Source organism: Equus caballus, chromosome 5 (assembly GCF_041296265.1).
Source record: "Equus caballus isolate H_3958 breed thoroughbred chromosome 5, TB-T2T, whole genome shotgun sequence".
In the NCBI taxonomy this organism is placed as follows: Eukaryota; Metazoa; Chordata; class Mammalia; order Perissodactyla; family Equidae; genus Equus; species Equus caballus.
The window spans coordinates 56,818,129-56,889,948 of NC_091688.1; the positions used below are offsets into that span (position 1 = coordinate 56,818,129).

General features: G+C 47.2%; 1 protein-coding gene and 1 non-coding gene across 8 annotated transcripts; both read right to left on the reverse strand.

Moving 5' to 3' along the window:
* Positions 1-28,759: 28,759 nt before the first annotated feature.
* On the reverse strand, positions 28,760-50,744 carry TENT5C (terminal nucleotidyltransferase 5C). Of its 7 annotated transcripts, none has more exons than XM_070267129.1 (3): positions 49,938-50,478; positions 48,732-48,850; positions 28,760-34,210 (listed from the first exon to the last, which is right to left on the reverse strand). In XM_070267129.1, exon 3 carries the CDS (start codon positions 34,182-34,184, stop codon positions 33,009-33,011), a length of 1,176 nt encoding a protein of 391 aa, XP_070123230.1. In that variant the 5' UTR covers positions 34,185-34,210; positions 48,732-48,850; positions 49,938-50,478; the 3' UTR covers positions 28,760-33,008. The 7 variants fall into 7 exon arrangements, with proteins under 7 accessions (XP_070123230.1, XP_070123228.1, XP_023497103.1 ...); XM_070267127.1 differs by having other exon boundaries at positions 49,413-50,287; XM_023641335.2 differs by having other exon boundaries at positions 49,602-50,007.
* MIR8970 (microRNA mir-8970) lies at positions 50,501-50,635 on the reverse strand. The gene has a single exon (NR_127976.1). It is a non-coding gene; the product is annotated as a microRNA mir-8970 (primary transcript).
* Positions 50,745-71,820: the final 21,076 nt, after the last annotated feature.

Below are 71,820 nucleotides of genomic sequence, written 5' to 3' on the forward strand. Positions count from 1 at the left end.
GCTGTCACCACTGCCCAAAACACTCTTTATTATCCTTGTCATCATCCCTAAAGAGGCAGTAAGCCCCTGCCTGGGGCACACGGCTTCTGTTATGCAGCAGTGACCACCCTGTTGGGGAAAGAGCCTATCCACAGGGAGTGACAAATACAATCCGACAACTCCTGTGCTTGGAGCCGAATCAACAGCACAGACACACGCAAGACTACACAAGTTCTTGGAAGCATATTAGCGAATAAAAATAAAATTAGTATTTGAATCAAATATCAGTTTAACTTATTCACGTAGTTGTTATTTCATATATTTTCCTTAAAAAGCTGAATTGAGTCTTTTGGTCCCAAGGGGCAAGGAATTACTAGGTAAGATTTTTCAATCTTTTTAAAGAAAAAAGGCAGTAAATCATTTTATATTTTAAATAAAGATTACATTACAAATGTCACATTTTAAGCATTTCCCTTAAAAATAATATTCTATCTACCAGTCTGTGATCTAGATTTTTTAGAATGATGTGAGAGACTCAGCTCAGGGGTAAAACTTAAAAAAAACAAATGAAAATTTTGCATGGTTTTGTCCACATCTGTGTCAATTCACCAAATCACACAAAACATCAGTTACACCCCGTCCTTCTCCCAGGACCAGGGCTGGGCCACTGGGATCATGGAACAGGATCAGCAAACAGCCAGGCCCATCTGCCTGTGGGAAAATCAGATGCTCCTGCTGTCTAAAAGAATCATATCCCCCCAAAGGGTCAATTCAGCGGTGCACATATACTCTACAAACGGCCTTTAAAAGCCTGTCACTTGAGGTTTCTCTTGCTGTGTTCCTTTTTTCTGACCTGCCCCTGCCTCGCCCCGTGCTCCCTTGGATTATTCTCAGTCATACTTATGTCTCAGCTTAAATGTCACTTCTTCCAGGAAGTCTTCCCTGGCCTCCAACTGAGTTGTGTCTCTGTTTACACTCTTAGCTATCACCTATCACACCGGGAGCCCCGGGTTACTGAGCTATATATTCTGGGAGGGCAGGGACTTGTCTGTCTGTCTCGCCAAGGCTAGCATAGTGCCTTCCCATGGCAGATGTTCCAAAAACATTCTATGAGTGAATGAATGAAGTAATGAGTGAGCAAGCCAACAGTTCTTGAGGACCAGGCACTCTCCTTGCTTTTCAGGCATGAGGTTCTCAATGGCCAGATACATGGGGGCTCTTCTCAAACTCATGCCTTCCCACGCAGACACATTTCTCTCCCGTACAGAGCAAAAGCAGATGAAAATGTGCTCAAACGGGCAGTCCAGCATCTTTCTAGAACAGGGATGGACAAACTATAGCCCATGAAATAAAGTTTTACTGACCAGGCTCATCCATTCGCATACTGTCTGTGGCTCCTTCCACACCACATCAGCAGGGATGAGCTGTGGCACAGCCTTGGTCTGGCCTGCAGAGCCTTCATTCGTCACCATCTGGCCCTCTGCAGAAAGTGTGCGGAGACTCACTTTAGAACCTCGGAGCAGATGAAGATCAGATGAGGACTCAGGGACAAACCGAAGTAGAGAAAGGGGCAGCACAGGGTGGGGGTGACACAAGACCGCCGGGAGGAAGGCGCTGCGGGCAGTGGGTTGGGAAGGTCAGAAGAGGTGGTCTGAGCCCAGTCGGAGCCTCTGAAACCCCCACGAGTGCTGGGAAGCATGTGGGCTTTGGTGTAAGACGGACCCGGGCTGCGTCTGCCGTCGTGGTTTACTGCTGCATGGGCTTAGGCCGCTTACCTCACTGCCCTGAGCTTCAGCTTCTTTGTCTTTCAAAGAGAGACTGCCTAGAGGACACGGTTGTGAGAATTCGATGAAATAAGACGGGTAAAGGGGCTCTCAGAGCTCCTGCAGTGCAGAGCCTCCAAGCTGAGTTCTCCCGGATCCAGGTTCCAATCGTGTCTCTGCCTCTTACTCACTCTGGGGCCCTGGGAGACATTCGGCCCCCTGTAAGTCTGTTTCCTCATCCCTTACATGAGGAAGGCAGTGGTTCCCAGCAAGGCACTGCTGTAAGGATTAAATGACACAAGCAGATAAGCGCCCAACACAGAACTTGGCACCCAGGAGGTTCTCTTGCTGTTACTGCTAAATTGTTGAGCACAGACCCCAGTGCGTGGTGGGTGCTCCATAACTGTGATTTCCTCTCATTCTTCCTCCCGCATGTGGTCAGGACCGGGAATGCACATGTTCGCCCTGCTAACAACTTGCTGTGTGACTTTGGGCAGCTCAAGGGTCCTCTCTCGATTGCTAAAACTTGGCTCATAAAACGAAGGGGTTGGTCTAGATGGAGGGTTTCCACACTCTGCCAGTGATAAAAATCTCTCGGGAACCTCATAAAACATCCAGGCTCCCCAGCCCCTCCCTTAGAGATCCTGGCTCCGGAGGCCTGCAGTGGGGCCCAGGTTGGATTCTGTCATTTAAACAAGTGCCTCAGGTGATTCTTGACATCAGGTGGGTTGGGAAACATTGGCTCGATGAGCTCTAAGCTCCTTTAGACTGTGAAAGTCCTGCATGAGCCAGTCTCACGACCCATGTAAGTGTGTGTGTGAGTGTGTGTGTGTGTGTGAGAGGGAGAGAGAGAGAGGCGTGTCTTGGGGCTGATGAAACTGTCGACTGGGCATTACATTTCAAAAGGTCTGTAGGTCGTCAGCTTTCGAGAATTAGTCACCGCATGATCATTTTGATGCCCAGGCAGCCAGCATGCAGATGTGACCTGCTCGTCTTTGCCTCCTGACTCACGTTTGCTTTGCCCTGGGGACCATGCCCTACTGACAAGAGCACTGGACCAGGACCTGCAGCTAGAGTGTCCCCATCAGCTGTCCTCGAAGGCCGCGCTTCTCGAGTTCTAGAAAACTCACCGTTCTCCCAACTCCTCTCAGCACAGGCTCCAGAAGGCCATGTGCGAGGGAGGTGAGCACCAGCAGCCTGATATTGGAGCCCCCGGAGGCAGGGGCCAAGCACCAGAGGCAAGGGGCAGAGCTGGTGCAGGTGGCAAAGAGTGCGTGGCTTTAGAATCAGAAGCCCGCTCCGGAGACCCAGTGTGAATCCCACATCTGCCAATTACAATTGCTCACTTGGGGCAAATCGCTTTACATGTCCCAGTCTCAGTTTCCTCATCTATAATTACCTCCCGCCCAGGGTGGTTGTGAGGGTTCAATGAGATCACGGGTGAGCCTGTTTTGTACATGATGAAACTGCCCCGTGTCACATGCCATCGCCATCTACACACAGCACTATTTTCCGGTTCTCTTGAAAGCTACACCTGCATATCACCAAGTTTCTAATGACTAGACCTAGTTTTTCTTAGGCCCCTAGACTGTGAAGATGCAAAATAGTTGCACACCTGGCGAGTCATCTAAGTTGTTCTCCCTTCCCTCAGGGCCCCAGTGAACGGCCCTGGGGTCTGTTGAGACAAGGAAGACCCAGAGGGTGGGGGTAAAGAATGCCCTCCTGGGCTCAGGGAGATGGGGACGGAGTCTCCGGGGCATTGACTGTGTATGCTGGTGTGTATTTGTGTTTGTCTTTCTAGTTGCAAATATACGTTTGGTATATGTATGTATGGCATGTGTATACACTGCGTCTGTTCACGTGGTCATGTAGAGTATTTATTTTCCAGAAGTAGACTTACTATTGGTCTAACAGTAGCATTAGACTTACTATTCATTGAATTGAAGCTCAAGCACCAAAATTGCAAGGCCATGGTTTCCACTCTGACTGTCCCCCCAGCTCCTGGCCATCAGGTCACAAGTGGGCGCTCTGGGCCCCATGGGTGTGTGGGCCTCTCTGTGGATGCTCCACCCTTTCGCCCCGGCCCCCAGCCTCCTTCTCCTCCCACTCCTTCCCCAAGTCCTCCCACACGCACTGTCCAGTGAATCCTTAGAATTAACGGGTCAAAGATCGCCAGAGCTGAAAGAGATCTTAGAAACACAGAGTCCTCCTTCCATATTACGGATGAGGAAACTCTGAATTCCAGAGAGGTCACGTGACCAGTCCAAGGTCCCATAGCCAGTTGTTGATATTCATTTCCCACTTGTTCATGGACGAGCACGTGCCTGGCACTGTGCCGGGTGCTGAGAGGATAACGAGTGAACCTAACGTAGGTCAGAGGAGGCTTCTTTAGGAAGGGACATTTCAGTCCTCGCTTACCTGAAGGGTGGATGAGGAGGACAGAGCTGGGCGATGTGAGTCTGGGAAGAGTGGGCCACATGGGAGAAGCTCCATACAGATGGGCCCTGAGGTTTGAAGGAGCTTCACACGTTCAAGGATGTGAGAGGCGGGCGGTGAGGATGGGGAGAGAAGTGGAAGCCGACTCAGGTGGAGATTTTGAATCTTATTCTACGTGCAGAGGGGACATTTGAGCCAGGAGTGAAATATCTTTAAAAGATAAATTCTGAAGAACAGGCTGGTGGGAGCGGAAGCCGAGAGTGAAGTTCTGAGCTGCTTCTCGCCGTGCTCTTACTGGCACCACTCGTTTAGATCTCATGATGACCTTCTGAGGTGGCTACTATTACCCCTGTTCCTCTGGGGCTGCAGTACCAGTGAGCAAACAAGGCTCGGAGAGGTTGGGGCTTGCCTAGAGGCCACTCAGCTGTGCACTGAGCCCATGCTCTCACCTGCCCTCGAGACTGGCATTTCTTTAAAGAAATCGCCTGCAGTTGGTGGTCATCACCTCCCGCTTACTCCTCGGCCCCCTGTAATAGGGCTTTGTCCCCCTCTGCTTCCTGCACCTGCCTCTGCAGTCACAGTGATGTGTTATGTCCATTCTCCACTCCTTGCCAAGCTTTGACGCTGCCAGCCACCCCCTTGGCTCCTGGGACATCATGCTCTCCTCGTTCCCCACCTGCCTCTCTGGCTGCTCCTTCTCAGCCTTTCTTGGCGTTTCCTCCTTTGCTAGCTCTCTGTGGGCAGATGCTCCTCAAGGAATCTGTCCTAGGCCATCTCTTGCTGGTTTGGCTGCTTTGAACACATGGAGGAGGCTCCAGTTACGGCCTCCTCACTCTGATTCCCAATTGTTCCTCCCCAGCCCTCATGCTGGTCTTGAGCTCTGAAACTATACTGGCAACTATCAGCATCATCTTCTCAAAATCAGCAAAGTCCCCAAACCTTCTACCCAGGAGTCTTCTGTTGGTTAACGACATCACTATCTACTCAATTTCTCACTATAGAAATTCATTTTCCCCCTCTGACACCATTACTCCAACATCCAGGTAGTCATAATTCCTCCAATAATAACTTTCAAGTCCTGTTCCAGTCTTTCTTTCCCACCCCTATGGCCACTACCCTAATTTGTATCCTCATCAACCTCCTTGGCAAGGAGTACAGGGCCCCACAGGAGTGAAAGGAGGTGAAGGGGCCTATGCTCATTAAGGGGCCCTCAGAACTGCAAGCTTCAGCCTAGCTCACAGGCATGGGGCCTCTTTCTGGAGATAGGATGTCATCCCAGCACGGGGGTGAATAAGAGAAAGCCAGGTCTTCCTGAGCTGCACGAGCTGCAGTGTGTCTCTCACCCAACATGGCACTTTCCTCCCCAAAGGGAGACCTCACTGCCTACTCATCCCCCACTACATATACACACAGCTTACTGTTGCCTTGTGTGGCAAACAGATTCTGAGACGGTTCCCAGTGACCCCTGCCTCCTGGTATTCATGCCTTTATTTAATCCTCTCTCTTGAGCGTGGGTAGGACCTGTGACTTCTTTCTATCTGACAGAACACTGCAAAGGTGATGGGATGGCATTTCCATGATTAGATTACATAAACTTGTAACTTCAGTCTTGCTAGAAGACTCTTCCTATTGCTTTCTTGGTTTGCGTGCTTCCATGAAGCAAGTGGCGATTGTGAAGGGCTCCATGTTCAGGGAGCTGAGGGTGGTCTCCGGTTGACAGACAGTGAGGAGCTGAGGCCCTCAGTCTAACAACCTGCAAGGAACTGAATTCTACCAGCAACCACCACGGACGTGAGCTTGGAAGTGGGTTCTTCCCCAGTTGAACCTTAGGCGAGACTCCAGTCCTGGCAACTCCTTGACCGCGGCCTTGTGAGAGACTCTGAGGCAGAGGACCCAGATAAGCTGCACTCTGATTCCTGACTCTCAGAAACTCTGAGATAATAATGTGTTGTTTTAAGATGCTAAGTTTGTGCTAATTTATTACATGGCCAAAGGAAAGGAATGCATTTACTGTCTCTTTTCCTGTTTGAACAAATGCGGGTGAGCTCTTTCTGCTGTGAACAGGGGTGTACAACAGGCGTACTAAACCAGCTGGACCAACCCATCTTACTAACCTCTCTTCCCATCTTCCCCCACATCAATTTTTCTATCATTCCCTGAACCTATATTTTCCCTGCCTAGATTATCTGCCCCCTTCCTTGACCTGCGAACTCCCTTTTATCCATCCTAGACTAGTTGAAATGACAGTTCCTCCAGGAAACCCTCTGAGATTGACCCCTGCTGTGGGATTCCATGGCTCACTATATACCCCTCCACCCCGCACCAACTGCGATGTCTGGTGGCTGCCTGCGCTCAGGTCTTGCCCACTAATCAGTGCCCCACATCTCATCTTATTTATCGTTTTATACTCAGGGTCTGTTACATCATAGGGATGCAATAAATGTGTGCTGAATTCAGGAATGGCTCAGCCTAGCCCATCTCTTCCACCAGGAACATCACAGCCAACAAGTAGGGAGCTCTGTAACCATCTGGAGTAGAAGACAAGGCCTTGCTGTCACCATCATGGCCCACTTTGAGTGTTATCATATGATATTATGTAAGTGGGAGAGCTACCCTCACAGGAGAGCACAACTGGGTGAATGCAAGGCCCTTTCATTGTGCTCAGAGCCTGGATGGTTTTGGATATGCAAGCTAACCTACAGTAGAACAAAGGCTGGGGGCAGGGATCAGCGGAGAAACCAGTGAGAGGGTAGGAGCTGGGGACCACAGAGGTGACACAGACCATGAGAAACCCCCAGTGCGGGGAAGGCCAAGGACAGAATGTCTAGTGTTCACACTGAAGTTCTTGGCATTGCTGTTAGAGTTGCTAGATTTAGAAAAAAATATTGGGGACATACAATGAAAAAAATTATTGTTTATCAGAAATTCACATTTAACTGGATGTCCTGGATATTAGCTGGATATATATCTGCTGTGATGTAAATTCCTCCTCCTATAAATTTGCAGTTGAGTCTACAATTAATACTGTGCCTGGTATGATTTAAGTGTTTTATGGAATTATGTAAGAGGCTAGATATGAGCTCTGAGACCATCGAGGCACAGAAGGGGACCAGCACAGAGATGGAGAGTAACTTATAAACTGAGCAAATTTAGAGGAATCAGGAGTTTAGATTCAAAGGTGACCACAAAGGGTAAACTTGTGAAACCTTAGGAAGGACTTGGAACTTTCCAAAGGTAGACAGTGAGAACTTGGAGCAAACTTATCTAGCAATCTTTATGCCTCAAAGGAGGGAGCGGCCAGATGACACCTGGATTATATTTAGAACACCTTCAGAGCTCAGAACAGAGTCAGAGGAGCTGTATTCTCTTCCCATCCACCCCTCACCTCTGCTAGGAGAATTTTGGATGCAGGATCCACAACAAAGCAGCACAGTTCTTAACCTGGGGGTCAGGAGGGTGCAGAGGTGTGGTGGGGGGAGAGGTACATTGAGCCACTAAATCTCAGATTGCCTTCTTCAACACACACAGTGTGTTTTCACAAGGCTGGGTTTTCACCAGGTTCCTCAGAACCCCTGATGTGAAGAGTCTGTGTAGAGGAGGGTACTCACACTCCCCTCCCAGCAGTAAGGTGGGTCCTGGTGGAGAAGCTCGACCCCGAGAGCCCTGGCTGTGCTTCCCAGTAGGGTACAGCTGGACCTGGCTGGCTGCCCATTTGAGCATGGATTGTCAGCCCACCATGCAGCTGCCTCTGCGCCCCAGCACAGCTGGCTTTGAGGCCTCAGAGTTCCTCTGGGACTGAATCCCATTGGGAACCATCCTGTTTGGCGTCCTTACTAACACCTCCGTTGCTTATGGTTAGTATGTCCAGTCATGGCACTGGGCTTCCAGAGACGTACCAAGTACACCCACTGAGAGGCTTATCACCCCCAGCTCTGGGGCCTTGAGTGCACTGAGGAGAGACAAGCTGCAGCCCAAACTCTGCAACATGGAGGGTGAGGACCCACCCAGAGGGCCTAGCCTTGAGGTCAAGCCTCATCTCCAGGCGCCCCCTCACTCCACCTATTCCACACTAATCCACTCTACCCACAGTGGCCATCTCACTCTTCTCTAAGCGCACCAGCAGAATCTGTACCTTGTGCCTTTGTACATTATGAAAGTTTTAAGACAAGACCACAAATTCTTTAATACTTCTCCCTTCAAGAGATAGGGCCTGATTCCCCTCGCTTTGAATGTAGGTTAGACTTTGGGGCTCCCTTCTAACAAAGAGAAGAAAATGCAGAAATGACAACCTGCGACTTTAGAGACTAGGTCATAAAAGGTACTGCAGCTTCCTGCTTGTTCCCTCTCTCTATTACCACTCACTCTGTGCAAAGCCAGCTGATATGTCACAAAGACACTCCAGAAGCCTATGGAGAGGCCCACGTGGTGAGGAACTGAGGCCTCCAGCCCACAGCCACGGAGGAGTGAAGGCTTCTGCCAACTGCCCAGTGAGCATGCATGGAAGCAGTCTCCAACCTCGATCAAACTGCAGATGACTGCAGACCCCCCGCATCTCGACAGCAATCTCAGAAGAGACCCTGGGCCAGATCTGCCCAGCTAAGCTGCTTCTGAATTCCTGGCCCCCAGAAAGTGTGAGATAATACATGTTTTAAGCTCTAAGTTTAGGGGTCCTGTGTCATGCAGCCGTAGATAACTAATATACACATGCTCTTTCCTGGACTTCAATACTCCCTCTTCTCTACCTCATCGCTCAAAACACCATGCAAATGCCATCCCTCCGCACGGCCCTCTGCAGTGCTCAAGGCCTGATTAACAGCTCTTTCTCCTGAGCTTCTTAGGCAGTTTGTATAAACTTCTATTTCAGCCCTTAGTGTTTTGAATTATAACTTTGCTTACTGTCTCTCTTTCTTTCTCTCATGGAATCAGAGCTCCTTAAGGGATTATATATTATTCATCCTTATATCACTAATGCCTAGCACAATGGTGACATTTGGTCAATACATGTTTAATTACTTAATTTAATCAATTAATGCAGAGAGGCTATGTAGTGTGGTACCCACCTCCTCTTTTTTTTTCAATTTATGAAAAAATTTATCTAACTGAGAAATAGAGTTGATTTGTGATACTACCTGGTAACTGATGGTGTTGTTAACATCTTTATATGACTTTCGTATTTTCACGTTTCACTCATTAGCTTAGTGAACAGGGGTTGGTTGGTTGTCTCTTTATTCTGGGGGCTGGAAGGAGATATAATTGTGACAGGGGTTTATTTAGAACTGAGCTGTCCAATATATTAGTCACTAACCACATATGGCAATTTAAACTTAAATTAAATTAAAATTTAATTCCTCAGTCACACTAGCCACATTTTAAGTGCTCAAGAGCCACACATGGCTAGTGGCTACTATATTGGGTGGTGCAGATATAGAAATTTCCATTGTTGCTGAAAGTGCTGTTGGGCAGAGCTGATTTAGAAGACTCTCAAGATATGTTATCTACAGTGGAAGCGAGGAGGGTCTAAGCTGAAGCAAGGACAGAGATGGAGGGAAGGGATCTCTCTGAGACACCAAATGGGATGCAGAGTGATGAGAGGCGGATGCCTTTAAGATGCCTTCTAGGTTTCTCCCTGGGGCAAATGGATGGATGGTAGAACCATTCACTAACACAGTATGTATAGGAGAAGGAGTCAAATTTGGGAAAAGGAGATAAAATCAGATTTAGACCCAGTGGGTGACAGGTAAGTCTGAGACAGGCCAGTGATTTCAGGAATGCTGCTGGATCTCTAAATGTGATCTGTGGGACTCTGTAGAGAGGGAGCTCCAAGGAAGGGCAGTAGCCATGGGTAGGGGCTAGAACCACACAGTGGGGTGAGGGCATCCAAGGAGTGTAGGCAGCATGAGATGGTCAGTGGAACATCAGGGCCTCGAGAGCACTGGCCTTTAGGGCAAGTTTTTCAAATTAAGTGGGTCAAGAAATAACAGGGGGCCAGCCTGGTGCACAACACCTAAGTTCGTACATTTCACTTTGGCGGCCTGGGGTTTGCTGGCTGGGATCCCGGGTACGGACCTACACACTGCTTGTCAAGCCATGCTTGGCAGGCATCCCACATATAAAGTAGAGGAAGATGGGCACAGATGTTAGCTCAGGGCCAGTCTTCCTCGGTAAAAAAAAAGAGGAAGATTGGCAACAGATGTTAGCTCAGGGCTAATCTTCCTCAAAAATAAAAAAAAGAAAGAAAGAAAGAACAGAACAGAACAGAATAGGTCTCCACCAGCATTCAAAAATAGTTTTGAAAATATTAATGTGCTGTGCATATAATTTGGGTAAAGATTTTTTTCCTGAAACTTTTGTTATGAATATATTCACATGCATATATGTACACCAGGTTGCAAAGTAAAACATATTCTGGGTTGTGGTCCAATTAGTTTGAATGTCACCAATTTATAAAATAAGCACCACAGACTATAACATGGGACACGGGTAAGAGAGAAGAGCGAAATAACCCAGTGTCAGATGTCAGTGACTCGTCAGGTAACATTGAGAGCATGGATGGCCTTATCTAGGCAATTTCTGTGGACTGGTGGCAGCAGGAGCCAGCCTGCATAAGTAAATGGGAGGTGAGGAAGTGGAGATGAGAAAAATGACAGTGGAGATTGAGGCGTATTTGTTTTGCTTGTTTTGCATTGAAGACTTGAAAGTTCAACATGTGCCCAGAAGAGATTATAAAGGAAAGTCATGCTCTAGAACCGCACCATCCAATAAGAGAACCACTGGCCACATGTGGCTATTTAAATTAAAATTAATTAAATTAAAACTGCAGCTCCTTAATCACAGTAGCTCCATGTCAAGTGCTAAGGGGCTACCACAGTGCACAGAGCTAATACAAAACATTTCCATCGCTGCAAAAAGGTCTGTTGGACAGTGCTGTTCCAGAAAAATGTTTGACTTCTTCATGTCTTCGCTGCTTCAATAAAACATCCTAGGTTAGACCAGTGCACAGCGCCCCCCAACCTCCTCCTACCTGCAACATCCTCCAAACCCAGCAGAAAAATTGCTGGGGATCATATTCCAATCTATATATGACGAAATCACATTTGGTCTCAGTGAGTGAGAGTTGACCCTGGGAGAAGCCAGTGGGGACATCAGGGAGGCTGCTGGAACTCAGGATGTGGTCTAGGGGCAGTCTGGGTATTTTATGTGTTCTGGATGTTTTCCCACCAAATCCGACAGACGTCTCTGACAACTAGAAGCAGCTCCCGATTGCCCAGGACTGAAGACACAGAGAAAAGGAGCTGTGGGCTGGGGGACACTGACGGAAGATGTTGGAAGTGTGAAACGGGAAAGGTTAGAGCATTCATGCTAGGGTAGACGGAAAACAACGGGTAAATGGACTCATCACAACAAAATTCTGGTTCTACAAAATTCAAGTGACTGGTAGAGAACAAATAAATTATGGTTATGATTTCTACAAGTAATTTTCATGGTTTCTGTATAACAAAAAGGAATATGGTAGAAGACTGCGGTGTTATTATCCATCAGAGCTGTCCACTTAGGCTCTGTTGCCCCTGTTAGGTCCTGATGACTTGCTGAAGGGAGAACGTCACTTCTGGAATTTTAAAAATAAAATTTCCAATTTTATGGAAAACCTCTTTTTGAAATCACCTTGCTCCCGGAGATACATTTATTTCTCTGTTCAATGAAAAGGTCATTATTCCTCATAGAAACTTGTTTACTTCTCTTATCTTCCATCCCCACTGTGATTTGTGACCCCTGTGTTATATATTTATCTTATCTCTTCTCCAACAAGATAGGAATTTGGAGCAGGCTCTGGAACAATTTCTGAACCAATGAGGCAACCGAGGCTCAGAAAAATTAAATGACTCACCCAAGGACACAGAAATGACATAGTCAAAATCCACCACAAACGAAACCTTTCCATTCAACAGCATAGTTGAACATCTTACAAACATCTTGTTGAATGAAAGAAGCAACTTCTGAAAGAATGAAATTATGAATTCGTTTCTAACACATTCAAAACCAGGCAAAACTAAACTACAGCCTTTAGAGGTGCATACATAGATGATAAAACAACAAGGAAAAGGAAAAACAGACAGTAACACAAAGGTCAGGCCAGCAGCACCCTGGGAAGGAGGGAGAGTGGTGGAATGCCCAGCTCTGGAGGGACGTGCGAGGGACCAACAAGGTTTCATTGGGTAAACCGGGTGGTAGTTACACAATAAGGAAAAGTGAGGTACAAATCTTCCCATCTCATTGATTCAAAAACTATTTTGTAAGAAGCTCATTCATTTGGATTCACCAGTCCAGAATCAGTGGGAATTTATAGATGGAGCATGTAAGTTTTCTGAGTATTGAAACTTTAAGCTGTGGGATGGGAAGTGCTTCTACCCACAGGCGTGGGGGACCATGGGCTCTTAACAGGCGCTGCTTCTCCTGGGACCTCTGGCATTGTGGTGCCTCAGTTTATCTTTCTCTTATTTTACAGGGATTCCAAAGTGTGGTCCTTGGGGCTCTGTGAAGGTAAGTCAGGGGCTTCCTGAGGGAGCAATAAGCAACTTACAGGACTCCAGGCCCCCAACATTGGCTACAGCACAGCTGCTCTGCTTCCAGCTGCTTTACATATTAGGCATCCAAAAGAAATTTCATTTTAAAGAATGGCTTTTGATACTAAAAGAAAAATGTAGAAAATGTATGGGGTATCAATTCTCCCTTAAGTAATGGACATAGTATTTAGAAATACTAAAATTACTTTTCTTTAAAAAAAAATTTTCTCTTCCAGACTATTCACTATGACAACTTCCTTCAGGCCTCCCTCTGGACCCTGGGCCCTGAGGTCCCGAGTTCTGCTCCTCAATGCCCCACCTCAGCCTTTCTAACTACGCCCTCCCCTACTTCTGCGCTGAGAAAAAGGCTGCTTCTTTGGGGCACATGGGCCAATTCCAGTGATGCTGGCTCACCCAAGGTTCTTCTTTAGGGGAGGTGTGGCTTCTAGGAGGTGGAGTCCTCTAGTCTGTACTGGGCAGGGTGCACAGCCGGGCCACAGGAGAAAGGAGTCAGGGACCATTACAGCCACTACAGTCTGGATTCCACGGGGCTAAGCCATGTGCTACCAGGTCTGATGTACCTATCCTAGACTTATCTGCTGCTGGGCCTCTAGGGGCCTCCAGCCAGGACCTATGGCCTCCTCTCCGATCTGCTGGCTTCTAGAGCTGCTGACATAGGAGTCCTTCACCATGCAGGCTGCTAGAGTGAACTGGGCACAGTGAGAACCAGTCATATGACTGCCTGGAGCCAAGCATCAGCCAGAATGGAAGGGGCTATGCTCAGAAGGGCTGCCCAGTAGGGTGGGAGCATGGGTTAGAAGTTTGCTGGACACAAGTACCAGCCCAGCCACTTGCCATTCAGAGAACAAGCTCCCTTCAGAGAAACTTGTCCATTGTGGCTCTGAGACTAAATTCAAAGTCATGGACAGGATGTGTTAGGTAACCAAAGGCAACTGTTCCTGTCGGCCTCACGCCAGAACTTCATTATTACAAACAGCTAAGACAATTTACTGAGTTATGACTACATTCCAGACATTCTGCTAAGCACTTTATGTACATATCTGGGTCAATCCTACCTAAATTTTAAATATTTTTTCCCATTTTTTTGATGAGGAAACCAACACATGGAGAGGTTTGGTAGCCATCAGGATGACCCAGTCAGGATAGGTGAACCCAGGTCTGAATGGCCCCATTCAATCCACTGAACTCATGCTGCTTCATGAGCAAGGGAAGCCCACCAAGGCCACCATCTGTACACCTCAATATCTTCCACTGCCTTGCCACGCTTCCCCCACAATCATGTTTCTAGCTCCCCACTCTTCCCTATCCTCATCAATCTCACCCAACCTTCATTTTCTAGGGTGCACCTCCAGGGCTTGTTTCTCTGTCAGCTCCCATTTGAGAGCAAATGCTGCCACTGCAGGGTCCTCAATGAGTCTCCAAGGAGCCCAGCTTCGGGGGATCCCAGGTCAGTTCTCAAACCTCTAGGACCTCCCATATGTGTGTCTACATTCATGGCTACAGTCCAATATTTGATGATCCTAGTGATAGCTCTGAGTTACCAAGAACAGGTAAAACTATGCTCAGTGATCTGTACACCTTGGACAAATACTTAATTCCCCTGTGTGAGTTTCCATAGCTCTGAAATGGCAATAACCCTGTACATACCTCACAGGGTTGTTGTGATGATTAAGTTAATTAATACATGTAAAGCACTTAAAACTGAGCCAAACTCATTGTGTTATTATTATTTGTATTGTCATTTTATTACTGTTTCTAAGGCAGGAGGGTATGCAATGAATTTCAGCAATAATTCTATCAAGAAAGTAAAAGTTTTGAAGTGCTGGTATTCAAGGGCTAGTCTGTGACTAGGCGACAGACAAGCTGGCCAGTGACTCCCATTGCCTGAGCTACAGGATAACCCACGCGACAGCACCAGAAGGCGGCTGGAGATAAGAGATAAAGGGCCAAGGAGTCATTCCATTAGCTTGATCTTTCTTAAATTGCCAAAGTAGATTCCCTAGTTAGTAATACCCCTCCTTCCAGGGTCTTAAAGAGATTGAATAACAGTGAGATGAAGCATTGAGATTATAATCTCTTTCTCCAATAAGGTCATTGCTCCTCACTTCCACCTCTTTGCTACACTTTCTAAAGACAGAGACTGGCCTTATGGCTTTCAGGTGAAATCATGTGCAGCCTCTGCTGCTGATTCACTGACCCCCATCACTGCTGGTCCTATTCTCAGGAAGGGAGTGGGCAGATGACATGGGCCACCTGGGTGACTCCATCAAAGCTGAACCTATCTGCAGACTGAAGAGCTGTGCTTGGTAGATTTTGTTTTTAGCATGATCACAACTGCTATAGATTCTACTTATTCTGAACACAGCAGGAATAAAGATTTGTTTTTATTGATAATTGGTTCAATTCAAAAGCAATCTTTAGACTTCTACTTCCTGCCAAGATGAAATAAAATGTACCAGTCCTACCCTCTTGCCTGAAAAAGTTAAAACCAGACAAAATATATGAAAGACATTGGACATCAGCAAATCTTACAAGCAGACAGAATAGAGTTATGTATAGAGGAACAAAGCTAAGAATGACATCAGAGTTTTCTTTGGAAACAATGCAAGCCAGAATAGTAGGTCAACATCCTTAAAGTACTGAAAGGAAAAAAAAAGAAGAAACTGTCAACTTGGAATTCTATACCCAGTGAAAATACCTCTCAAAAATGAAGGCAAAATAAATAAAGACCTTTCATACATACAAATGCTGAAAGAATTCATAACCAGCAGATCTTCACTCTAAGAAACATTAAAAGGAACTTCTTCAGGCAGAAGAAAAACGATACCAGATGGAAATCTGGATGTACACAAAGGCATACAGAGTAATTGGAAATGATAATTACATGGTAATGATAATATTATCATATTGATCATAATGATCATAATCATAAATGATAATAAAGATTTTTTTCCTATTATTTAAATCTCTTTGAAATAAATCTTTGGGGACCCTCCCAAAAGGAGGTTAAGAGAACAAACACTAGGACAGTTAAACAAGGCAGACTAAACATGAGCATGTATCTCTTTCACTTCAATCTTAACAAAAATGACAGAAAAAGAATAAAAAGGCAAACACTCATAATCACAATGAGAATGGAAGAAGACATGACAGCTGATCCACACAGTTTTGAAAGTTAGGTGACTAGTAACTGACTTACCCGACTTGAGAAAGTTGAAGTCAGAGCTAGAGAAGGGAGACATGAACAAGAAGCAAGGCAACGCGAGCCTCAAATCCTCAGAAAGGCTTGGGACTTGGAAGCACCAGATACCTTTGAAAGTTAAAATGTGGGATGTACAGAGAGCCAGAGGATCTGTAAAAAGTCTTCATAAAGAACTGTTATACCCCGTAACTCCTCCCCAAGCCTGCGCTGTCTGGTAACAGCTCCTGCCTCACCCCGTGGAAGACAGGGGGTTACTCTCTGCAGAAGGTGAATTGGAAAGGCTCTGGATTTGGGGATATCAACAACAGCTAATGGGGTGGTTGAGACACTATTCTGACAGTTGAGATTAAGTGAAAGTCCACATACTTACCATGAGTCTGGCTTATACCTCCAGACACAGGTATGGCTAAAAGATTCCTTTTGGGAAACTGACCAGCCCAAGAGCAAATACCTACAAATATCCACAATGGGTGTCTCTCAACAAAGCGTAGCTGAGTATCTGCCTAATCTCTCTACAGAGAAGGCTGGAAGATTATAAGTAAGGCTTGTGCACTGACAATATTTAAGTGACTCATTCCAAAATAAGAATAGACAGCCAAGAGTCATCTACTTTCTGAAGAGAGCCTCTACAGTGGAAGATTAGATAAAACACATAAACAGAGAAAAGGAACTTGGGGAAAAGAGTACAAGGAACATGAGAAAATGTCAGCAAAACTTATACATAATATTCTTAGAGTTATAGAAGATATGGTATCTGTGAAGTAGGAATAACAAGCTAAAAAAAGAGCTTTTAAAAGTTAAAAGCTTGATAACAAAAATTAAAAATTCAACAGACAGTTTAGAAAGTATGTTTAAGATATCACTCAGAAAATTAAAGAAAAAGAGATAGAGATGAGGAGGAAGGGCAGGGGGCGGGGGAGAGATTTTGAGATTGATGGATTTTGATTGAAAACCACAGAGAAATAACATTAGAGCATTAGCCCAGAAGTCCAACATCTGAATAATCAAAATCCAGAACAAGAAAAGGAGGAAAATATTTTTTCTTTCTTAAAGCTTGGCACCTGAGCTAGCATCTGTTGCCAATTTTTGTTTATTTTTCTTCTTCTTATTCTTCTCCCCAAAGCCCCCCAGTACATAGTTGTATATTCTAGTTGTGAGTGCCTCTGGTTGTGCTATGTGGGACGCCACCTCAGCGTGGCCTGATGAGCGGTGCCATGTCCACACCCAGGATCCGAACTGGCGAAAAGCCGGGCCACCGAAGTGGAGTGTGCGAAATTAACCACTGGGCCATGGGGCTGGCCCAGGAAAACATTTTTAAAGAAAGAATAAAGGAAAAATTTCCCATAACTGAAGAACGTGACTTTCAGATTATAACAACCCATGGAGTGCCTGGCACAGTGAATGTAAATTTACACAGTTGTGCGTGCACACACATGCTCAAAAAAACACACACACAGAGCAAGGCACTTTATCATGGAACTTCAGAACCCTGGAAGTAAAGAGAAGACTCTAAAGGGGCAGGGAGTGGGGACAGGTCACATACAAAGGATAAGGAGCTAGTGTGGCATCAGACTTCTCAACAGCAATACTGGAAGCTAAAGAACAATGAAAAATGCCTCAACATTTTAAAAGAAGCTGACTTCCAGCCTAGAAGTTTATGCCCAACTAAATTCAACCGAATGTGAGGGTAGAATAAAGCTACCTTAGGCATGATGCAGGTTGACTGGATTGTCACTCTATCTGCTTAGTTGACTCCAATTTGTGGAGTTGTGATGGTTGATGATGTGTCTCTGGAAGCTAATCTTCTAGGGGACAGTGGACAAGGGAAATACCAGCCCCCTGGGAGACAGACCCACGTGTAGGAGCATGAACAGTAATCAACCAAGTACTGCTCTCCCAGGGGGAGTTGGGAAGCACAGGGGGACATTGGTTGTCGTAATTACTAGGGGATGCTATTGCCATCTATTCCCCAAGGGCCAAGATGCTAAATGTCCTGCAGTGCATGGGACAGCCCCTCAAGAAAGAATTGCCATCCCCGTAAGCTCAAAAGCACATCCTTGAGAAATGATGAGACACTTTCTTTGGCTTTCACGCTGACGTTGCTTATGCTTGAAGTGGGGCTGAGAGGGTGTAGACCGCTCTAGGGGGTGAGTTGGGTGAGGTAGAGAAGATAGCTGAATTGGGGAGAATGGAGATGAGCGAGAATATTCCAGGAGATAAAATACAGTGACTGATTAAAATAAACAAGCATGCCACATACCCATGAGTCTAGAGACAAATTCTATAAAATTATTTTTGATGACTCTCCCATTGTAAAGAGCTCTGTAATTGTTCTGCGCCCAAGTTCAGGTCTACACCCTGTCATTATGTGTTGTCTGGAGCCTTCCTTTGGGTCTCCTTGTTTCCAGTCCCACCTCTGCCTCTCCATGAACCACACAGCGACCACCGTTACCCTTCTCAAATTCTGATCTGATGGTATCACTCATCTGCTCAAAAGCTTTCAATGGCTTCCCATTGCCTCCCCATTCCCTGGAGGATACATAGCTAAATCGCTCCTTTGTGGGCTTTTCCCAGTCATTCCCTTCCAATGAGACTCTAATATGGTACTCCTCCATTTCAGTACTCATCCACAGTGTGACACATGTGTGTTTTATACAGCATTTCCTGGGAGTCCATGAGTTCCTCACAGGCAGGGACTGCTTCTCATCTGTCTTTGACTCTCCAGTGCCTAGCACAGTGCCTGGCATATGGAAAGCACTTACTGGATAGAGTTGACCCATTTCTCCCTCATGAGAAGGCTGAGCTCAGAGAAAGGTCCCAGGTGTACTCCTGTTACCAACATGATCAAGGGCCCTACATCATGTCAGGCTTCCTCTGGGCACCTGAGTCCTTCACAGCTTTTCTGAGTCATGAAAGTCACTGTGGCATTTGGCTCAGCTAGGAGCTGTGGCCTAAGGCCCTTAGCAGATGGGCTGGTACAAAGGCTGCACTTTACCGATGAAGAAGCTGAGGTCCAGTAAGAGCCAGTGCCTTGCCTGAAGCTACATGGCCACACATGCCAGAGTAGGACATGGTCTCCTGGCCTCCAGGCCAGTGTCCCACCAGCTCTTGCCTGTGAGCAATGGGACCTGTGGGAAACTGGCAACTGTTTTACAGATAAAGTGAGTGCTTCACCACCCTATCTTCCCTTCTGACCACTGAGGAAGCTTTCGTGGAGGCCATGGGGATGCGGGGAATGGGAGACAGACTTGGAAGATGATTTGAGGCCAATGGTGAAGGACCCTGAGACTTGTTCTACAGGCAATGAGGAGCTACTGAAGGATTACGAGAGCAGGCTGACTTGACTGAAGCAGGGCTTCATTCTAAAGAGAAGAGAGGTAGGAACTGCAGGCCACAAGGGACTTGTAAGGAAACAATGCTCCTGCCACCTCAAGTGCTCTGTCCTGGATTTATGAAAGCCACAGCTAGTAGAGTCCAGGAAAGAGGCATGGTGTATCTCACCTGAATGGTGAGGCTTTGCAGAAGCTCTCTCAGCAGATGTAAAAATCAGAAGGGAAGATCCTGGATAAAGAATAGCAGGGAAACTGCCCTTGGATTCTGTGATCTGAAACCAGGAGGGATCAAGAGGTTAAGGAGGTGGCCTTGCAGTAGTGGTGACAGTAATTGCGGGTCCCACCAGTGGAGACTGAGACAGGGAACAAGTCCCTGGGAGCTGGAGCACAGAGCTGGCCAGCCAGGGGTGGCGTGGACTAGAGCCTGAAGGACTGGGGTACCTAGAGGAGTGCCAGGAGCCAATACACTGTTCGTCATCCTGTTTATAATTCTGTCCTTTCTATATTTATTTTCCTTTTGTTCGCCTTTAAAATTTAGTCAAATACCTTTTTAAAACATCCAGCTGTCTCAGCTGGCTCCGGGGAAGCAAGGGTGCTCCGTGGTGGTGCCCTGCGGGGGGCAGTCTGCAGAGGGAGGGCGGCTTCCCGGGCCAGCGGAAGCAGTGGGACGACCAGCGTGAAGGCTGCAGAGGGCGGGGTCACCCACCCTTCCCACTGGCAGTCTCCTTCCAGAGTCAAACTGTCAAGACTGGGGATTTTATTACGGGAAGTGAAAATCTCTTACCACCACACTCTGAGCGGACTTAATTCTTGGACTCGGTTTTGTTCTACAAACCATAAATCCCCTTGATTTTATTACCATTCAGGACACAGTTCCTCCCCAGGCACGACGATTTTTCAAAATCTGAAGATGCAATGTTTTAACGAGAGTCAATTAAAACCATAAAAACAAAACTGTCTTTCTGCACCCTGATCTAATAGTCTAAGAAAATGACAGAGAGATTGGTCTCTCTTATTGAATCCATGTGAGCAACTCTTTAAAAATCCCAGCTAGTTCTAAGTGTAGACAGCTAGCCTATTAGTCTGATGTTTAGGTCGCCTTTTTTTCTTGTTGATAACCGTGACATGTGATCCCATCTTCAAGTATTTTCTGTTCCCTGGGGTGTCATCTTCTGACACTGGACCTCTGTTTTCTACCTCCTAAGAGCCCTCTGGCTGTCCTTGCTCCTATGACACATCTCTTCCTTAACCCTTAACGGATGTGGCGTTAACCCTCCAAGCACATGAGAATTACCTAGGGAGGATTCCCTGGCCCCATGCCAGGCTTAGTGAATCAGAATCTTGGGTTCAGATCCTAGGATGCTTGGATTTTTAACAAGCACTCCAGGCAATTTTAACCAGACAACCTGAGGACCAAACAGAGGACCACTACTTTACTGAAGAATCGCCCGGGTTAAACACACACACACACACACACAGGGGCTATCATTTATTAACCATCTACTTAGTGCTGGGTCTTTATTAACTTTATCTCCTTTAATCCCTATACTAACCATAGCAGGTAAGCACCCCTGTTTTTATAGCCAAGGAAACAGAGAGGTTAAACAACTTACCAAAGGTCACAGAGTTGGGAAGCAGTGCAAAGTCTGTCCTACTCCTAAGCCCTCACCCAGGTCTCATTCTCACTGCCTGTTCTCTCTTGAATGAAAAAGACAGACACCAGGAGGAACCTGTGGGTGTGCTTCATAGCATCTTGGCTTCTCTCTCTCCTTCCCCAGACAGTGGGGCTCTCCCCTCCATGTTCTTCTTAGCGAAGCCTAATGTCTTTCAGGTAGTTCCTTCATGTGTTGAACCTTCTTGACTTATTCCTGGCAGGGTTGAGCCTCTCTCATAATTCCCTTGATCACCTTGTCCCTTGAACATCTGAATGGCCTGCAGTCACACTGATTTCGGTAGAGCCCTCCCTAGCCCCTTCTAGACTCGTTAGGGAGAACATCAGTAGATTTCACATTTGGAACGGCCATCCTTCTTGAGCATTTGGTATGTCTCACCATTGTTTCCCCAGACCTCTCACAACCTGTGTGCGTGTTGCAGAAGCAGAGGCCGAGCTCCCGGGGCAGGGAGGTCTGAGCCAGGTGGGATGACCCTGCTGGACATGCCCAGCCTGGCAGTACATTTAGCTACCGTACTTTCAAAGAGCCGGAGGCCCCCTGAGATAAGTGGTAAAGATGTCTAGCGTCTAAGAGTCAGCCCCCAGGATGCCAGAACAAAGGGCTTGCTTTAGCCTTAGGGGAGCACCTTGGGATCCTGGGAGTTGTGGGCAGGAAGGACATATTTGACTAAACACAGAGGGGGGGTGACTTGAAAGTCCCAAGCAAAGTGTTCCAAGTTCTTTGAGAAGAGTTGTAAGGAGCAGAACCAGTCTGCCTAGTAGGAGTTGTAATATTTGGGGGCTCCATGAAGAACCAAGAGAAAGAGTCCACCCTCTCTGGGAACATGGAGGAAACTGTGATCCCGATGGGGAGAGGGGCTTCCCCACATAGGCGAGCGGTATGGTGGAAGACCTGCCAGAGGATCACCTGGGGCCAGATGGCAGTGATGCCCACGTGGCTAGAACTTCTAGGCCCAACACGAGTTGTAGTGTTAGCAACTCATGCTAGCAGGTGCAGTGGGTAACCACAACCAGACCCTGAGGAGGCCGAGTGGAGGGAGCAAGGAGGCAGGAAATACACAGGGTAACGGGACCAGCAGTCTGCAGTTCCACCTTGTTGAGGGACATGGCTGGAGGTGGGGAACCAAAAAGAGGAAGAGTGTTTTGCTGCGAAGTGGCCTGTCTTCTAGAACAAGGGCTGGCAAAGTATAGCCAGGAGGCCAAATCTGTCTTGCTGCCTGTTTATGTACGCTTGGCAAGTAAGAATGGATTTTACACTTTAAATGGTTGGCAAAATAAAAATAACAATATTTCACGATACATAAAAACTATATAAAATTCAAATTCCAGCATCCATAAATAAAGTTTCACTGCAACACAGTCATGCTCATTTATTTACATATTATCTCTGGCTATTTCCTTGATAACAATAGCTGAGTTGAGCTGTTGTGACAGAGACCGTATGGCCCACAAAGCATAAATTATTGACTATTTGGTCCTTTGCTGAAAAAGATTGCTGACTCTTGAGCTAGAAAAACCCTTATAATGTCCCCAATAAGCTATTTATTGATTGGTGTCCAGGATGGCTCAATCGGAAACTCGCCCAAGCTGATTCCGAGTGGCTGTGCCGTGTCTCTCTCCCTGCCTTTTCCCGCAGGTCCTGGCTGCTGACCCTGCTAGAAGTCACAGGATACTCTTGGGGTTGGGGAGGCACTTGTCTGGCAGAGAAAACACTATCGTGCTAGGGAATGCAAGCCTGTGAAATCCCAGGCAGGCAAAGCCCCCGTTCCTTCCAGTCCCATTTTTGCCATGTCCCCTGGCTGCTTGGTCCTGGGCTGGGGGGAGCAGGCCCTGGTGGGGGACCATGGGGGCTGACTCTGGGGCTCGGGCAGTGGAGGAACATCTGAAACAGCAGCTTTGGACAGAGGAAACGCCCCTTCCATGCAAAGTCCCCTTTGTTTATCATCACCATTATTAGAAATGTGCACATCCCAGCAAAACCAGCAGGTCACACATTTACAAAAGAGCCTGCCGCACTGGGGCAGGAGGGTTCTGGGCTTTTGCAATGTGTAGGTTCTAATTCCTAGTTCAGGGAAGTTGTTCAGTGAAAGAACAAAGTGACTTCATTGTACCGTGAGTTCACTGTGCTCCTCCAGAACAGTGTCTTTCATTCTCTGCTTACCCCCAGCACAGGGGTGGAGGAAGTATATCTGAAGTTCTGGGGAACTGTGGGAGTTGGCAACACCTCAGGAGTGAGGCTAATTGGTTGTCTAGAGAGAATTATGATGCTATTGCAACCTCCTGGCAATGGGGCAGTCTGCCAGGACACAGCATTGGCCGGCGCCCCAGGCTCCCCACCCAGCAGTTGGGCATGGTCCATGCCATCTTGCCTCCAGGTATGAAACTGTTCAGCCGAAGCTGATCGACCACTCGACAGCTATGTGGGCTATGGCATGTTGCTTAACCTCTCTGAACCTTGATTCCCCATATGTTAAATGGGAGGTGGGGTTGGGGGAGAGACTACCACCACTTCCCTGGCAGAGCTGTCACGAGCATTAGCAATAGCACAGGGAACACCTTTAACTGGGCTTGTAGGTTTCAGTAAATTGTAGCTAGTGTTACTGCCCTGATGTCCGATAGAGCAGAAAAATTGGGGGCATGCACATGTTAGTGCTTTAAACACCACTTAGTTTCTCTTAGCTCCCCAAGCAGATTGTAAGCTCCTGGAGGGCAGAGGACAGCAAAGAATAGATACCATTTATGAGCACCTGGTATTGGGCTTGGGGCTTCATATCAAATACCTTATTTTGCTAATTCTCATCAATCCCAAAGTCAGCATCAGCATCCATCATCCGCATAGTGCCGAAGAGGAAAGCTGGGCCCAGAGCAGTTTATGAGAGCATGCGGCAGTAGGGGGCATGCTGGGTTTGGACCCCCGACTCCCAAGCGCCTGCTCTTCTCACTGTCTCAGGGCTCTTCTGCCTCTCTGGACACTCCTTGCTGCAGATCCCTTGCACTGTGCTGGGTACCAAACTGGTGCTCAGGCAAGAGGCTGGAAGCATAACCCACGGGCCTCGGAGCCTAGACCTGCAGCCATGAGCCTCTGGTTTGACATTTCCTGAAATGGGGCTGTGCCTGATTCAGCAGCAGCCAAAATTCAAAAGGCAAAGGCAAGAAAGAATCATTTTCCTTTCAGTAGTGTCTAAAGTGGGATGGAAAATAATCCTGCTGAAAAGCTACCTCGGCCAGTGCTGGAGCAAGAGGGGCTCTTCTCCCCATCCCCGGCTGATTACGTGAAGGCCAAGGAAACTGATCCCTCACCTTGGGAGAAGGGACAAAAGGCACAAGGACAGTCAGGTACATGGAGTCGACCTAAGAGAAGCCAAGAGGCAAGGAGGGACGTTTTGCAGGGGAAACTGAAACAGCAGGGGATGGCAGAGGCTGCCAGGAGGCCCTTCCTAGTTGCCCCAACGCAGCTTCTCCCAGCCTCTGGCTTCCATGAGCCAATGTAAAGATTCTTTTTTTTAAAAAAAGTCTTTGCCTAGCTCTAGTGTGTTTTTAAGGATAAAATGACCCAGCTTCCACTATATTTAGTGCATGAAAATCTACAGGTGTTGGAGTCCAGGAACTGCTTTGGGTTTTGCTATCAGTTGTCTGAGTCCCCTCCCCTCTCGGTTTCATCGTTCACAGCTGTGGGGAGCCGGTTTCCTGACTTCTGCAGCCCTCCCTCACCGGCTTGTCCTCTTCTCCAGCTCACAAGTAGTTTAAATAGACCCTCTATTATGTAACTTCTTGTTTAAGGAAAAAAGGGATGCTATTGCAATTTCAATTTTAATTTAAAATTTTATGCCAACTACAATTCAGTATAGGCACCTATTTTAATTTAGTTAGCTGGCTTAGTCTGTGTTTCTAACTAATCAGTTTCATCAGTCCCTTTGGCCTCCATTTAATACTGTGTTTACTAACCACAGACTCAGGAGGTGAGCTCACTCCTTCTTAAAGGCTCCTGTCAGAAGGTGGGATATTTGTCCCCCTGTGCCTCTTCCACATGCCACCCTGTAAAACAGGTTGGAGGCAAAATAGCACATCATGGAAGGGCTAAAAGCTTGAGCCCCAAAGACAGACACCTCAGGGTCTGCTCCTGGCTCTGCCAGTTGTGTGACACTTTGGTTTCCTCTGTAAACTTAATCGTCCTATCTCCAACTTGTTGGGAGATTAAACGCTAAAGCTTACCACAGGACCTGGCGCTTGGTGATATTCCCCAAACATGTTAGCGAGCCTGTAGTAGGTCCCCCTGTTCCCCTGGCCCCCGGCCCTCACCTGATGCACAAAGGGAGGGTTGTCTGAGAAAAGCTGCTGGCCTGCCCAAGGAATTCCTTTCCTGTATAAGTGGAAGCGGATCTATTACCAGGCAACTCAACACCTCTTCGCCCTTGAGAGGGGCTGGCATAGCAATTAACATTTGCACAGTGATTTATGGTTTACAGAGTGCCTTCAGGGTTATAGGAGTGGAAAGAATGGGGTCTTGGAGTCAGGTCGCTGTGCACAGGCTCTGCCTCTCACAAAATATGTAACCTGGGGCGACTTCTGAGTGCTCGGAGCTTCTGGCCTCTTGTCCCAGGTTTCTGAGATCCACAAGCTGACATACATGTACCATGCACTCAGTAACCTCTAAAGCCTAAGGCAGGTGTGAGCAATTGTCAGTCCATGTTCTCATGGCTTCAGCTTCCAATAGATCCCTGAGCAAAGTCTCATGCACTACCCATATTGAATGGATGGAAAGCATTGAGGAGAGTCTTGCCAAGGTCACTGTCCAGCTGCCTGTCTCTACTTTTCTCTCTCTCACACACACACACACAACCAGGTTCGGATCCCTTCCTCCCAGGTAAGCATCTGAAAGAAGGCAGGTGACTCTTACTTCTCATGCCCTCCCCTAGGACCTCTTTTAAGAAACTTCCCACAGTAAAAGGCAGTCTGAGTGGTGACTTGCTTTGATGAAAAAGCCCTATAGTTGAGAAACCTATGGCACAGCTGTGGCCAGAACAGGTAGGCCGGAGTACTGGGAGCTAGGTAAGGGGTTACCTACCTAGGTGTGAAACTGAGCCTCCCGCTGTGGCCCAGCTTCTCTGGCTTCTTGGCAGCACTCACAGAAATCTGCTCAAGAGAGGGATGCCAGTCAAGTGGCAGGGAGACATGTGGTTCATCTGCCAGGCCAGCACATTCTTCTAGACAGCATTCACCCCTGGAAGAGAGACACAGCCCTGTGGTACAGGAGAAAGCATGGGGCCAGGAGCCAAGAGGCCAGCACTGTGGGCCCAGCCCTGCTGTAGCACTCGGGGCAGGAAGTTACTCGACCTCACCAGTGCCCCCTCAGCTTTTGGGTAAGGGTGGGGATTGGACCAGACACTCACCACGGTGTCATCCAGCTTATTATGTCCCAGACTGGGCTGTACCTTGACTTGCCTCTAGACTCTTACCTGCCATAAGATGCACAGGGAGCTGAGCGCCTCTGGAGGAGATGAAGTCCCACTCCAGAGTAAGGTGTTAGAGGTGTGTCCCGCCAAAGCTTTGGCCTTGGCTTCCTCCAGAGATGGTCCGACAAACCCTCTCAGGTCCTGTTAATGCTCTTAATATCTTCCAGCAGATATTAACCAAATTACAACCAAGTATGTTACTATCCCACCTAAGTCACTTCTTGAACAGTGAAGGAAAAAAAATTCCCCATTAGTTGAAAGTACACTTCTGGAATCCCAGAGACACTGGGTGGCAATGAGAGCACCATTCCAATGCTGAGGAATTAACACACGGAGATGACATGAGTTCTACTAAAACACTGGAAGGGTAAGTCTGTTGGGGGTACTGCGTGGGTGGGGAGTTAGGACAAATACAACATAGTGTAAAGATTGTAGTCATAAGTATTGACCTTGTTCAGGAGGTCCAGAGCTTGTGATCAATAGTGTTACAGTGTCCAGGACATGACTACTCATTCCAGGGAACTGAGCGCCACCACTTCCCACACACGTTGTTGTTCCACATGTAAATATTGGTCTGCACAATGCCTAGATTAAAATGTTTTCTGGCACTAGAATGAGGGATTACAACACATCCAGGTTAATATCCAGGATTCAGGCTCCCAGTTGCTCATGGCCCAAGTCCAAGTCCTCCAGGGACGAAAACACCAAGTTCAACAGTTGAAGCGTCAAATCTATGCCAGTTGTGTGGGAGGCAGGCCGGGGAAAATGAAACACACAGGCATTCACAATCTAGGTAAAGAACTGATGCGACCCAGTTAAGTGCGCTGACAGAAACGGCAGGAAGGGGAAGGCAGCCTGGGAAGCCAGAGGTTAGCATGAGTTTTTAAGAAGCTCACTGTGTGGTGGGGGTGTACAGAAGGAACCACAAGCTCCAGAACTGGAAAAAGACCTGCTTAGTAGAGTAGGGAAGAGGCTGGGGGTGGCTGTGACGGACTCCTCACGTTTTTAAGTCTGACATTGCCCTTGCACTGTAGGGTCTTAAGCAGGTTTTAATGTATGGGAGGCGCACAGACATATCTGTTTTATAAAGAGCCCTTGGATGAGTCAAGAAAAATGGTGACAAGACCAGTGACAAGACTCATGAAACAACCTAGACAACAGCTGAAGGCAACACCAAGGAGGCAGAGTCAAGGAACGCTGAAGAAGGAACACGCAGTACAAATGAGGAGGTAAAGGATCTTGAAGTTGGCTCACAGGCAAACATAACAAAATTGTAAAATTGCTCTTTGATCTCAATTCTTGTGATCATGAGAGAGCAGAGAGAACGTTACTCCAACATTCAACAAGCAGTTCTAGATCCAAAGTCTAGCTAATGCGAGCAGATGGCTAGCATGTAGGTAATCAACTATTAAGGCTGAAGAGGCTGCTGACATGGACGTTGACAGTGCTGGGATGAAGGGAGCTAAGAAGATGCAATAGAGATGGTGTGGGCTGGCAGCTAGGGCTTCAGAGGAGAAAGGGTCACTGAATAAACACTCCAAAGAAGTGATCTGGAAGGACTCCACACCTATGAGAATGCAGAATACTCATCCTCAGACTGAAAGGTTTAAGAAGGAGCGGCAACATGCAAGTTGAAGACAAGAGGGCAAAGGATTTTCACAAAGACATAAGTTTTTTGATGATAGTTACAGAGAATACCATAGGAGTTCAATTTAGCATGGAAGAGAGGCCTTGGAAGGGCTAGGGCTGGGGTGCAGAGGGGTTGTGAAAGGACCAGAGGAATCAGGAAGGGAGTTGGTCACCTGGCAAGGTCTACAGTATCTCTTCATATCCTCCAAACCCTATCAACCACTCAAATATCACTTGTTCACTTCCATACTTCTTTTAAAATGCAAAGAAACCATGGTAGCAGTTGTATATAGTATAGTCAAAGTTATTTTGGTTCTTATTGAAATGGGTTTGGGGCCAAGGTCAAGCTCAAAGAGAACCTAGCCTTTAACACTGAATCAAACAAAGTGCCAGTGAAGGCAGACTTCAAGACTATACCTCCTAACATCGGCACCAGCCGAGAGGCTGTGGTCAGTAGCAAAGCTCAGTTTAAATTGTGCCCTTTGGAGAAGAGTCCAAATATGAAGGGAATTATGGCCCCCAAGGTGACCACACATCCCTTCCCCCACAGAAAGCACCATCTTTCAGAGAAGAATCCAAGGCTGACAATGTTGGTAACTGCCCACTGCCATGCAATGTTTCCTGAAACCTGAAACCAGTTCACCATGGAGGCGATGCAAAGAGATGAGCACAACTGACAAGGTTTTTTTAAATAGATCTTTATTTCTCAAACTCAAAGCTTTATTTCATCAAGTTCTAACACATGGTGCGTTGACAAGTAATTTCACCTGCATCATGTAAGAAGGTCAGGGACCATTATACCAAAGAGGAAACCTCATACATCCTAGGCACCGCAGAGAAATTAGTCTTTCAAAGGCTATGCAAATATAGAACAAAAAAGCTTCCAATTTAGTCTAATTAGTAACCTTACTTTTCATCTATATTAATTTGGAAATTGATAAAAAATTTTCCTAATGCAGCTATTTTTTTTAATCCATTAGAAAAAAGAGAGACCAGATGGCTTGAGTTTTAAAACACCCACAGATCCGTATTGTTTAACGACTTCCTCTTTAGCGGATGGTCTTCTCACCTTCCTATGCAAACACACATGACAATTTGCACCAACTCTCATTAGCCCAGGCAAACCTCCAAGCATTTTCTTTTGTTTACACTTAAACTATTTTTTTGTTTTTGAAGTGATAGGTAAACAAGTTTAGAACTTGAACTCACAGAAAAGCACTTTTTCCCTGGTCCTCACTTTGGAAGTCTCCACGAATAATCCTGTAAAATTGCCAGGCTTTTTTAAACACATCCCCCATACACACCTCCCTTGGTCCTCTGAATGTAATCGGATGCACTGGCATACGTTCCAAAGTCAGCTGTGACATTCTGCTCTCTGCCAGATTAAGGATACAATCTAACCTTGGCAACTGGAAGTTTCTTGACCCTACAGAATCCACCCAAAGGCTTCTCCCCAGTGTGAGCCCCAGTCAGATACCCAAGAAGTAATGGCCCCAGTGAGTGTCAGGGTCTCTTCTCACAACTGGAGAACCATCATTTATTTTCTGGAAGAGGACGTCTGAGCTCAGAATCTAGCTGTATCCTAAAACATGGTGTCAGTACCAGAAAGTGAACTAGAAAGGAGGTATTCCTACAGTTAGGAAGTTGCTTTTGAGAGGCACCATTTCCCAAAGTTAACAATGCAGCACTAGCTAAAAGCCTAACCTACCATGAAGGTAAGGGGCCAGTGCTAGTTGGGAGGCTGGAGGACAAGCAGATTTGGGGCTTCAGCAGTTTGATTATTAATGCGTCACCACAAAACTCAGGTTCCCACACAGCTTACAGTGACTCAAATCCCCAGGGAAAAATCAAACCGGGAAAAAGAACTTAAATGCCAAACCACATCTGTTACCATATGTCAGGACCCCAGCATCTTTCCTACCTGACTCTCCCCATCTGCCAGGTTGTCCCAGGGGTGGGCCACGCCACATTCCATGTGCAGCCAGCAGGAACCCCGACTTGGAGGTGTTAGTGATATAGAGTTTAGTTTCAGAGTTGAAGTTATTGAGTGAGGAATAGTGTCTTACTGCCAAGGTAAGAATTAAGGGTGAGACCGAAGCTCGAGGCCAGGAATTTCATGTGTACCCTTCTGCCAACACAGGGTGAAAAGGTACTGTTTTAACCTCACTGCTGCTCAACGCAATTCCAAGCAGCAGGCTGGGGTCACAAGCTGCATACCTGCAGAAAGCATCAGCAAACTGTTCAGAGTCCTAAAGCAAATGAGACAGCTTAAACTGATATTAGAACTTGCACTTGAACTTTAGTGCCCTTGGCCACTGCCAAGTTTCATGTTATTCAACACACAAAAAAGAGGCAGCACTGGACTCAGTACAAGTTCAGAGTACCTGGTGCTTGTGGGAACAGAACGAAGGGCAGGTTTCAGCTAGAATTTCCAGACACCTGAAATTCAAGGTTACCTGGTCCATCTTGAGGCAAGCAAAAGGCTTGCAGAGTAGGTGAAGTCACCACTAGACCAGGGTGGTATTTTAAAAGCACAGCTTTGGTGTGTGGCTTTTTACCCTGATGGTTCTACCATACGTCTACCCTCAGACTCTAAAATAGGTGGGCTGACTAAGAACGTCAGATGAAGAGACTCTACCAAGATGGCCATCTTGCAATGGTGGTAAAGAACTGGGGGGTGGGGAATTTCTAGCAACTTCTGTGCTTCCCTTCATCCTCAAAGGATGATTAGTACCAGACAGGAAAAAAAAATAAGCAAAACGAACTCTAAGGACAAACTGGAAATTTAATTACTTGACATGGTTCTGATCCTATCTTCACCTGGAGCCTCGTTACCCTGGTCCCCAAGCCTCCTAGTAGAAGCAATACTGACTTCTGTAGTAAGTGCTTATGTTGGCGGCTTCATCACATTTCAAAGCTTCGGTTAAACAGATCTGTCATTTTTATGCAAGCAACCACGATGGCAGCCTTTTAAGGTCATGGATGACCACGTTGAGATTCACTTTTCATTGCCCCCCTTTTAACACTGAAGCACCATGGGGTCCCCCTCAATGTAGAACCAGCCTTGACTCAAACCCAGTGAATTCAAACACAACTCTGGCCCACGGGGAAACAGGAGCTGGTTACACTAAGAAGTGGCTTTGATTCGCCTAATGCAGCATAACATGGATACCAGCTAAGCCGTGGGTTTCAGTCATGCCACATCTCCTTTTAGGAGGACCAAGACATCACATTCCAGAAAACACCTGAAAATATAATCTTTAGAAAAAGGTAAACCACTCATTTTCTACTAAACATTTCTGCATTAAGGTAAACTTCATTGCTTAAAGCAAGGAGAAAGCAATCACTCAGGGCTTGGGATTTTTACGGCCACAGGAGAAAGAAGAATCAGGGGCCTGGATTTGATTGAATCGTGTTCGAAACCAAGCTGGCTGGCAACTCTGAGCTTTTTTGCCCTTGATCCTCTAAAGTGATGCTTTCTAAGAGATCCCACAAAAAGTTGCCAAACACAAAATCCCTTACCTAAACCTACGGGGCAAGCAACAGTAGCCTAGAACTCTCCCACTTAGTAAGCTTGCTTTAGACTAGAGATTAACACTGTTTTCCTTCTAAAGTGCAGAATATAAACCAGTTGGTCAAATCCACCAGAATAAGGAAGAGTATTCTTCAACCACTCCGTTCTTCCTCAAATACACCAGAATCAATCACCGCAAGGTGCCTCGGTAGTTTCTATGCACACAAGACCGGACTGCATGCTAAACCTCTACCCCACGCACAGCACAGGGACAGCAGGCTCGATTCTCAAACAATCTGAGGCCAAAGAACTCTGCCCGTAAGAGCGGATCATCCCACGGGCCACTCGGTTCTATTGAAGTTCCTGAATTCATCTGCTGTCAAAAAACTTAGAGAAGGAAATCACTATTTTTGAAAAAACAAAAACAAAAAAAATATCACCAAAGTACGCCAGAAAAACAGCTTGTCTTACTTGGAATGTGACCAAAATGGGTTTCCAATTAAAACACAGGAAGACCCTCATGTCAGTTACCAAAACAACTCTAGACTCAGCACAATCCTTAGTCTTAGGAAGAGCAAAATGAAAGTGATGAGTTAATGAAGGAAAAAAAAGTGTCATTCAATAAGATTTCCTTAAAGAAAAAGAAAATTGAACATTCATGTTTCCTATTTACAATCACCCTCCCACCACCACCACAATTCTACTTTAATATTATGTTCCACATTTTATTTTGTTTTCAAGTTACATTTCAAGAAAAGGTCTTTTTTTTTTTCTCAGCAAATCTCACAATTCCTCGTGATAGCACAGCATCTACACCACGAACCACTTCCAATCAGATCTCAATCCTCCAGCTACTGGCTTTGGTTTATTGATGAAAGAAATCCTCAGCTCTGCTGACAGGGAATAAACATAAGCAATTTAGTCCTTGAACAAAAATTAAGTCACAAGAGCTCCCTCATGTTTACCATTTTCTGCCTGACTAAAATTGATACAAGAAAATAGACTATTAGCACAACTTTCATGTAACTGCTGAGAATCCCAAGTGAGGGCCAACACAGACTACTCTAGGCTCAAGTGAGAAGACAGGTAGCTCAATACTTCTCATACACCGCCCAAGCGTGTCCCCAGTCTCGATTATTGCACGGAGCTCAAATCCAACTGTGCTGATGTGTGGGACATGAGAAGTTAGTGTCTATCTTGGAAAGATATGGATAGGTCATACTTCCTATAGCATTTTCCAAAGTAGCACTGGAATAATGGGTCCCTTTAGGCTTGGCTCATGATACACTGTGGACCCATTCCAATGGGTACACAAAGAAAAAAAAAGCAGAATCAGAGCTGAGTTCCCCTTTAAAAGCCAAACACCTACATCTAAAAGGAGGCTCCCCTACCTGAGAGCCCTTGCCCTATTGGGGTTCCCACTGCGGAAACCCTCAGGTCTCAAGGTTAGTTACAGGGCAGCCAGGTAGGGTATGGCTGGCTATAGGTTACTGGAGGATGGGCAACATAGTAGTTGTTGAAGTTGCCATCACTGACATAAGGAGCTGGCTGGTAGTAACAAGTGACATTGGTGGCGTTGGGGATGATGTTTTGTTCCGCCAGCACGCGCAAGGCCAGGAGGGAGATGAGGTTCAGGGTCTGCCTCCGCTCGTGCCCCATGAGGCACACGGTGCTCTCGTTCACTACCCTGCGAAGGATCATGAGGTAGTCGTACTTGCTCCTCTCTTCTTCGGCAAAGTGGTTTTGAAGGTAGGTCTCCAACTTCCTTTGCTGTTCAAGGATGTCCGGGAAGTCGATGAAAAACCTAGAGCACATGTAACGCTCCAGGGTTTTGATTTCTTCCTGGTCTGTGGGCCTGAAGTCCCGCACGAGAAGGTTGCTGTACTTGAGCAGTCCCCCGCCCCTGATCTCCTCGGGGTTCTTGGTGGCGATCAGTCTGTTCTGCAGATGGTCGAAGGCTTCCTCGAAGTCCCCGTACATGCTCTCCCCGATCACGGTGGGGTGGAGGTGCTCGGAGATGGGGTTACTGGAGCAGTCATAGAAAAAGAGCAAAGAATCCAGGATGATTTGAAAAGAGTCCACGCTGAACTCAAACTGACGCCGGATGGAGTCGACGAATTTCAGCTCCACGTTCCTGCCGTTCTTGTTGGAGAGGGAGATTAGGCTCCAGCGGTCCGTGTCTGTGCACACCTTCACCAGCTTCTGGACATAAGCCTCCTTCAGAGTGACAGGACTGATTTTGAGCTTGTTTACACCCTCTGGCAGGAAGTTCAGAAGGGAGCACAGAACCACATCTCTGACCAGCTGAAATTCTGCCTCTGTGGGAAGAGCCACGTGAAAGATTAGGTCCAGGTCTTTGCAACCCAAGCCGTTGTCTTTGACCAAGACGTGGCCAGCTGCAGAGCCATTCAGCCGGACGTCCTGCACTTTGATGCCTGCCTCCTCCAGCTGGCTGCGGACAGTCTGGACGATGTCCTTCAGAGTTATCTCCAAGGTTGGAAAGTTGCCTCGTCCATGGATGGGGACGACCTCAGTCAGGACCTCGTGCAGCCGGCTCACCTGATCCCAGTTGAGCACGCTGAAGGACACACAGTCCCTGGGACTGCCACTCTCCTCTGCCATCTTGGGGGATGTTCTTGCCAGGGGAGCTGCAAGTGAGGGATGAGAAACAGAGTTAGAATTCACTTCTACATGGCAAAGCAGCTCGAAGGACTCAGAGAAGAAGGTGATTTATCTGTGAACACTTTCCTGTAAAATAGTAATAAACGGCACCTACTGCTAGGTGTTGCTGTGAGGATGAAATGAGTTAAATACATAGAGAGCAGTGCCAGCACGGAGTAAGGACAAAATACACATAAACTTACCCTAGACCAGATTTGATAACTGCATAATTCTGTTTTAAGTGGGTTTTGTTTGTTTGTTTTGTCTGCATGAGGATGGGGGTGGAGTGGGCTGGTTTGTGTGAAGGGAACAGACAACCTTATTAAACCAAGTATCCTAAACACAGCATTACTTAATAGAGGGCCTATAGGTTTTGCTGGTTTTCCTTGTTTTCTATGGGAATGACCTCTCCTGCTTTTGGCTCCCTCACTACATCCTGAACTGGTCGATACCTAGACTACAATGCCCACACACAGAACATGTGATCCACAAAAAAAGACTCCCTTCACTCCACGAATAGACGAATTCTCAACTCTGGGCTACAAGCACACCAAGAAGAGGGAGTGGGGTCAGTCCTGCTGGAATCAAGTACACCGATGCCCTGTTAGCAAGACTCTCATGTCTCTCACTTACAGGAGCAGCCTGCCCCATAACACACACTTCTGTTCTCCAGGGTAGGACCAAGGAGTTGTTTGGATGACAAAATTCCTGGGTAACAAAGGGTTAGGCCAGCTATGTGGTGGAACCGCACCACCCAGCAAGGAGGGGCTACATGGGATGTGGGAAACTTCCTCAGGGCAGTGTGATCCTTCCACGGGATTGTGCAAAATAGTGAAAAGGTTTTGAAATCTTGCAGCTACCTAAGATGAAAAAAGTTAGCCGTCAGTACCAGGAGAAAAACATCCCTTCTCACACTTCCCCTGCTAGAACCACAAAGTTACCAGAGCAATTTTCAGCTAAGTTATACTTTTCAGAAAATGAAACACAACAGATGCCTGAAAATGCTAACATATAAAAACAAATACTGATATATTAGAAAGTCAAGGTGCCTGCAGCTCCACATGGGTCAGATGTTCGCTAGATGGACACAAGAGTTGGAACAAAAGGTCAAGGTGCTGTCCTCAGACCTCGCCGTGAGCAGACAGTCTTCTCACAAGCTTTGCCTCTCTGACTCGCTACACACACGCAAACTCCATCTCCATGACGTCTACAGTTTCACTGTTTGGAAGCTGCTGCTTTTGAATGCACATCCAGCATGCACTGTCCTGGGCTTCCAACTTAAATTTTAGTCTCACACTGGTGCCAGGGATCCTCGCCTTATCCACAGTGCTCAGATCAATGGGATGGTTATCACTCAGTGTTGGGGCACCATTGGATACACCAAGAGGAGCTTTCCAGGAGCTGGCCATTAAGAAGGGGGGTGAGAGCACAACATATCAATACAAAGCAGTGTGTGGTAGAAAGAAAATGTAATACTAAGGCAGAAGAAAGGAGTGTCCCTTGACTGGGGTGAACAGGAAGGCCACAGAGGAGTGAACTTATGGGGAGGGGACGCAAGCCAGTGGAAAGGCAACGTGAGCTCTCAGCTGGGGCTGAGAGGCAGAGGCAGCATGCGGCTGAGATCTGGCGAGCCGTCCACTCTGGCCATCAAGCAGCTCTCCCCAAGCCAGATCACAGGCTCCCTTCAGTACAGGGTTAAGGGACTGAATTTGCTTGCCTGGCAAGGGGAAGGTTGACCACGTGATCAAAGCAGGCACTAGGAAGCCCAATCTGGGGGCGACGAGCTCTCCTCTGCTTACTACAGAAGAATACTTGGAAGGGGAAAATGAAAGTTTCCCTTCAAACCTGTTTGGACAGCATTACAGAGCCCTAGGCTTTCTAGATCATCTTCCCAAAGCACCCCTAAGTTAAGGATACCAAGCTAAATTTGTGGCGAAATGCTTAACATTTATTGTGGCTGGCATTTGACTTCAAGTCAGAGTTGGGACAGTAGAGTTCTTTTTCATGTGCTCTATAAACACTTGGTTCTTTGTGGCCCCTTTATGATTAGCATACAGTACACCTGTGCCTATTATACAGTCATAGACGATTAAGTTCAAATGATCACAGAAAGGTATGGCTCTAGCTTCGTTTGGAGACACCGCAATGCTATGATGTGGTGACACAGGTTTCTGCCACGTAAGCTGATCCACCTATAGAAATACAACCTGCTTTACCTTGTGTGAACCTGTTATTGTGCTTCCAAGGCTCACACTTACGATATAGATATGAGAAGTCACACCAATGGAGGAGCCTCAATTCAATCAGTACTTGGAATAGAAGGAACAACTAATTTTAAGAAAATCTCCAGGAAGAACGTCAGTAATGTTGCAGAGGAGAACAACTGTAGGAATGACTTTTGACTCATGCCTTTTTTAAAAGTTGTTGAGCAAAGAAGTCATCTAGAGTTAATGTCAGGACTACTCCCCCCCCAGAACAGTGGTTCTTAAGGTCAGAGGAGGGGCTGCTAAGACCACTGAGAATCTGACGAAAGCTCTCTCCTTCTCTGGGGAGGGAGTGGAGGCAGGGAGAATGTATGCAAGAGAATTTTCATATATTTTTAAAATCTCTGACCTGGTAGCAGAGTCAAAGTTAGAAGCTGTTACAGACTAAAAATTTGTAAGGTTCATATAGGAGGAGAAGCAGGGATAGCTAGAAAAGTTACGAAGACAGGAATGACGTATACCAGCCTCGTAAGGGATATTATGAAACCACAGTCACTGAAGCAGTTTGGTGTTAGTGCAAAAAGACAGAGAAATGGGTGGAACAGAATGTTTAAAATCTAAAAATCAAACAAGTAAAGGTGGCTCCTTATCTTGTACCAAACTAAGATCTAGATGGATGAATCAAAGACAAGTATAAAAAGAAGAAACCTTACAAGTACTAGGAAAAAACATGGAATTTATATAAACTTACTTACAAGAGTAGGTAGTCCTTTCTAAATCACATCAAACCTAAAACTCAGAAAAAACGGATACATTTTCCCATATAAAAATGGAAGTATCTACATGGTAAAAACAGCATAAAGAAGTCAGAAGACAAAACTAGGAAAGTATTTGTCACATTAGGCAAAGTATTTATTTCGTTAATGAATAACGAATGCCTACAAATCATAAATACTAGAACCCCAATAGAAGAAGAGGCAAAGGACATGAGCCAGTGGCTCAGATGCATAACATAGTCAACCTTGCCTTAATGCATGGGCAAATTAAAATCCCCATGTATCATTTTTATCTATTAGATTGGCAAAGACCAAGAAGCAGACACCTTTGGTACACAGCCTGTAGGCTCTCTCTGGAGAGCAACATGGGACTCGCAATTGTAAGTGGACATACTTTTTGGCATAGTGATTCTACTTCTAGGAAGTCTACTTTGGACTTTATCCTATGGGTAGATTACAAGGATATTCACTGGAGAATTATTTATAAAACTATAAGTAGTCATCAGCCGAAGAAGGTTAAATGATTTGATGCATGTGTATAACAGTACACAAATGCATGCAGTCGTCCAAAAGAATGGTGGCAACTCTATCTGTATGAATGTGCAACACTTGTCAGATTTATTAATAGGAAAGCAAGCAAAAAACTACATGCGTAAAAGCACAAGTCTCTACTTATCCAATCATAAAAATCTCTGGAAGGTCACACAAGAAGTTCAGCCCACACCAAATATCAGCTCTAGGTAAGGGGACAGGGGATGAAGAGAACTTATTTTATCCTTTTTGAATTTAGAACCTATACATGTATTAGTTGAAAAAAGTTAAAATCTTATGAGCCATGTTGTAAAATCTTTCCCCTATGAGCCTTCTATCCATTTATGACCTTATTTACTGCCTTCTGCTCCTTTCCTATTCCTCCCCATCATCCCCGCCCCCATGTGCCAAAATCAAATACACTTAGAAGCTCCTCCTTAAACGCTGATCTCTAGAGAGGTGGGCAGGGGAGAAGGGACTGGTTTTCCTCTAGAATAGCTTTTAGGCAAGTCTCTGCTTATGCACTATTTAAAAGAAGATGTCCATTGCTTATCCAAAACTTTCAAAATAATGGCTAAGCCATCTCATCTAGCCCCGTTCTATGTTTGTTATCCAAAAATGTCTTTTGTAGTTTTAGAAGAATTGCCCCTTCTCATTTCAGACATATTATAGCCACCTTCATGAGACTGTTATATTGATTACTGGCTACAGATGCCAGAACCTTCATAAACGCATAAACACATTTTCAGGAATCTAAGATGTCTGAGGTTGGCATCTTCCATGTCAACTTTTTCTGACACATATATGAATAATGAAGATAACTTCTGGAAAAAAGTTTCCATAAAAGCACAGTGTGAGACATAACAAACGCCAAATCCATGATGTAGTATCTTTTAAAAATAATCAGCTATTGATACTTACTACTTATTTTTTGTTTGTTTGTTTTGGTTAGGAAGATTGGCCCTGAGCTAACATCTGTTGCCAATCTTCCTCTTTTTTTTTTTCTCCCTAAAGCCCCAGTACATAGTTGTATATCCTAGTTGTAAGTCCTTCCAGTTCTTCTATGGAGGACACCACCACAGCATGGCTTGGTGAGCCGTGTGTAGGTCCACGCCCAGGATCTGAACCAGCAAACCCTGGGCCGCCTAAGTGGAGTGTGTGAACTTAACCGGTACACCACCAGGCTGGCCCCTGTGGTGTAGTTTTTAATTCTCCCAGTTCCCCATGATTTAGATGTAGAGTAGCTCGAGCTACTGAAGGCTCAAATTTAGGCTGGGCTCATATTTGGTGCTTAGCTCATTAGACGAGCCCAAAATAAGTTATTAATACCCATTAGAAAGGAATTCTTTGTTTCTCTCACCCATCCAAACAATTCTGAATATCAAAAGTACATTTTCGAGTTACTTAGACAAACATTAGTATTACTAGAATAAATCCAAGCCACAAGCCCTTAGTGCTTAGATAATACACCAGAGCTTAGTGAACAATTTTAGTTTTAATTAACCACTTGAAACCAACGTTGATATAATCCCCATATAAAAGAATCACGTGAAACACACATTCCCAACTCACGAAAGGCCCTGGTCAAAGGCAAATTCTAGTTAGCAAATTAATGAAATGATGACTAGAAAAAAGTTAATTTGAACTCTGGTAAATTCAAACGAAAGCGCTTGATTTTCCTTCTACCGTCTGAGAGTCAGAGTCATTGCATTTTCCCAGTGGAAAATGGGAAAGGGGGGAACTGATTTGAAAATTCAGGCATCTTTTTACAAGTGAGGATGACCAACTGCCTACTCCGTTCAAGCTACTTAATCCTCTAAGAAACCTGACTCGTGACGAACGGCGATCTCAGGGAGCTGAGTCCCTCCTGTCACCCCGCTGTAGCAGAGGGCAGAATACACACACTGAGAGCACACAGGTGTGCAGAGATGGCAGCAGAGGGTGAGAGGACAAGACAAACAAGGCCCGAAGATTAAGCCAAGCTCCCTGAGGACAAGTGGGGTCTAACTTACCTTTGTTTCCCACTGCCTGGGACAGAGCCACACAAGGCTGGTACATCTGAAAACCCATCAAAAAGAAAATAAAAGAGAGCTATTTCTAGTCCTGCTTCATAGCTTATCTCGATCCCAGAAAGAAGAACGACAGAGGCTAGGTAAGCGTTGGGGGGCCTCAAGATGGGCAAGCAGCCGGCAGACGGACAAGGTGGAGAGAAGAGCGCTCAGAGCACTCCCGGGCCTCCTGGTCAAAACAACACTGATTCCTCCCTGTGCCTGGTGTTCGACGCAGACACTGTCCGGAGAGTCCCTGATATATGCAGAGACGCACATCCACGAAGTTAAGTCTAGGTCTGTCATATTTAACACGAAAGCTCAAGACGCTGTGGTCCACAAGGCATCACAGAAGTGCTGAGGTGTGAACTGAGGCCCTCTCAGCTACTGCAGCCCTCCATCCAGTCCAGAGACAAGGAAACTACCCTCTTCCTCTGACCCTGCTAGGGGTTTAAGGATACAAAAGAAAGTGAAACACATCTCAGCGCTCCTTTGATAATAAAATTCCCTTTCACTGTTACCGAATGTCACCTCAAAATCCTGGATCTTCCTAGTAACACGCTCCAGCCCAGGGAAAGAGACCCAGCCATAGGCAAGGGACCAAGCCTGGTGACAGGCTCTAAGGGAAGTGTGTACACAGAACAAAGACACTTGCCGTCCCCAGCTCCTGGCCAAGAGGGGACCCATGCACCCATGGCTGGCATCTTCCCCACAAACTCTTCTCCCCCATGTGCAACAGAAGACACTTTATGCAAAAAGAAACCATTTCATTGCATATAAAAGCCTAGAGAATTCAGGCAGAAGTGAAAGTGGATGGCAGTACTTGTCAAGTATCCCCCTCCAGCTCCTCCCTTAGCTGGCCGAGGGAATGGGAACCAGGACTCTGGGCCTATTTTCTTTTTTCCTATAAAATGAAGGTGTAGGGGTGTGTGTGAAAGCAAATGAAAGAGTACTGAGTACGAGCCACTTCACATCAATTCCCATTCAATCCTCACAAGAACTCTGAGGAAGCTACAACTGTTCCTTTCCCAGAAATTAAGGAAGAAGGATCGGAAAACATTAAGTGAATTGACCCCAGATCCTCAGCTCCCCAGCTAGGGTTCTAACTCTTGGAGCTGGCAACAACTTCCACCAAGCTCAAGTTGTACCACTGATGGGGTGAGGGCAGCAAGACCACACTACAAAGCCACATGTGTGCTAGAATGACCAGTTCTTGCTGCTACTAAAGTGATGTTTTCTAAAACAGAGATAGTATTGGTTCTACCCAAACAAGAAGAAAGCAACCTTCTGTTAAATAAATAACTGTGACACCTTATCTCCCCATCGCTCCTTATCCCCACCGTACATGCTGAAGACAGCAGAGGTCAAGTCAGTCACTCTTTACTACCTGCTTTAGTGCAGAGTCCATCTGAGCAAAGGACATGAGTCAGGGTTCATCCTCAAGGACACCAAGGTGGCTTGCAGGTGCCTCTCAGTGAAACAGCAGAGAAGGTAAACTCACTGTCCATGATGGGAAATCCCACTGCTCAACGGAGATGCTCATCAGCTGTTTCACAACATAAACATCTTACTAATCCTACCCACATCCCTTTCCCACAGGGCTAATGTCACTACTTCCTCAGAACCTCCAGCATTCCCTGACAGACACACAGCCCTCCAGGGGCTCTTGTGTACCGAAAGCCAGAGCCAGAGGTCACCAAATGTGCCTTGATGTGTAGCCAGGTGCCCTAAGGAGCCACCAAGCTCCATTTGATAGACAGAGAGGCAGTGTTGTAAGGGCTTTATCTGGGCCAATCCACTTGATTCCTACAACAAACCTGTAAGGGAGAGTTCACCCCTTGACAGATGAGGAAACTGGGGAACAAAGAGGATGCACAAATTGTGAACTGTCCAAGGATGCACCACTGGGAAGTGGCAGAAATGGGATTCAGGAGGCTTCCTAGGAGGTGGATAGCTTTGGTGTAGGTGTTGGGGTGGGGGGAGGGCTTTGAAGATAAGCTGGTGGCTCAGGTGGGTGCAGGAAGCAGATAGCAATAAGAGGAAGGAAAGCAGAGAAAGGTATGGAGGTTTTTTACAGAAATTGGCAGGATGTGCTAAGGCCCCCTGAGTCGGGTAAGGCCAGAGGGCAAGTGCTAAACCAGGCGGAAGCATTTAGAACTAAAGTATCTATCAACTGCCAGTACAGAAACTTTCTCCCTCAAAGCCATCATGGGTTTTGGGGGTGTATGCAGCCTGGCTGGAGCCACCAGAATTGAGTATAACTAAATATAGAAATGTTAATGTTTGTTTTAAAGGAACAACGGCTGAGAGATAAGGCCTACGACCCTCACTTCTGAGGGAGTTCCAGGATGCTGGCTAGGTTGCTAGGCAGGGGTGACTTTAGAGAAAGCAAGGCCAGAAGCGAGAGAGAAGCCAGAGGCTAGAGAAGCTTGATAGTCAGGTTGCTGGACAAGCGCTAAGAGGAAAAAATAATGGCACAGGAAGGAGATGTTAGGAATGGACTGATGCTGATCTGGATCTGCAACTAAGGCACACTGCTCTGCTCGCAGAATACAGGAACAACTGCTCGGATTCACTCTGGTGGCTGGGAGATCAGCAGCGCAGATGTGCTGACGTAGCAGCAGAACAGGACACTCCCTGCAGACAAGAGGGTAACTTTATCAGATCCAAAAAACAGATAACCCAACTGGAGCAGAAGAAGGGAAGCAAATTTGCAAGAAGTGACCAGCACCTCGAGGGCTGTCACAGGAAGGAGAGCTGAAACAGAACTGAAAACAGAAACAGCCTGGAACAGCCTGACAAATGCGTGCATGCCGAACCTGAGCCTGGACACCTGCCAGTGAGACTTTTCCCACCTGTGTAGTTTGACCCTTGGGAGTCCTTCATCCTTGAGAAAAGAGCCAGGCGCTTTGAGTGACTTGATACACGCAGCAGCAGATAAGTGGGCAGAAAGGAGAAAAACCAGGGTCAAAGTGGATTTGGCCTTCTAAAGAGACATCCTGCCTCCCTCCTTGAATTCCTAGGGGGCTGAAGGCCAGGAGTTATCAAGGACCAGGGGGCAGCCTGAGGAAGACTTTCATCTGCTAGCTGCCAGCCCCCTCACCAGGGCCCCGGGACCCACAACAAGGGAGGAGACCACATTCTGGAGACTCCTCCACTGCCCCCAAACATAGTTAAAAAGTTACAGATAACCAAGGCACACACCTGTGTTTAATGTACATGGAGAAAGAGTTTAGATTAGCAGATGGCCCAAACCAATAGAACCAGATAAAATAGTGCCTTATTTTTTAAAAGGACAATATATTTGGTGTTAACTTTTTCCAAGAAGCTATTTTTACAGTTGCCCACTCAAACACCCACAGACACATTCTACCTCAGTTCAAAGAAATAACTGCCTATACCACAAAGCTGTGAAACCACAGGTGGTCTTTTCTCACTCCCAGCTCGATCACATTCAGTCAAGGTCTCAATCTATTTTCTCAGAGTTATCAGCATCCTCCTAGCCATTTAACACCGATGTTTACTAGAGCCAAGAAATTTGGTTAAATTCCCACAGCAACTGGGATGCTGCCTGGTCCTGGACCGAAGCAGAAGCGGGCTGCAGAACCTACAGCTGCCTCCCTCTGAACCAGGCTTTTCCAGTCTGAGGGGCCCTCACAAGTCCTCACTTCCCACCAATGGCAAAATACAGTCTTAATGGTTATCAGTGATTGGGCTCTATCCACAGGCACCCGCCCTAAGAAGAGTCCAAGCAGAAAGCTCTTTCCCAGACTTTCAAAACAGGGAGCTTAAGCAACTGTGGCTGCAGAGATAACGCCGGGAGAACCAACGCTGCGGCTGCAAAACAGCCTGAAACAGAATCAAAACACTGGTTCAGATATTCTAACAGCGACGCCACAGAAGTTCAAGTGCTTAAAGGAATACCTTGAAATCGCTGCAAATGTAAACATTAACAAGGTCAGAACACAGACATCTTTAGAAGGAAGCTAAGCACAGAAGCCTTAATTTTTCCAAGGTACCAGCATCATTAAGAGCCATCGACACAACTTGAACTGGAAATAATTCTTGTTGCAACTTGGTACTGCGCTCCCCCTCCCACCAGATGCCTCTTTCTAAACCAGAGATGTTACTGGTCTGAACTCATTAAAGAGATCCCCAGAGCCGGCCCTAGTGTTCTAGAGATTAACTAGACTGAGGAAAACAGGACAATTCCTAGAAGGAGAGTGTTTACTGTAAGGATGCCCAAGTTGACACACAATCCACAGGGTTTAAGGCCTCACAGCCTCCAGGTTTTACGAGGGTTGCATCCACAGGCTGCTTTACCATCTGGCTCTCCAGCTTAGAGTTCTCAATAGTTGTCAGTTGTCCAAAATGAGGACCTCAGTCTGCTCAAAGTCCTGCCTAGTCACTAGCAGCATCCCTGGAGCTTATCAGGAAAGGGATAAGCAACTCTTAGTCGCTCACATGCAGCACTTATCATACTTAAACACATACGCACACCCCCCACACACACATGTCTGAGCGCGAGCCAGCCTAATTACGCACATAGTTCTAGCCAGGCTTTCGTTTTGCACAGATCCTGCCCTGCGGAGTTAACATCTGAGTAACAGGTCCCGGACCCCCAGGTACTGAGCACGGCAGCAGCCCAAATGAAACATCACCAGGCTCAAAGCTCCCTCCGCCAAGATTATAAATGCTGCTAAGAACAGAAATTTGAGCAGGTGGGCAGAGTAGGGGGTGGAGGGCTGGGATTAAAGTGAAGGAGCTTGACGACGATGGGTAGCACCTATTTCTGCACCAACTGCACCTGAGGTGGCCAAACCACCTTCTCTTTGCTGTTCCTACACGTGTGGAGCTGTACGAGCCATTAACATAGCTCACTAGGACGATTATCATTAAATTAGCACTGACCAAGCCATGTGTTGTTGTCATTAGGCATCTCACAGACACCTTTTACTTGAAAGTTATTTCCTCTTGCATTTTCAACTTTTAATTGTTGATAAACCGTGAGTCCTAGTCCCCTGCCAGTTTGCAGATTTTATCTGCAGCTCTTTAAAATTCTATTACTTTATGATTATTTGCTAAGAAACTATAGAAAAACAAGAGGAAGAGTGCTGGACTAGGCATCAAACATCCGGTGTTTTAGTGTCAGACCTGACTCACAGGGTGAATGATTATCATCGGCCATGATGACTGAATTTCCTTTCATTCTTTCAAAGATCTGAGTGCCTACTGTGCTCCAAGCACTGTTCTAGGAGCTTATGACTGATCGGAGACCAAGAGGCAAAGATCCCTGGCCTTGGAGAGCTTAAAGCCCAGCTCACACTCCTCTTCCATAACTGTGTTAACTCTTGCCTCCACTCATGCAGAATCAGAATTACTGTTCAATACTGGCTCCTCAAGCCTCGTGTGGCCCTTGAGCCCCTGAGATGGGCCAAGTCCACAATGAGATGTGCTGTGAGCACAGGACACACTACTGGATTCCAAAGAGCCAGTATGAGGAAAACAAGTAAACTATTAATATTTTTACACTGATTATAAATTGAAATAATACTTGGTAGATGGCTTAAATAATATTACTAAAATTATTTTCACATGTTTATTTTTACTTTTTAATATGACTACTAGAAACTTGATTGTGGCTCTTGTTATATTTCTATTGGACGGTGCTGATCTATTGACCTTACTGCAATGAAGAAACTGAAGCCTGAAGAGATAAAGGTGCTGCCGGGACCAGAACCCAGGTGTCCTCATAACGAAGGAGCCTCGAGGCAGAGAAGAGGTAAGAATAAGGACCACAGGGGGCCTGAGCACCAGAGACAGCAGCTGTGCTGGTGCCCAGCCCAACAACCCTAGGCCGGCACCTGGACACAGAGCAGGTGCTCAGTGTCCACTTCTCTCCTTCTGGATCAGTGCTCTTCCTGCCGCAGCTACCACACAGCGCCAGCCAGCGGCAGTGGTCCTAATGCCCACCTCGTCAACCTCAAAAGCACACATCGGGATAGACGGTGTGTTTGGGGGTCAGGCGAGGTGGAGGACTGCCCTTCTCCCAGCCTCATGAGGGCTAAGGTGAGAGAAGCTGATGGCAAGGCGAGCTGGTGGGAGCTGTTCAAGATTCATGGATATTTTCTTCTCGAAATGTGTTTACAGGGAGCTAACATGGAGACAGATATGGGACTTCCTGTGCTCATCCCCCTGAAAATAAGATTTGAAAAAAACTAGACAATAAGGTAAGGCAGAATGGCAAAGGAGTATTGAAGAGGAGAGGTATGAGATAAGCGGTCCTCCAACGGGGTGAGACCAGAGCCTCTGAGAAGGGTCCCAAGCTGGATTAAAACAGAGTTTGGTGAGGAAGGACTAGCATTAATTTGCTCAAATACCTGAGTCAAGAATAACCAGAAGGTCAGAAAGGTACAGGTCCCGAGAAGGAGCGCAGCTTATGGAGGGAAGGGCTATCCCTGTGAGTTCGAAGGGTGGTGTCCGAGGTGCAGGGGCCACGGAACTGGCCAGGGACAGGGCGAGGAGCTCCGCCACTGCTCTCCGCGAGCAGCTGTCGGTGGGGCCCAAAACCAGGTCAGTGATGGCAATGGGAAACAAAGAAGGAAAAAGAGAAAGAATCAGCAGAACAGCGACCGAGTGACAGTGGAGAGAGAAAGGCTGAGTGAGCGGCATGAGGCTGGCGTTGGGTTGGATGGGCAGGATGGGGAGTGGGTGAAGGGAGCAGGTCTGGAGTTCAGCCTGAGGAGTTTCAGCTGCTGGCCAATTGCAGTCACTGCCCCTCAGCTCCAATCCAACACCCCTGAGGCCTCCATTAAAAAAAGGGACCCTCGGGCCGGCCTGGTGGCAAAGTGGTTAAGTTCGGGCGCTCTGCTTCAGCGGCCTGGGCTTCACTGGTTCAGATCCCAGGTGTGGACCTATGAACCACTTATCAAGCCATGCTTTGGCAGCGTCCCACATACAAAATAGAGGAAGATGGGCCCGGATGTTAGCTCAGGGCTAATCTTCCTCAAAAAAAAAAAAGGCCCAGAAACTGCCCTGCATTATAGGCTCCAATTGTTAGATCCAAAAGCTCCAGCACCTTAGCTCACACGGATGACGCCTACTTAAAGCATGCCTCCCTCTTTCAGTGGAATGGCAGTCGAATGCCAGTAGAGCACTGTATCTGGTTAACAAGAGCACCTTCTGTGTGCCAGGCCCTGCTCCAGGTGCAGGGAGTCAGCACTGAGCACAGATCCCTGCCTTCCTGGGGCTCACACGCCAGTAGCTAAGACAAACAAGCAAAAACTGGGGGCCTCGAGTACACTGTGTAGCTGACCCAGCTCCTCTTGCATCCAGAGCACTTCCACAGGCCTTTCCACATACCATTCCCTTGGCCTCCCCAGCACCTGGCACAGACTACTGCCTAGGAAGCACTTAACTACTTACTGACTCAATCACTGTTATCCATGGAATAAACACTTTACGCAGTTTAGTGACCAAGACTCCAAGAGGCTCTGGGACTAAAAAACATCCTACATTGCTTAGCATCAGCAACTATTTCTTCATACTATTAGTTTTTTCCTGTTGTTCCAAGAAATTCTGCAAACAGTTCTAGAACAGGCTACAGGGGCCAGCTGTACAAAATCTATTAATTTTAAACAATTCATAAAGCTTCCTTGTACAGTTGAATTATACAAAGATGCTTCCTCTAAACCATTTAAGTTCCAAATATAAGCTTCCTTATAAAGCATGTAGGGGAAAGATAAAACAGTTTGAGACCAAACGTCCTGGAAGCACCACAAGAGATCAGCCAAGTGGTTTTAAACACACAAATATTTCTTTAAATACAGAGGTGTCTGCTCCACCATAATACTGCTTATGCCAATTTAACGTGCTACAGTCAAAACACCAAGATGACAGAAAGCATTTTTCTATATTGCCTTGTTTACCTCAGCAACAACACAAAAAAGCAAGGGGCCTTATCTAATGAGTAATATTTTATCCCAAGTAACACTTCAGACTCTGCATTGCTTCCCCTTAATCCTTAAACACACACACAAAATGACAGATAAAGCCCAGAGTCTGGTGTGAGACCAAGAAACCCAAACACAACAACACAAATTTAACTTAACTCAAGAAATTAGCCTTGGCCTTCAGCAAGTTCTCTTGGTAACACAAAAAAAGTTTACCACATCCACTCAGAGCTCTTAGCTTGTCAATCTTTAGTAAATGTCCCCATACATACAACATATCCAAGATGAAAGATGAAGACAAGATACTATGTACTTGAGCAGTTAAAAAAACATAATGTCATTTTTAAATTTTGTATCAAATGTGTCCGGTTAGGGGCCCTGGGAGAACAAGGGCACTACAGTCCACTCTAAGTTATCTTCACTGCCAGGCGGTTCCTCGGACTTTCAGAAGTACGAGGACTTCTCTGTTCTCTGATGGGTAGTGCGAGATATGCACCATCTGCCCCGGCCTTGAACAATGGGGGTGGTAGGCTGAGTTCCTACTACTGGGAGATGGGGTAGGGGGGGGCAGGGGGAAGCTTCTGCAACTCAGGATGGGATTTTGATGAGCTACCTGTCCTCACAGTGGAGCTGAGGAAGCTAAGGGAGAGCCACTGGCGCTCAATGAAATCACGTTCATTCTGACAAAGAGGCCAAGAGCCAAAGCCTTTCCTTCAGAGGGACCCCAACTCAATCTCTTGATACAAGGTAGGCACTGTGTAAGAAATTCAACATAAAGAATGTTGCCATTAACTCTATGTACACACAGCAACTTATGAAATTAGGGACCTTTCTCTTGGGTAACAATTTAGAGCCCTCCTGGCAGAGAAAAAAAAAAATGTAACTTTGATGTTATGGGACTCTCCCCACTGCTACCTGAACCATTATATACAATATACCAAAATCTCCCTAAAAACTCTTTATTGAGAATAAATGTACTCCAAAGATATGCATATACCTTAAGACAAAGTTTCAGTTATCTCAAGTAAAAGCTTGACTCCCCAGATATGTTTTCCATCTACACAAACAAGAACGTCAAAGGACAGAAGCCCTGCTGGTCCAGCTCAGACTGCCTCCCTGAAAGGAAGAGAAAAGTCAGCATTCTCTGCTCCCCACCCCATCCCCTTCAATGGCAGGGTCTCCCTCTGAGACAACACCTCTGGGGATTTCAGACACAGCGCCATTCTTGGTAAGCAGTCCCAGCATCCTCGTGGCTGCCTGGCTTGCTTCCTTGCTGGCTGCCTAGCCAAGTTACTCACGTTTGAAAGGTTAGGGTAGACAACAATGGCCACTCTCATCTGCCCTGGAGGGCTGCTGGGCCAAGCCAGGAGTCTACTTTAGGAGGATTTAATAATCTTAACTTTATTTCCTGGAGAGGTTCAGGTTCCTAACCCACCTACCAAATATCCTGAATACTGTCACGGCACAAATGATTACATAGTCTTTACAAACGCTTACTGTAATAAGCGCACTTGAAGCACTCCACTGTTTGTGTGTTAGAACTCCATAAACAAAGTTAAAAAGGCAGCAGGACCCTACTTAAGACCAGGATTTGGTCTCCCTGCAGAAGCCTTCCTCCGGACAAAAAGGAGCGGGGAAGGGGACTGAGCTGGTCCCTCCCGCGGGGTCCAGCCCTAACCGTCGGTTCTAGAGAGGATGGGACAATTCGCGTTCTCCCGAGGAGCTCGCCTGGCATCTCTCCGGAACTCCTCCCTGACTTCGAGGCAGCGCCGTTTTGTTTTGTCGCCGCCGGCGTTCTGTGTTTAGGCGTCCCGGCTCCCAACCTGGACCCTCCAGGTTCGTCACCCTCCTCCGACTCCCCTCCCACCTTCGCGATCTGGACAGCGACACCTCCCGGGGCAGTCGCGCCGCTGAGCCACCCGCTGCACCGCTAGCGGTCAACTGACAGTCATGGCTTTTAGCCTACACCGTAAGCAAGTTTCGCTCCTAAAAGGGGAGGAACCAGGTCATAGACACCGTATTCCTGAGAAGTTTCCGAGAGAAGCGCAGCGCACAAGTCATTCGCTTGGATCACTCTGCTGCTCACGGTGCCCACAGTCTAGTGTGAGTTCAAGACAAGCTGAGGATCTCCGCCCGGTCCTCAAAACCGCTGCCTTGGCCCCGACCCTGGGAAGCGCCCCTCCTCTTCCCGCCTGACACATGCCCCTGACCGCTGCGTCTCCAACTGCGCCTTCCGAAACCGCCGCATTCGAATCCGCGCTCCGCCGGCCGGCGAGAGAGCGCGCGCCCGCGGGAGCGCTGGGGCGAACCCGGAGACCGCCAGCGAGGAGGGGGCGTCGGGGGCCCAGGGAAGCAACTGAAGGCCCGCATCCCGCACTCCTCGGCCGCCCCGCCCGCGCCTGGCCAGCGCGCAGCCCGCGGGAGTCGCGCAGCAGGAACGCGCCGAAGTTTGCCAAGCCCCGGCCGAAGCCTCCGGAAAGTTGCAGCTCCCTCTCGGAGCGTCTCGCCTGGTCCTCGGGGGCGGGGTGGGCAGAGGGGCTATCTTCGCCGGAGCTGGAGGGGAAGAAAGCACCGGGTCCCGGCACCTGTCCGCCCCATCCCTCCGAACCCCACGCCCTCTCCAGGCTCGGCGAAGACTTGAGCTCCACTCGGCGGGGACAGACCCTCGAGGGCAGAGCGCGCGGCTCTCTGGGGCCGCCGCATCCTCGCACCTTTAGAGGAGGGGGCTGTGGACTCACCTGGGCGGCGGAAGAGGAGACGACGGAGGCAGGTCTTTGGCGTGGGCAGCCCCCAGCAGGAGCGGCGCGGACACTACAGCCCCCAGGCAGCTGCACCGAATGAGCCGTAGCGCCGCCGCCCCCTCCGTTCTTATACTGCCTGGCCACGCCTCCGCCCGCCGCCCCCGCCCCTGCCCCTGCCCCTAAGCCTGCCCTCCCCGGGGAGCGAGGGGCGGGGCGGGGCGGAGCCAGTGCCCAAGGGATCCTTCCGCCTGGGCGCTGACGGCGAGGTCAAGAAGAAAGGTGCCCTCTGATTGGCTCTTTGGGTGAATGGTTGCCGAGAGACGAGTAAATCTTCGGCGGCCGGCAGGGGCCGCGGTGCCAAAAGAGGCAGCACTGCGCAGGCGCGATAGAGAGGGGCTGCGTCGTCACCCCCTTAACTTCGGAGTTCCTGGGACTTCCTCTTTTTCTACTTTCCACTACGCTCTTTTCCTATCACATAACTTTTCCTCTCAAGCTTTCCCCGTGTCTATCTCACTCCCTCGCAGGCCTGTTTTGCTTTTCTTTCTCTGGGGATTTTCGCGTTGATTCTCTCCAGAAGTGGGGAGTGAAACCCCCACGTCTACCTTCAGCGCGTATTTTGAAGTCGGAAAAAACTTATGGTTTCTGAGCCAGGGGAACTTTCCTGATTCCCCAAGGAATTTGGCTGGAGGTCACTGGGGAAAGTGCCTGCGCAGTTGGTTCTCTGGCCGCAGTTACCACCTGTGTGCAGTTAGTGGGTCTAAAGCCCTCGAGGAATCCATCACCAACCTGGCAACCGCGACAGCTTCCGCCCTCCTCGGAATGGCACAGCGCTTCGTGGTGTATGTTATATAACATGCAGGCGGGGCTTGGACACCATCCATTCATTCCATAGCAAGTGGTGTAGAGTCCAGGTTCTAAATTCAGATTAACCTGAGTTGAGCTCTCCATTCACCGCCTATCTGTAAAGCCTGGGGCAAGTAACGTAACCGTCTATAAATCTCCTCTTCCTTACCTGTATGATAGGACTAAAAATAGAACGGCTTCCTAGGGTTATATAAGTATTAAATAATAAAATGGAAAGCTGTTAGTGCAGTGCCTGATATTAGTGTGTGGTAAATGTTATTTAATCAAATACTAGCCGTTTTCATGTATCAAGAAACATTTATGAAGCTTGGGGTGGTGGGGAAAAAAGATTACTTTACTTCCCAGATGCACTTCTTCCCTACCCTGCCTCTCCCTCCCTGCCTGAAATAAGCGCCATTCTCAGTGTCTGCCAGGTTATAAAGAGTTCTCAAATATATGCCCGCCTTGGGGAGGGGGAGGTCTCCTGGAACATCAATGAGGTAGGATATCAGTATGAGTGCTTGTAGAGAAAGCCACAGTGACTCTCTTATTGGACATGAAATCAGGATATATGGTCTCGTTTGTGAGGTATAAATTCAGTGAGGTGCACAAAGCTTGTGTGTACAGAATGATGAATTTCTACATATGTGTACACCCACTTAGCTGCCGCCTGGATCAAGATGTAGAGCGTCTCCAGCTTCCTCATGCCCCTTCCCATTTAATGTCCCACAATGGTAACCACTATTCTGATCTCTATCACCATAGGGTAGTTTTACCAATGTTTGAACTTGATATGGATGAATTACACAGTACTTGCACTTTTGTATCTGGCTTCTTTCACTCAACAGTGTGTCTATGAAATTCATCCACATTGTTGCATGTAACAATGGTTCATTATTTTCCATTGCTGTGTATTATTTCATTATGTAAATATTCCATAATTTATCTACTCATTCTACTGGTGCTATTGGGTTGCATCAAGTTTTTGCCTATCATGGATAAAGCTGCTACAATCTGTTTTTCCCAAGCTTTATTGAAATATACTTGAGAAATAAAAATTGTATATATGTAAAGCATACCACATGCTGTTTTGATATACATATACATTGTGAAGTGATCACCACAACCTAGCTAATTAACATATCTATCACGTCACATAGTAACGTTTTGTGTATGTGTGTGTGTGTATGTGTGGTGAGATGCCTAAGATGAACTCTCAACAAATTTCAAGTGTATTATACAGTATTAACTGTAGTCACCATGCCTGTACATTAGATCCCCAGAACTTATTCATCTCACATAACTGAAGCTTCGTATCCCCTGACCTACAAACATTCTTATGCGTGTCTTTTGGTGGACATAGCATTTATTATGTTGGGTATATACTCAGGACTGAAATTGCAGGGTCATAGAGTATAGACGTATTAAGCTTTAAATATATTGTCAAACAGTTTTCCAAAGTGGTATAACGATTTATACTCCAACCAGTGAAAGGAGATTTCCTGTTGCTCCACATCCTTGCTAGTATTGGTATGTCAGTCTTTTTAATTTAAAAAAAAGGTGATGTGTATTTCATTGTGATATAAATTTACATTTCTCTAGTGGTCACTGATGTTGAGCAACTTTTTTTGGCTTATTGGCCATTTTGCTACCCTTTTAGTGAAGTGTCTGTTCAAATCTTTTGCCTGTTTGTAGGGAGTTGTCTGTCTTAATGATCTATGAGTTCTTTGCATATTCTAGATGAGTCCTTTGTCCAATATATGTATTACAGATACCTTCTCCTAGTCTGTGGCTTTCTTTTCCGTCTCTTAATGATATCTTTTGATGAACAGAAATCTTTAATTTAAAAAAAAGTGTAATTTATTAATCTTATTTTATGACTTTATTATTATTTTAAATATTGTATTATGACTATTAATCTTATCTTTTTTATATCCTGTTTAAGAAATCTTTGCCCAGCCTAAGGCCGTAGAGGTTATCTCCTTTGTTTTCTTCTAGGAACTTCATTGTTTTAACCTTCACATTTAGGTCTATGATTCATCTCTAATTAACTTTTTGTGCAGTTTGGGGTCAAGCTTTATGTTTTCCCATATGGATATCCAATTAGCTCAGCACCATTGGCAAGTAGTTTTGTTGAATGAATGAATATTCTTTGAATGAAAAATTCAGTTGAGTACAAAGTGACTGGTTACTTCAAATCCAGATTGTCCAGAAAAATCCAAGACACATGATCAGAATAAAACTAATGCAAGTTATTATATTACATTGGCCTTTGGACCATTTCTACTTTTTCAGTACCCCATGGACACCATTAGCACACATAGCCTCAGGGGAGAGCACAGGTCAGAAACTCTTGCCTAGAATTTAAGCTAGCATGGTTTGGTTCCACCTTTGCTTAGGTAAAATTTTGTTTAGCTCCCTGACCTGTGGTAGGGAAGGAGGGGAGAGCCAAGAGCCAGAAAAGAAATTCATTATTTGCATATGTGTATATACTTTTCCTTGGGCCCCCTTTTATTCCTGGGGCATTACTTGACTTTTCTAGAATTTTCTTTGTTTTTTTGTTTGTTTTATTTCTTAAAATACACAGTGTTCTTTCTACCTCATAAAACTGTAACACCCTGGAGCTGGAAGGAGTCTCAAGGAGTTGCCAGGTACTGCCCATTGGACATGGAACCAGATATTGAAACTGTCCTTCCAAGATTATTGGAGCCTCCTTCTGGCCAAGTTACAGCCTCTGCTGGAGCATATCCAATCAAAATGGTTTAAAGACCTTTGCATTCTGAGTAATTCACTCATCTCTACCTAGGAAAGCTGAGGACAGGAAAGCAGAGGGAGGAAATGGTCTTTAAAATGCAGGCCTCACTTGCGGCCCTGACTCTTATAAAGTTTTACGTCTCAATAGAATTTTATTTTAAATACTTAGGGAAGCCAAGAAATTCTATCACTAATCCTTATTTTAAGACAAGAAAACCTTTTGTATAGTGCCCAGTTATCCTCATTTGTCACCTTAAGTCTTGAGTTTTTGTATTACTTTATCTCGAGGTGGATCACCATGATAAATGCTTATTAAAATGGCCTCATCTAAATATCTTATCGTTCTTAAAATGATTTTTAAGCAAAATTTTTATTGATGTATATTGACATAGAAGTGCACAGATCATAAGAGCACAGCTCAGTGACTTTTCACAACCTGAACAAACCTGTGTCACTAGTACACAAGTCAAGACACAAAGGAGCCCCACAGGACCTGTGGCTCTATTTTAAAACCACCACGGTGACATTGTCACATCCCAGTGAGCCTCTGGTGGGGGCAAGGCATGGTTTGGCTTTCCACTTCCCTCCTAGAACTCTCACCAGTAAATCCCAGTCTGTTCTCTGGCTTCTTCAGGCCAATATTTTTCTTGGGTGTGAGAGAAAGAGAAGTAGGTTTAAAGTAAGAGGGCATAAGCTTTATTTGGAGCAAAGCGCAGGAGGAACGGACCTAGGACGGGTCCAATTTGATGGAGCAGGGAGGAGGGAAAGGCTGCATCTTTGGGCACGGCCATGACAGCAGGCTCAAGCATAGCATAGCAGTGGAGGTCCTGGGGCACCCCGGGCAGCATGAAGGGAGTAAGATAGGGCCTAGAAAAGGGGAGGGGATGATGATGGCGCTGCCAGAGAAAAGAGAATGAGAAAGATGAACAGTGCTGACTTAAGCTCTGAGCTTGTGTCTCTAGACACCCTGCCTGCCCACTTCCCTAATAGTGTCACTGGAGAAAGGACGTAGGGCTTAGTCAGATGGCTTTTATCCCTATCAGATGGCTTAACCTCTCTGAGTCTAGGCTTCCTAATCAAAATGTGGATGATAACTAGCCTCCTGCTTCTTGGAAGTGTGTGCCGATCAGAGGAGGTAGGGAACGCCTGCCTGCGAAAGCAGTTGTCCTCTTCACAAGAGTTATCTCTTAGCCAACCTCAGGCCCTTTTCTCACTTTAATGAGAGCAGAGGAGGATAAATTCTCGACACCTTTCTGTGGCTACCTTCACTTCTTGGGCCCCAGATTTCTTATCTAAGGATTAATGTTTTCAAATCTCCCTTCAGGGAAAAGGGATTCTGTGAGAGTGTAAATTGTTAACTGATCATTCCATATCTCATGACCAACCACTGGGTCTACTCTGAACCTGCCTTATGTTTAAGCCTTGGGAGTCTCTCTCACCAGCTTCCATAATGCCTGAAACTCCCAGTACTGGAGTCCCGGCCCGTCGGGGAAGAGCCTCCGGTCATTCCCGAACAGCTTGTCGGAGGAGGAGGACAGCCACCCGCTAGGAATGGCTAACTTACCTACCCGATGTGCTTCTCACTGTTCAAACACTGGTCTTCCAGTCCTCATCAGTCTAGATTTTTAGCTGCAAGCCATCAAAAATGGCTCTGGATGATTTAAACAAAACGGAATTCATTGAAAAGATATTGGGGAGTCTACAGAATCAACAGGATGGCTAGAGAACTTGGTCAGTTGGCTCTGCTCCCAGGAACCAAATTTAAAAGTTGTACTGCAAAACTGGCCCAGGGAAGATGCCATGAAGTCACCACAGACATAGGCAGTGCATGTTGCTGCTGCTGCCTCTGGAAACTGGATGTAATTACCACCACCACCCATTGATAATTGGAATCTTTGTGTCCCTGCTTCTTCCCATCACAAGTTTCTGATTCAAGATCTGGGTGGGAGCATCTGACTGGCAGAGCCCGGATCATGTGCGCAAGCCCTGGTTGCAAAGAAGGCTCAGAAATAGATTATCTGATATTTTCAGCTTTAACTCTGGGAAGTGGGCTCTACCTCTTAAGGTAGGGGATTCTCAAAACAGAGGAAGGGGATTCAGATGCTGAATGGCCAGAATGTGTACCTCTGCCTTCCAGTGCTTACATCCATCTCTTGTGAGCATTGCTCCAATGAATCAGCACCCCTTGATCTATCTAGTTCTGGGACACAGATGTAGACAAATTTCTGAAGCCTACAAGTTGAAGGACCAGGAAATGGATTCTTGAGAAGCTTCGAGAATAGAGGCCATCCAGCTGGCCCACCTTGCCAATACTCTCTGCTCTTGGCCAGGTTACACTTTTCCTCTTAAAAATTCTTAGAAGAGGCACTGAGTGGATATTTGGTGGAATAAAGAAAAAAAAAAGAAAGAAGTCTTAGATAACATCACCCCCCCCCCCCCCCCCACACACACACACACACACGCACAGTCTCAGGTTTCATTCCTAGCTCTGTATTAGGACATTATATTAGCCACTGCCCTGGGACTCAGTTTCCCCATCTGTTTAAAAAAAACAAAAGGACCGGATGTGGCTTACCTCCAGCACCAACGGCTCCAAAAGCAGCATGAAGGAGGTAAAGGGTGTGTGGCTGTGCTGCCCAGCACATCATGGGGTTGGCTGCGTATAATGACAGTGTCCCAGAGCTGGCGCTTGTGTAACAGGCAGATTTACCGAGAGGGGACGACTGTTTGCTCAGCAGCCGAGAAGTCTATAATTAGACTGTCACAGCATCAGCAAAAGTACAGGATCAATGTAATCAGAGAAGAAATGGAAAAGAACACGGCATCAGTCAAAGCCTCCAATGGGTCCCCCGTGGTTTCCGGAGCACTAATCACCCAGACTGGTTCAACGTCCCGCTGTGGGTTTCCTCCTGGCGATGACCAGGTTGGTTTGGGCCTACCCTGACTGCCCCTCTCAGCCACCTAGCTCTCCTACTCCTCCCGCCTTCTCCCTTCCTCTGCTCACTGATTCTGAGGGGTGAGAGTCCAAAGCAGCAAGACTTGCACCCAAAACACAGTGGCCGAGGTCCCTCCACTCCTCAGGATGGGGGCATGGGTTGGGAGGAGGCTCATGGAGGTCGGCCAGCTTCTCTAAAATACAGATGTCTGGGCCCCATCTTAGCCCTATTGGGCAGAGACCTTGGAATCTGCCTTTAGCACATCCTCAGATGATTCCATGCCTGCCGAAGCTTGAAGACCTCAGGCTGAGGCATCTCCAGTCCCCTGGTGGACTTGCTCTCTTGCTTCTACGCACCTGGCATGTTATAGCACAGTCAGGATGGCGGCAAGATTAGGGGTGGCCAAGGTTAAAGGACCTTTACCAAAGCCAAGGAATGATAATGGGCTTATTTTATTTTTAATCACATTAAGAATTCCACGCTGTAGACTTGCTTATCCCATTAATCCTCATGACATCTGATCTAGGGGTAACGACCAGTGTCTTTAGTTTCTTTGTGCCAGAGTGGATCAGGGCCCAGATCTACCCTCATAAGGGTGTGGATCCGAGAGCTTCTAGTTTCCCCTGAGCCAAAACCTCCTAGATAGAAACAACTGGATTTCACAAATTGTGAACCTTTACTTTGTTTCTTATACAATTTTTTTAACAGAAATAATACATGTTTCATTGTATAAAAATCAGAAAATGCAGAGAAGCAGAAGGAAGGAATGAGTTATTACTAATGCCACAGCAATAATTCGTTAAGACTTTGGTATTCAGCCTTCCACACTAGAGTATGTGTGTAGATATACACTCACACACACATATTCTGCTCCTGCTCCAGTCAGGGTCCCAGAGGAAACACATGGCGCACTCCAACAGGGCTATTGAGAAGAGCTTGATGAAGGGATCATTTACCTAGTTGTGGGCAAAGATAAGGGAGACCTTAACAAGGGATGAGGCAGCCCTAAAGGACTGGCACCAAGCAGGGACCATTTCCACTCCTACGCCTCACAGAATGAGAAGAGAGAAGTTACCAGAATCTGGGGAGACTGGCTGCAGCTAAGAGAGGGCTGCCTGACAGGAGCTGTAGTCTCTGGTTGAATACTATCTACTCCCAGCAGGGAGGGAGCTGACTGCTCGCTCCTCGTGCGCTCATCTCCTGCCTGTGCATCCCTGTGGCCCAAGTAAACCCCAAGGCATGTTGGTGCAGGCCCTCAAAATCAGCCTCCCCAAGACACACAGCGGGGAGTTAGAAGGATGGAGAGAGGGTCTGGATGGACAGTTGGAGATGGTCCAATGCACTTTCCCATGTGCATTTATGAGTACAACGATTGGTTTTAAGTTTCTAGAATTCCAGATCTAGAAAATGCAGTGTTTTGTTTTAAGTTAATTTACTCCTTGACCACAGCAAAGGAGTGAACTGTTATTTTGTGGTTTTGCCCTCAACACAGCGAGTTAGCCCTGGCTGCTAGCTCTGACTTCTCTATTTGCTCATTTGAGGCAGAGTCAGCTATTCAGTTATTCAGTCAATGGGGCCTCCTCCATGATGTTGGACACCATGCTGGGTACCAGGGAGGAAGCAGAGAGGGCTGACCTCCAGGAGCTTACAGCCTCACAGGGGCTTCGGGGCAAAACACCAACAGCCCTAAACCAGGCAGAGGGCAACCCCTATGAGGAAGGCACACAGGTGTACACGAATAATAGTGCTTTATTAAGGAAAGTTAATATTTTAGGCTAATAGTAGTTATTTATTAATAATATGTAATGTTTACCATATACAGGCATTATTCTAAGTGCTTTATAGGTATTTATATTATTTAATCTCCCCAAAGCCCCATGAGGTAAGTCGTGTTATCCCTATTTTGTAGCTGAAGAAACTGAGCTATGGAAAGGTTAAATGGTGAAGTCAGAATCTGAACTCAGACAGTCTGACTCAAAAGCCCATTTTCTCAAAGTCTATGCTCTACTTCAGTGAGTCCAGGATCAAAACTATTTTGGTAATAATACTAAGTCATCATTTGCCTTTTGATTTCGCTTTCTCTCACAGGTGCACAATGGAGTTCCCAGAGGCTGCTTGACGTGTGATGGCATCACTCTGAGGCCCACTGAATGTGTGCTGTGTGTTCTGGGGTTTTTAAACGTTCTCAGTTTAGATTTCTAATACAGTCAATACTCATAGAAATAACTCACATAAACAAAAGCTCTTAGGTGTCCCCAAAAGGGTCATGAGGGGTCCTATAAATAGGTCTTGAGGCCAAAAAGTCTAAGAACCATTGCACTGCTCTTTTCCTGTAAGGGTTCAAAGCAGGGATTGCAGGATAAAATTTATGATCACTAGTTTCCTTGCCTAAATCATAGGCTAGTGTAAGACAGATTCTGTACCAGAAAGTTACAGAGCCTGGGGGAACCCAGAGAGGTCGTCTGGCCCCTTGTGATGGCTTTGGGGAGAATGGCTCCAGGTGGACTGTGGGTTTCCCTGCCCCTGGCTTCCTCGTGGGCCTGCTGATGGCCAGGGTGGCCCTGCAGGTCTTGTCCAGGACCCCTAGGCCAAGTCCATATCAGGTCAGGGGTTGAAATTTCCCAAGGGAATTGAGAGGATCCAGTTCAAAGACCACACTAGTAACATTTGTCATCTCATTTGTGAGGGAGAGTAGACGTTTAAGGCTTTGTGATTTTCGGTAGAAGATTATAATTTTAATTATCTGTCAAGATTTATAAAACACGATTGCAATGTGCCCTAGTTTGTTCAGTCTATGAAATGGGGAGTAAGCAATAGTAATTGCTTTTTAATTAATGAGTATTGAGAATTGTAGCAAATGAATTTTAGTCAATCATGGGGAAAGATTGGAATATAACACTAGGGATAGTAGAAAATAGTTGATATTCCTTACTTAAAAGTGAAGAGAGGGGGCCGGCCTGGTAGTGTAGTGATTAAGTTCATGTGCTCCTCTTCAGTGGCCCAGGGTTCAACAGTTTGGATCCTGGGCACAGACCTACACACTGCTCATCAAGCTAGGCTGTGGTAGCATCCCACATACAAAATAGAGGAAGATTGGCATAGGTGTTAGTTCAGCGACAATCTTCCTCAAGCAAAAAGAGGAAGATTGGCAAAGATGTTAACTCAGGGCCAATCTTCCTTAGGAAACAAAAAAAACAAGTGAAAAGAAAATAGTAAAATGCATGTAGTGGGAATTCTAGGCTGGTGCTGCTTGGGTAGAATTGATGTCGACACCCCCAATGTCCCAATGATGGGCATCCACTCATCAATGTGATTCCATCCTCTTGCCTTGTGAACATTCAGGGATGAGAAGTTATCTTGTGCCCGTGTTCAGTGGTCAGAGAAAGGCAAGCAGTGAATGCTCATTTCTATGTTGACAGGATGGTGTACAGATGTGAGTCCTAGAATGGTTGCTATCGTTTTGCTGCCATGAGAGAAGCCAAAGTGTGACGAAGTCTACACACCAGCAAGGGGAGAGCCAAAGACTCTTGCCAGAAGGCCACACTGCCACTGAACTCTTCTCTTCCAGGAACACATGACTCCCTGTGTTTTAGTCAATTTAACTGTATTTTCTGATACTTAGCAACCAAGAGCATCTGATACAATTAAATAACATTTTTTCCAACTCAAATACTGTCAGAGAAAAGGACTGTCATGTTGAACAAACAAGAAGTGTCAAATCTAACAATTCAAAGACATCCCTGATTTTACATCACCCTCACTCAAGCTGTTCTTCCAAATGCTGTCTTCGTTGTCCCAAAGTCCCCTTGCTCCACCTTACACAGAGGCATTTCCTGTACTAGTTTTGATTTTCTTTCCAAATAAAATCTTCCTTTCTTGTTTGTTTCTGCAGTGACCAAGCATCAAAAACTTTAGCCACAACAATCAAAGTTTCTCAAGTGTCAGGGAAAATGGAGGCAGGAGGGCAGCACCACGCGCACCATGATGATCGCTTAAGCCAACTCCAGGCCCAGTTCTCTGCAGCAGAACGAATGCTGCAGGGTGAGGGGCAGGATTCACGTGGGATGGAAGGACAGGCTCCCAGATCAGACTTGCTGGTTCAAGTCCCAGCCTGTCCCTCTGGGAGGGTTATCTGCCCTTGCTGCCTCAGCTTTCTTATCTCAAGATAATCAAATGGTGATAATAAGAGAACCTCTCTCTTCTGGATGTTGTGAGGATTAAATGAGCTAATTTATGTACCGTGCGTGTACGGCAAACAGGAAGTTTTCAAAAAAGGTCAGCTAGAGACAGTCCAAGAGACTTCTCTTCCCTGAGACTCAGTCTCCTCTCCTGACAAAGGAGGGGATGCTCCAAAGGGTCCCTAGTGTCGCTTCCAGCCTGATGTGCTGCTCTTGGCAGAGAGAGGAGCCAAGGCCCTCTCGTGTTCATAGGTTCACTTGGTGAGGAGCAAGGGGCCCTGACCAGAGGTCACTCATGCACAGTGCAAAGCCACCCTGCTCTCAGAAATGTCGCAGGGGCTGTCTGTCAGGTGGCCTCCAGGGCCCTCAGGGAGACATCAATCTTTGTTTTGTTTTTGTTTTCAGTGTGGAAATTGCAGCAGAGAAACACTGGGCCGGTCCATGCTGATCATCACATACACTGTACAAGAAGAGCAGGGCCAGGCACACAAACAGCACGGGTTTGAGAGTCTAACATACTGTGCCATTCTGCGGACCCTCGGGTTGCTCATCCATAAATAGGGATCACCTCCCTGTCTGGAGAGAGGCCGCGAGGATTACATAAAATAACCCACACGTGACGTCATAAAGTGCCTGTCACTTCACGGTGCCTTGTCAATATTTGTTTCCCCCTCTCTCTGGAGCCTGAGGCCACCTGCTATCACTGCAAAGAGCATCAGAGCTGGAAAGAGCGCCACCTGAGGCTCAACACAATAGGCTGTCTCCCTGGGCTCCGGACAATGAAGACTTTTTTGAATGTTTCTGGGGTCCTGAGGAGACGGGAGCCTCCCAGAGACCCCAGCCATGGGGGAGCTGACCTAGTTTAAGAACTAAAATGTCATGGCAGCTCTCAGACTCATTTTTCTCATTGTCCTCTCAGCACCATATTAATGACTTCTGATCATAATGAGACTTGGCTACTCTCTTTTCTAGAGGCTCCTCCCACCGCAAATTCCTAACTCCTTTGTTACCTAAATTCAAACTCCAAGAGAGGGAGTCTGAGGGGGAGGTTGGCGCCAGCGACTCTATGTGGGCATGTCCTTTCTCTCTGGTGGCTTCTGGGTTGGCCTCCCTGGGCCAGATGTGCTCAGCTGAGGTTTATCTGAGGATCACAGGGCACAGGTGCTCGAGGAACAACAGAGGGGGGCCAAGAGCCTGAGGGATGGGGCCTACGCTGCAGGTACAGCAGGTTTCTCTACAAGCAGCAGGGTGACACAGCCGTCACCAGGCTTGGGCTTCTTCCTCCCTCGTTTCTCATCGCCTTGTTTTGGGCAGATCCATCCCAGGCCCAAGATCCTGTCCCACTGAGCTGATGCCATCGCCAAAGCAAGAGGGATCATTGCGCTGTTGAGCCTGAGAGCTGTCATAGCCTGTCTCCCAAAGGGCTTGTTTTTGTATGAAAGAGCTAAAATAATCACAGGCCTGGTGCTTGCATACTGTACAGAAAAGGTTTCATAACCACATTGGCCCCAATCTGTACAACGTAGCTAAAGCAGAGGGCAAGCTGCCTGTTGTGACCTGGCCTCTGGGCACAGGTTTGCTACTACAGTGTTTGGAAACCTGTTTCTGAGCTGTCTTGTTCCTGATCACCCGGGTGAAGTGACACCTCTCCCTCGTTCTTGCTGGTGGAGGGCTGGGGCTGCATGGGTAACTGAAAGTCACAGCAGGAAGGGAATGATCCACCACAAATGCGTGCCAGAAGATGCTCTGGTCACTGTACTTCACCAGCACAGAGGACCTACAATGGGGACAAAGCCACCCCTGTAAGGACGGGGAGGAGCTCAGCACAGGGTCGGATCACCTGGGGAAGAGATGTCTCTCAGCCTGGAAAGAGCTGAGGCTCCAGGGAGGAAGCCCTTCCCCGAGGTCTTGACCTGAAGTGCCAGGGGAGTGCTTCCCATCCATGGGCAATAAGTTTGTTCCTTCATTTAGGACGTTGTTCTTCAAACTTTGAGACCATTGGAATCACCTGGGGAACTTGCTAAAAAGGCACATTCCCATGTCCCAAACCAGAGGCTCCTGTTCTATAGCTCTGGGCTGGGACCCAGGGCTCTTTGATTTTGACCAGTACCCCTGATAGTTCTGACCCTGATGACCAAGGACCACACATAAAGAAACCCAGTCTAAGAGGAAGATTTTCATGTCAGGTAGGCCTGAATTTGTAGCCGTGCTCTGCCACTTGCTGGCTGTGTGGCCTTTGGCCAGCTCTTTAATTTCTCTGTTCCTCAGTTTCCCCTTCTGAGAAATGGGAACAATAATATAAACCTCATTGGAGCATTAGGAAAAATAAATGATATGAGCTACTGCTCTCAGTGTGTGGGAAGGGTGGTCATGGGTGGCAAAGTCTGATTGAAAACTCATTTGTAGAACTCTACTTGTCAAGGGGTACTTTTTGCAGGAATGAATGTTAATTCTAATGTCCTGAAGAAATGCCAGCTTAGGCTCTTCCACTCAGAATCTTCACTGATAAGCAAATCAACCCTAACAGCTCCCCAGCCCAGCTCACTCACACCCTCCTCCTTTCTCTTTCAACTGGACCAGCCCTCTACCTGGAAGCCCCCAGTGCTCCACAGGCCTCTTCCACAGTCCCCTCTCCTCGGCCACCAAAAGAACATCCATCAGTAGGGAGCATGTCCCCCACACTAACATCACAACTGCACAGACGCCTCGTGCAGCCACTGTGAGCGCTCTCAAGTCTTAGACTTGTGATTTTTCAAGCAGTATTCCAAGAACTGGTATCCAGCCGTTGGAGAAATAGGATATTCTGTGTGGTCAAATAGCTGGACTCACTGAGAGATGGTACAAATCAGTTGTTTAGCTGGTTTTATACACCTTCATGTTCGAGGACAGCTCCTTTATAGACAGCATCTGGCAGCTCCCCAGCTCCACTAAACATAATTTAATCTTTGAGGATGAGAAAGTTACTTTAAAATCTTTCAAAGCTCCATTGTCCTTATTATGAATAATGATTATTGTTGTATCTGAGAATCCCCAAACTGGCATTTCTAATGTTTAGAATTCAGGGTAAACCAGCTTCTACTTCAGTAAGCTTAAAGCCCTGGCAAACATCCAAGGATTATGTCTATCCCACACAAAACCAGCTGGGGACCTGGGTGCGGAGGGTTCAGAGACCTGGGCTCCACTCTTGGCTCTCTCAAACTTGCTGTATGACCTTGGGCAAGTTGCTTCTGAGCATTGGGGTTCCTATCCACACAGTAAGGTCTTTATCCCTCAGCACCAGGCCCTTCTAGACTATGGCCTATATGTTTGGGTGAGGGAAGTGGCCTTCACGTCTCCGTAGAATGACGTTTGGTCTTGCTTCTAGTTTAACAGGTCAGAGAGCAGTTAGAGCCCATCCTTGCTGCCAATGATCCAATACAAAATACATTTCTGTTTGTTTTGCACTGAACAAATTCCCGAGGGCAGCCATCCAAGCGGAGCGGAGCTGGTGGTAATGGAGAAAGCCCAAGATGAGGACGTAGTTTCCAGCACCAAAAACATTAGCTGAGTCTTCCTGACGCCAGGATAGTGAGAGGAAGAGTGGACAGCTCCCCCAGGCACCCACTCGTTTGACCTGACCTGTGGTTTTTGCCACTGCTCTGACAGAGTCCTTGCTTCTCTGGTGTTGTGTCAAGGACACACAGCCCTGAGGGGTGGCCGAGCAGCCATGGGTCCATGCCACCTGCCATGCCCCCGTCCTGTGGTGCATGTCCAGGACAGCAAGTCTAGCTTCTTAGTGACAGTTGTTTCGAAGGTGGCACTTGGCAATGTCAATCAGAGAGCGGGGGCTCGGCCCAGCTTGTCCCTTCATCTGGCCAGCGTTCCGTGGGCCCCTGGTCACTCTGGTGTGAGGAAAGGCTCTGAGGGGGGATTGCAGCACTTTTGAGCAAAGCTGACCGGACTCTTCTGTTGGGTTTGCCTCATGGCGACTTTCATCCTTGTGCCTGTTTCTTCCTGGTCTGGTTCGGCCTGGCCTGTTAACTGAGTCTGGCTTTAAGCTGTGGAGAGGGAGAGGCTGGAAAGGAGAGGCTGCTGGAGTCAACGGTAGTGATGTTCATAACAGTAGCTCACAATTACTGAGCGCTCTCTATACGCAGGGAGCTGTACCAAGGGCTGTTTCCTGGAGGTAGAATCTTTTGTTTCATATGGAAAAACTGAGGGAGGAGATTAAATGACTTGTCAAAGCCACAGGGCTAGGAAACCAGAGAGAAAGGATTCGAATCCAGGCCATCTAGCTCCAGAGCTGGTCATTATTGAAGAGCAACGCCTCTCTAGCATTTTTGAGGTCAAGAGACGTCCTCCACACAACTCCTTGTCAGCTCTGGGCACACTCCCTTTCTACCTCCTTTCTTGGAGCTTAATGCTGTGGCCTGGAGAGAAGCAGACTTCTCCTTCCAGAAGTTTCCACTATTTGTGCAGGGCAACCTGTTTTATTCCTTTTCTCCTGAGGGACTTGAGTATAACAGCCTCGGCTCAGAGCCGCACAGGCTGTCCTAGTCCCAGCTCTATAAGCGCTTCTCAGGTGGCCATCTGGGGCGATTGTGTAAAAGATCCTTTCTCGAATCCACCTCACACCTTCTAAATCTGAATCTTAAGTAGCCAGAGGACTTCTATGGGAACCCCTATCATAGGGAACAGAGCACCAGCTTTGAGCTGGAAAGACTTGGGCTTAGGTGCCGCTCAGCCAGCCACAGAACCTCTCCAAATCTTCGTTTCCTCTGCAAAATATGGATAATCATAGCTGCCTCGCCGGTGCCTCAGCTTTGTTGTGAGGGTGAAATGTGATCGTGTATGTGACAACTTTTTCATGAATTTTAACAACTAGCTAGCCTTTACTGAACTTTGTCACTAAGGACTTCACGAGCCTTATCTCCACGTTTTCAGATGTGTGAAGGAAAGCTCAGAGAAGTGCAGGAACAGCCCAAGAGCCCACTGCTTGGAAGCCGCAGGGCCAGGCTTGCTCATGGCTCGGTCTGAGTCAGAGCTGTTGACTCCCTTTCCAAGCACTGGCGTCATACAAATGCAACGTAATGGTGATCCGGTACCCACTCCGGGGCAAGCCCCGCGTTCCAGAAACCAGGGCGGAGCAGAGATGCTCTGCAGAAGCATGAGAGCTGTTCCACTTAGAGGAGAGCCTGAGAAACGTCTCCTGCTGATAGAAACTGTCACTTCAGTCACTAGGTGTGGCTGTGCCGCTGCCCCCCCTACAGACAGGAACCGTGCTGCGGGCAGGGACTTCAGCTGCTGCCTCTTCACACGTGTTGTCAGAAGCATCACCAAGGAGCAGGGAGACACTGAGCGGAAACGGGGGCCCTGGCAGCAGCTCCTGTCTGTTCCCGGGCCGTGACCAGTCGGTGCGCCTCTTCAGCCAGCCCTAGACTAGTTCCAAAGCTTCCCAGCCCATCTCCCAGCTTCTAGGTTTCTCAGGCTTCACTCTGTCCTGCCAGTGGCTGCCAAAGGCCTCCTCCTGAATCATCCATGCTCCTTCCTCAGCAAGACCTTCCAGCCCCTGGCTTCAGATTATGGCCTTACAGTCTGACCCAAATCCCCTTCAGCCTGTCTCCCATCACTGCCCTCTTCAGGCTGCCATGCCTACCTCCTCCCTGCTCCTCCCAGGTACCTAATGATTTCTCTCTCCATTCACATCAACATATAGATTGCTCACTTAGCCACTCAAAAATATTTATTGAACACCTACACGTGCTGAGCATTGTCTTAGGCACTGTGGGGATCAAGAAGCCCAGCCCCTGCCTTATGGAGCTTGTTGATTAGCTGAGGAGACAGAGTTTGTGTCTTTGAGGAATTGAGAAGCCAGGCTGGTGGTGCAGGCTGGGCTGAGGGAGTGTGCCTGGAGAGAAGGTTGAAGGAGTGAGCAGGTGATGCAAGTGCTTGTGGGCCACACAGAGGGTTCCAAGTGACTCCTAGTACCAAAAGAAAACACTAGGGTGGTTTTCAGTAAAGAAGTGACGTGACCCAATTTCACAAATACTGCTGTTACTGTTGAACAATTCCCGGGTTCCTGTCTGATGTCCCCACCAGATGGAGGGCTCCAGTCTCTTTCCTCTCTGTGTCTGCAGAAGCTGGGCCACAGGAAGAAAGCATGACTGTGAGTGAGGTGCCGTGGTGTTGACGACTGACACTCCACAGTGGCCCTTGTCAAGTGTTAGTCCCACTGAGGAGCAGTGTGGTGAAGACATGTGGAAAACAGTGCAGGACAAACCACGTGCAAGGGCCAATCCCTATGGCAGAAACATAGGTACCCTGGAAGGGAAGCGGGATGGAAGGAAACTTGGAGGAGGAGCTGGAATGGTTGAGCCAGCGCTTGAGTAGGAGGTGGATGGAACTGGGCAGGGGCACTCTGGACAGTGGGTGGTGTGCGCATATATGAAGAGCTGCCTGCTTGGAGGTGTGGTGTGTGTCAAGCAGCAGTAAGAGAAACACGAGCTAGCCTTAAACGGGACAGATAATGGCTCTCTTGAATTGTGAGCTGGGGTACCAAGGCCGGATACACTTGGGGGTGCTGTTCGATGGCTGGAGAGCCCATGAGTGCCCACCACACTCACACTGCATTCTGAACAGAGCAGCCCCAGGCAGTTCCTTATCCACTGGTTGCCATGCTCTGGGTCATGTGACCATGCAAATCTGGCCATAAATAATCAGCTGATCTGAGGCTCAGCACTTGACTTAAAGAGGGCCATCCATGGGCTGGTTGTGAGGACACCAGAGACCTGTGAGGTGGCCTAGCACAGAACTCTGTCCAGCAAGGACTAGATGCCAGAAAGAAATAATTGCCCCAACTGCGTTCTCTCATGGAGTTTTGATAGCAGCCTCATAGAGATGGCTCCAGTCAGTAGAGTGCAGCAGAGCTGAGAGACCCCACAAGGGATGGCAGTAAGCAGAAGCCACACAGGGCTAGACATCATGAGCAAGCAGAAGCCAAAGAGGTGAGGGGGAGAGGAGAGAGACTGGGAGTGGCAGCCATGGAAACAGCAGCCAAAAACAGCCGAGATGCGAGAACGATGAAGGCATAGGAGTAAGGAAGAGAGGATGCAACATCTGAGGGGCCACAGACTGCTGAGCTGAATGGTGAGGAGCCAAGAGGCAGTTCACCACAAGTCCTCTGAGACAGCCTGAGTTTCATTCCTGAACCACATATCCTGCCGGCGGTGCCTGAGGTTGCCTGATTGTGCCTCTGGTCCTTGCACCCGAAAAGCACCAAAAACAAGGACAGAGCTGCAGTGAGCTGCTATGAGCTGCCATGAGCTGGGTGGGGGCTGGGGTGCTGCTGGGATCCAGAGGCAGTTTCTCCAAGCCCTTCTGTGATAATTACCCGGAGCAACCACCCTGGACCAAGATTCACTCGGAAAGTCTTCAGTGCAGGGAGAGCCTTCAAGGACTGGGTGGTAAATTATAGGATTGGAGATCACAGAAAGCCACAGGAAAATTCCTGTCAGGGCCAGGAGCAGACATGAGTGGAGAGAGGCTGTGAATGGCTCTCTGGATGGGAGGGAAGAGAGAAGCAGCCAAAGCTCAGGGAGATGGTATGGAAAGAAAATGGAGAAATGATGGAACAAATGCCTGGAATCCCCAAGAGGGGTGGCTGGCAGGGGAAAGGTTGCTGTGTGGCCAGATGTTTGCTTTGCCTCCCGGATGGAAAGCACTCCAAATGGAAAACTTGCCCAGACCAGTGAGGTCAGAATCTTTCAGTGGCCCCTCTTCCAAAAAGCAAGATGGCGGTGTCTGCCAGAACCTCTGTGCCCATTTGTGAGGACTGCTGGGACCAGAGGGCAAGAAACACAGCAGAGACCTCAGCCCCCTCCCTCTTTGGTCCCCTCTGAGAAAAATCTCTTCTGGGCAGGACAGAGTGTGGCATCAAACCGTTTGCTCCCCAGGTTTACAGACCTGGCTCTGGAAGGAAGACCCACGGGAAGGGAACTGCATCCAACGGAGGCCGGGAAATGTTTCCCTTGGTCTGTGGCAGGGGCTGATGTTGGCATGCTTCCTTCCCATCCACAACAGGATGGCACAAGTGAAAGCAAACAAAACAGAAGCCAATGCAAAGGGTTTTTTGGACTTTCTCAATGAGAACCACCCAGGAATCAAGGCCAGGAGCAAGGGAGGAGCTGCTGGAGTACGGTGGGCGTGAGGAGACCCTGTGGGAAAGCTAGTTAGCTCCAGGGGCCTGCTAAGTAGTACAATGTCTTATGGAAATAAAGGGCAGACAACGTTGAGGGTTTCCTTGTGTTTTGTGCTTGCATACATGCACGCCTGTGTGAAAGTGTTTTGTCTACTTCAATACCCTCCTTGACTTCAGCTTCTGAGACTTGGCCCCTCTCCTCTCCAGTAGGTCATGGGACACCTCCTTGGAGACCCTGTTCTTCTTAATACTGTCTGTCTGTGTCAGTTTGGCTGTGGTAACAAGCAACCCCCAAACCTCAGTGGCTCACAACAACGAACGTTTCTTTCTCACTCACATCACATGTGGGTGGCTGTCAACAGTGGATCCTGTGGCTCTGCCCTGTGACTTCTCATTCGAGAGCCCAGGCTGTAGGAGCTGCCCCGTCTGGGTCAGCCCATTCCTATGACAGCAGGAAAAGCAAGTGTGATGGTGGAGACTCTGTCAATACATTTCAAAGCTTCTGCGGAGACCTGGAGGACGTCATCACAGCTATTCACATTCCATAGGCCGAATCATGTCACACTGTCAAGTCCAAAGTCAGTGGAGTGAGAATATATGTCACTCTCAAAGGGAAGGAGCACATAAATAGGTGCAAAAGATAGTACAATCCACCGCCCTTTCAACAGGTCTTCCCACAGCTCAGCAGTCTCCTCTGTGCACGCTCCTTTTGCTCTCCTCCTTAGGAAATAACAGCAATTGCAACATTAATGAATATTTATTATCCCTTTCTTTGTGCAGGTGTTATTCCAAGTGTTTTATAGGCTTATTTGAGTTCATACTCACAGCAGCGCCATGAGCTAGAGACCACTGTTATCCCCACTTCACATATAAGAAAACTGAAGTTGAGTGACTTGCCCAAAGTCACATGGCTGCTAAGGGGCAGGGCTGGGATTCACTCCTGGGGCATGAAAGGCTGTACTCTCAACCTCAATGCTACACTGCTTCTTCAATGAGGCCAGGGTGGGGGTAGTGGCCTCATTTGGCAGATGTGCAAACTGAAGCTCAGGAAGGTGACTTGACTTGCCCAAAGATACACATTGTAAACAAAGCTAAAATATAAATACGCTTGTGTCTAGGCCAAGGCCCTCCTCTGACCACCTCACTGCCCTCCTGGAGCCTCTGGCCTGCCCTGGTTTCTGGGGGCCCAAGACACTCTTCTTCTCAGCAGTTCCTCCCCTGCCCCAGGCCTGGGGGCATTGTCATCCTGCACTTCGGAGCCGCAGACCACTACCCACCCTGGAGCTGGGGAGCCTCCGACACCTCCCATTGCCTGGGCAATGAGCTTCCGACACCTGGAGCCGAGCAGAGTGAGGGCCCAGTGACTGTACCTGTCCCAGTTTGCCTGCCTTTCCCCAAGGGGCAGCCCAGGGTGGCAAAGAAGCCCAAGACTGAGGGTCAGATGGAGCCACTCTTGAGTCTTGGCTCAACCACTGATGACTTCAGGCAGTTTCCTTGACTTCTCTGAACTTTACCTTCTTTGTCTGTGACATAAGAGCCCCAGAACTTAGAGTATAGTGTCGGCCTCTGAGGAACCGGCCTTGCTTTCTTTCTTTAGTTCTTCCACTCTGAGTCCTGCTGGATTTCTTTGGTTAAAGCACCTTTGTTCCTCTCTTTCACTTTCTACCTCCACCTCTCCATTCCACCTTCTTGGGTTTGGGTTGCTTCCACTGCCCACTCATACAAGGTTGTGCAGAGGTACAAGATGAAGTCGGGAGGCACGTTCCCACCTGCACTTCAACAAAGAACCCAAACGCGCTGGCTTTCTGTGTGCTCCACCTGGACACACACACACATGTGTACACACAAGCACACACATACATGTGTGTGCATACTTGTACATACATGCACATGCACACAAGTATCTGCACATGTATCCATATATACACACAACACAAACACATATATACCTACAAACACACTCGTTCACACATGTACACGTTGGCATACATGTGCACATGCGTCTACACACGTACACAGAAAACACACATGCACATGTACACGTATATACACACAGACGTAAGACATACGTATGCATATATGCACAGAGACATTGTACACATATACACAGAGAACACATATGCATGCGTACACACATGCACATGTGTACACACAAACACACATAAACATATATACACCTATGCACATTTGCCCGTGTGTATATATATATGCAAATACCCACAAACACACATATACGCACATGCACATATACACAAATAAACACACATATACACAAATACATGCGCACTCCACGCATGCACAGCCAGTGGATGGGGTGTGGCTTGTGGAGCACATAATGCTGTCTGTCCAGCCAGTTCCTCCCCTGCAGGGTAAGTGCTCTTCTGGTGTCAGGGCCTGGTTCACAGCCAGAGAACCCCAGCAAGAAGAGGGCTCCTGGTGATTAGGTCCCTTCCCCAGC

Excerpts from the sequence above, each read along its gene's own strand:
- TENT5C (XM_070267125.1), bottom strand. The coding sequence starts at position 34,184 with ATGGCAGAGGAGAGTGGCAGTCCCAGGGACTGTGTGTCCTTCAGCGTG.